Genomic DNA, 58,183 nt, shown 5'->3' with positions numbered 1-58,183 from the left:
GACCAGCAATAGGGGATTTATTAAAAACTCTGCTATACAGTCACCAAGCAGACTAGAACACATCAGTTCAAAGGAACAGGTAATGACAGGGCTGGACCGCTGATGCTTTGAAGAGTTTTTAAAAAATGCATCAAAAACCATTACAATATACTGTTTGTGAGAAGAAAAATTCCACCCCAAACATGACATTTTCTTTGTATAAACATGTATCAACACAAAAGTAAAGAAAAAGACATGGAAAAATCCAAAATAAACTCATAGTGGTGGTCACTTTGAAAAGAGGGAGGAGCTGGAGGTACGTCAGAGCTGGAAGATTAGGAATCCTCTGCTAAATGCAAATGCGTAATAAGAGAAAGAGCAGTTTTATTCTCTGTCACTGTCTACTGCTTTCTATATACATAAGACCATTGTCAGCTCTGCATGGCAATTTGTATCTGATTTACCTTTTTACAGTTTACCTGAAAAAACAAGAGGGAAAGAAGAAAGAACAAAACTTTCTATTACTCATAGCTGCCAACTTGATCTTATTCTGGCTCTAGAATGAACCAATTAAAGCATACTTTCCAAGGTTAAAGTTTCTAAGGCTGAGTTGCTGAGGTGATGCCAGGACATTCTGTACAACTGTCGTTTTTCTGTAGAAAACTTTACTTTTCATCTTTACATTTTGTGTGTGGTTGGCCTGCTGTGTTAAGAGTGTAACACAATCATCACCTCTCCATCTTAGCTGGGAGAACTTTGCTGCTTCTGAATTTTGTCACAGCAGCTACACAGGCTACATGTCCTGCTTCACTTTGCATCTCGGGTGTCCAGCCAGACCCCACCAGGCCAGGGGTCCGTGCTTGGATGGAGTGCCAAAGGGGGACAGCACAGTCACCACAAACGTTCCAGCTACTCTCCCACTGGAGACACAGGAAACACACATAATGAAATGCCAAAGAAATGACTTCATAATCCAAGACTCATTGGCATCAGCAACAAGCTGAAATATTCATGAATAGGAGGACTCGGTAGAGTTAAGACAGCAACTAAAACAGACAAAACAATTTTGTAAAAGAAGGACAGAGTTGGAGGATTTGCAATACTTGAATCCAGGAATCCCTATGAAATATAATAATCAAGATTGTCTGGTAATTGACAGAAAGATCGATTAGACAGGTGCCTCAATGGAAACCAACTCAAACTCGAGGAATAGACCACACACACACAGTCGGCTGAATTTTAACAAAGGTACCATAACAATTCTATGAGGAGAGGATAACTATTTCAACAAATGGTGCTGGATATCCACATGGGAAAAAATGAACAGCAACCCCTACCTCACACCAAACCCCAAAATTAATTCCAAATGGATCAGAGATCTAAAATGAAAGCTAAAATGATAAAAATTCTAAAAGAAAACCTTCACAACCTAGGTAGACAGAGATATCTTAAAAAGAACACAAAAAGCATGAAGCATGAAAGACAAACACCGGTGAGTTGAACTTCATCAAAACTTCACGCTTCAGACTGTGGAAGGCACCATTCAGAACATGAACAAGCAAGCCACAAGAGAGAAAATACTCACAAAAGACTTGTATCCAGAATCTACAACGAACTCTGATGATTGGTAATAGGCAAGGTAATCGGAAGGCAAACAGGCTCTAAAAATGCACAAAAGATTCAAGCAGACACTTCACAAAAGATGTAACAAATGGCTCCAAACATATGGAAAGGTACTTAAAACATCATCAGTTATCAGAGAAGTGCAAATTAGAGATGCCACCACATACTGACTAGAAGACCTAAAATTTAAAAGATAGGATGAGAAATGTGAAGTCACAGGAACTCGAGGATCTCTGGTGGAATGTACAAGGGTGCCCCATCACCTGGCGCCCCGCCCCTTTCTCCGTGTCCCGCCCCTGCTCTGGCTGACAGTGTCCTGTTACCTGCCTGGCCCCACCAGCACTGGAAGCGCCCGCCTGCTCTAAATCACTGGCTTGATCAGATCAAGCGATGAAAGGGGGTTGTGTTCTCTGGCTCTGGCCCTGCATTCTAAACTGACATCACGGACAGTGCACACTGGCTGCTGTGAGTAGCTAAGCAAGCTTTCCTGAAGTAAACTCTTGATTTAATAATTAGTAAACAGCCTACGGTCATTGCCTCAGGTGACCTAAATATCCAAGACTGCAAATGCATTTCTCCATGAACACTTTTTTTTTATTTTATTTTAATTGCTGTTTAAATACAATTTTCTCCAAGAACACTTTAGAGCACAGGTGGCAAACACAAGGCCCATGGGCTGAATCCGGCCCTCCACCTTGTTTCTACCCAGCAGCAGGGCCGAGCTCTGGCTTAACCATTAAGGAGTAGTCACATTTACACAGTCCTAAAGTCACATTCAGCCCTTTGAAGGCAACCGCGAGGCTGATGTGGCCCCCAGTGAAAATGAGTTTGACACCCCTGCTTAGAGCAATGGTTCTCAAAGTGAGGGCGGGGCAACAGCAGCATCAGTATGACCTGGGAGGTTGTTGAAAAGGCAGAACCTGGGGTGCATCCCAGACCTTCCAGGCCAGCCTGCAGGATCAGCAGACCTGAAGGTTCGAGAAGCACTGTGAGGCCACAGCTGAGGCATCATTGAGATAACACAGGTGAAAGGCCCCCACAGACTGGGAGGTGCTGTTAACATGGATACTCTCCCCTGGCTGGTGTAGCTCAGCGGATTGAGCGCCGGCTGCGAACCAAGGCATCGCAGGTTCGATTCCCAGTCAGGACACATGCCTGGGTTGCAGGCCATGGCCCCCAGCAACCGCATATTGATGTTTCTCTCTCTCTTTCTCCCTCCCTTCCCTCTCTAAAAATAAATAAATAAAAACTTAAAAAAAAAGGCTGGGTTTAAAAAAATAAATAACATTTTTTAAAAGATGGATACTCTCCTTGCTCTGAGGGTGGGGCGGGGAGGGTGTTAGGGGGTGCTGCACTGGAGACATCTGAGGGAGAGTGTCTTGGAGACATTTTTTTCAAGCAACCTCGGTTGTAGCTAAACAACTAAGATACTGCATCTCAGCGGAGTTTGAGTGAGTCAGGAGCCATAGAAAGAGAAGCAAGGAAGCAAAAATGCTGGATACCTCATGAGGCCTTTCTGAAAACCTGATCAAAATTGTGACATCTCTTTCCCAGAAACACACACATCCCTTTCCCATGTTACGTACTCTTGGGGAATTCACCGATTTCCTGGTCTTGAGTGCAGGTTAGGAATTCCTGCTGTGGGGACAGGCACAAAGAAAAAGAGGTGAAGTAAAAAAAAGATTTAAAACTAATATGCTGTTCTAAAATGGAAAAAAGTGACAAAGTTTCAACACAAAAGAAATGTAAATGCTTATAAATTATTCAGAACTAGTCAACTTACACAGATGAAACAAAAAGATCAAAAGTATTCTATCGTGTTACCTGGCTTTGTCATCAGGTTAGTTTTGACACTTTCTCACTTAAAATGTCACCTTCCCAGACGCCTCAAAGCACCATCTGCTTCCCCCAACCCTGGTTTCTCACCCAAGCATCTGGGAGGCCTGGGATGGGGTCAGTTATTTGTGTGCCGTCAGGACCCACCTGCCACAGGGACTCTGTAGGGGCACAGGAAACGTTTCTTTCCCTAAACACAAGCAATGGACATCTTATCACCAAGAAGTTAAAAGTTGCTGCTTGATCACGGAAGGGCTTATAGGACGTTCAAACTCAGGATTGTTGTGGCACAGTGTTTGAAGGTCACAGGCTAAAGAGGTTCTCCGGAATCACCTGGAGGACCAGGGCTAAAGGAATCCCATGTGTTAATTCCTTGTGCAGTACTTTTTAAGGACCTACCTGGTGCAAGCATCACTCTAAGACGTGGAGCCAGGACAAGCAGATCCTCCATCCTGATGTCCAAGATCTGTGGCCTCTCAGGCTTCCTTACCCTGTAACATAAAGTAAGGTCAGAGTGTTACAGAACACACAGGGACCAAGGGGGGGGTATGATATACTATTACTGAAAGGACCCCCCACTAGGTTCAGTTGTCCACCGCCTTAGGAAAGATGTCTCTCAACGCCAGAGATTTGTGGAAAGGAAAGAAAATGTTTATTTAAAGCTATACAGACTTAAAGTAGTGACCTAATGTCTTCATTAAAATATCAAAGTCCTTTTGGATACCCACAGACACCCACAGTGCTTCCGTCTCCCCCTGCCCTAATTCAGGGATACCGTATCTCAGGGAAAGAAGTAGACGTCCATGATTCTGGCCCTGACACCGTCAGCTGTGTCACCATCCAGGCAGGATCTCCAATTAATCCAAAGCCATGGGGCACCTTCTCATGGCCTACTGGCAAGAGTTCTTTCACCCTTCTTCCAGGCAAAGTCTCTCCTGCTTCCCAGGCCATGTGGCCAAAGGGAGCGCCCCAAAGCCGCGTGGTCCTCTCCTACCAAATTTTCAGGGGTCCCCACTCTGGCCAAAACCGCATGGTTCTTCTCAACAAAGCTACAGGGAGCAGGGAGGTCGCCACTCTGGCCCCAAGTGGCGGTTCTCTGCTGAAGCCACATGGTGATTCTCTCTTCTCAAGCTGTGGGGGCCTGCACTCTGGCAAAACTGTGTGGATCTCTCTCACATGGCTGAGGGGGTCCCCACTCTGCCAGAAGCACGTGGCTCTCTCTCCTCTATTGCCACAGCCACGTGTTCTCTTCCTGCAATGGCTGCTATGTCTAATGGTTTAAATCCCAGTACCAATCCTCCTCTGCAGCCCCATTTCCGACTCCTCCTACAATCAGTTACACTTGCCAGCACTCCCATATCCTTCCAGCTTTACCGGGGTGCCATAGTGAGTCTGGGCAGGTGTGGTCCCATGGCATGGAGCCAATCTTCTCCAAGCTCTCACACAGGTACTGTAATCAGGGGGACCTGCCACCCAGTTACATCTTGGGTGGATGTCCCTCCCTTCTCCCTAGCTCAAAGCATGGCCACAGCTATTGAACATATCCATGCAACCAGTTAAAGATTATAGATATGTTAAATGATCATGCCAGAGGTTAGCCTCAAAGCTGTTGCTGTTCAAAACAGCTCTGCATGTTCCTGCTCCATGTGTCCCTTCCCCCAACTCACACCTGTGGGGGCACGGGGTGAGGACATCCTAGTATTTCCTGGACACCTTGAGTTCTGGACCCCATTCCAAATCCCTATTTGGGGCCCCCTTCTTGGCTGCACCCTGTTACAAGAGCACCCAGCACCTGTACTCTACTTTAGAGCTCACAGAAGGTTGGAGGATCAGCCTCTCTCAGGGCCCCCCAGACCCTGGAAAGCTTTGGGATCCCGCCTGCCACCAAGGTGCAAATGCACCTTCATCACTGAATTCCCTCCATTCCCTCAGAAGACAGAGCTGAAAAAAATCACCTGTTAGACTCTGATTCCCATTCCACCTGCCAATTAGTTCCAGGCTCAGATCATATGTGATGGTCTCTCATTGGCTAATTTCTTTTCACTTTTTATAAGCCCCTGTCACAATAATTTCAACAACCCAATGAACAGCAAAAACAGAGGGGGACAATGGAACCAATTTTATCAGCTAGTCAGAAGCACTACTCAGTAGTGCATATTTTAATTCTGAAAATGTTCTTCAATTTTTTTTTAATTAGGGAGCTGCAGTGAGGTTTGCACACACACGTAAATGTCAAGCACTCCAGGTGCAGTGTCTCAAGGCTCCTATCTGAGGGTGAATGTCAGGGCCTTTTCCACTCACCTGCCCAAACACTGACGTGGAAAGCAACTCAGTGAATACAAATTCTTGGTATTTTTAAGTTTCCTATTTGCCTACACACCTGCCTGGTGGGCTGTGAACATTCTTAACATGTCTCCATATGTTCTACAAGCATCACTGGTGCCAGGTGGCAAAGACACATGTAGCAGAATGTTCTGTGCAGCAAAAAAGCTGCAGAAAACCCAAGGCATAACTCCCGGAAACTGCTTAAATCGTGACACAGCCACTCAATAGAAAACCATGCAGCTACTAAAGAGAATAAAGGCAACACATCCATGCATAATACCATATTATAGCATATGCCACTATAATTTACTATACAATATTGTATTATTTACATTAACAAATAATAGGGTTTAATTATATTTATTAAATATATGCTATTATTTATTGTCATGTTTTATTATGAACTACAAGCCATTATATCATTAACATATCATACAGTAATTCGTGAAAAAATCAAAGTGCAGAGAACTGTAAAGTCACCCCATTTGGCTAAAATAAAAGGGCGTGTTTGAATATATAAATTGAAATATGCGTATCCATTATCTGGAGCAGTGGGACTTAGCCTCTTCCACACACCAGCATCACCTGGAGTACTTGTTAAACCCAGACTGCCGGGCTCTAGCAGCAGGTCCAAGTGGGTAGGTCTGGGTGAGCGGGAGAAACCCGGTTTCTAACAAGCCTCCAGGTGAGGCTGCTGGTCCCGGGTCCAGCACACATTCTGGGCTACACCGGCAATCTGGGGGGAAAGGAGTTTGGGCTTCTACTTTCAGAAAATGGTAGTTTCATTCAACAACCATTGCAGAGCTTCTGCCTGGTGCAGAGCAGCTGTGGACCGCCCTGGGTCCTATTAAGGAGAACTGCCACCCTACCTCCGCCTCCCGGTTGCCTCGCCTTAGCCGGGAAACTGAGGCTCCGAGGCTAGTAGTTCGAAGTTGTGGCGACTGTGGTGCAATTGGGTTTCGAACCCTCTGTTCTAAGACGCGGGCCAGCGTCCCGCCAGCTCCCGAATTCCAGACACGCCCCCAGACCGGGCTTGAAGACAGGAGACACCTCCCCAAGGTGTGTAGGGCAGAAGGCTCCGGGCTCATTGGTCGGTCCAGAGTCCGAGAGGAGCGCCCGGCGCGGGCCAGCTGGAGAGTCGCCTCATTCCTCCCGCCGCAGCGAGGGGGTGGAGCCACGAAGGCCAGGAGCGCTGGGCGGCGTGCTCGCAACAGTGCTCGTTCGCGCTCGTGCCCGCGGGGTGAGCTCACGAGAGTGAAGCCAGTATAGGCTCCGGCAAGGCCGCCATTGCAACGCAGGCGCGGTGGCCAAGTGGTAAGGCGTCGGTCTCGTAAACCGAAGATCACGGGTTCGAACCCCGTCCGTGCCTACCGCGTAGTCTTCCTTCCGCAAGGTAGACTTTTTAGAGGTTGGGACCATTTCTCGCAGTACTCATCGGTAGCTTACCCCTCGGGCCTGACTCGACCAATTGTTTTCACTCTACTTGTGTGTTCAGATTCTCATCCCGCCCAGCCACAGCACGGCAAACTTGGCCTGTTGGCCCTTGCCCACTCTCCATCCCTGGGCGCTTTGTCCTCTGCAGAAGATCGGGGGCTCTGGTAGGCGGGGGTCACAAACTTCAGTTCCCCAGAGGTACCCTGGAAACGCGACCCTGGCGAAGGCCTAACAGCCTTCGGGCAAGACGCCTACAGCTGATGGTACTTGGCTCAAGAGCAACTAAGGACTGTTCTGCACAGTAAAGTCCACTTTGATCCTCTAAAGAGAGAACTGCCGTTGCTTGACACCGAGCCCATACACAAAGTCAGCTGGCGTCTGAGTTGCGATTTTTAAAAGGAAATCTATTGTAGGCCCTGCATTAGAGAGAGGATATCCTGCCCAGGCTTGGAGCAGCTCTGACATGAAAACTGAACCCTCTCTCTGGACCTACCTTTGCCCCACTGTATAATGGGTCTGTGGCCAGCATAGGCGTTGGTGGCATGGCTGCCAAAGAGACAGGCATGAGTAAATGGAGGTATAATCATATGGCACCTGTTTCCTTGGCACCACGAAGGATGCATACGGGCTGCTGGAATGAGTGAGTTTATAGAGATTATGCCATGACCTCATTCACCCTCCAGAAGCTGGTATGTTGTATAGTCTGAAAACCAGCCTGACCTACAATGGGGAAACCTGTATCAGCCTAAGATACCTAGTTGAAGGAAGCATTAATGAAGCTCATGGTGTATGCCTGGTGGAGCTGGATCTAGGGGGACCTCGGTGAACCACCCAGATCAAGGCAGGCTCTGTCTGATACAGAGTGGGGCGGGAGCCCAGCAGGACCCGCTAGCGGATAAGAGCTCAGACTCTTCAGCAGTAGTTCTTGAATTTGAGGTTCATCAGCACCTTGGAGGGCTTGTTAAAACACTGACCACTGGACCCACCTCCCTTGCCTCTGCATTCAGCAATTCTGAGCTGGCATCTGACATTTGCATGCCAGGTGGCACTGCTACTGCTGTAACCAGTCCTGACCACACTGAAACCACTCTTCCAAAGAGGGCCATAATCTACAGCCTCATTCCAACCCCAGGAGCACATGTGTTCACACCTATACAAATATGTAAGTTAACACATTAAAAAGAGTGAATGCCAGTTCTCACACTTCAACTGTGGATGGCGTTCAAATGCAGGTTCTGACACTGTCTGTCTGAGGTGCAGTCCAAGACTCTGCATTTCTAACTTTGGTCTGGGCAATGTTGGTGCGGCTGCTCCCTGCCCTCTCTGAGTGGCCAGAGGAGAGAAGGATCCTCACCAGGGTAAGAGTTGTTGCCTCTACCAAGGGGACCAAGTGGGAGAACTGTTAAAAGGATTCCTTCAAGTCTTACCCTGTAAACATTCACGCTGTTTGGATTTTCTATAGGATGACTCTATTGCATGTGCAATTTTTTTCCCAGAATAACCTCCAAAGCCCACAAACACAAAGGTAACCTGTTAGAAAGCAGGTAAATCAGAACTATGCAGGATTGTGACAAATAATTGAGTGTTCTCTCTACTGGGGTATCCACTCATTTCAAGAATATTAATGTTCCTTCCACCTCATTAAATAATAAACATAAGAAGGACCACACTGCCCCCTACAGGTAGGCCAGTATCTTGGAAGCGCTTCCACACAGATTTTCAGGTCCTCCCTGGAGTGCAGCAGTACTCCCCCTGTGATGTCATTCTAAGAAGAAACCAATTGTCATCCACACCCACCAATGCTCCCACCGCATGCCACCCTAGACAGACCACCCACTCTCTGCCCCAGGTGAAGAATGGACTTTACCAAATGGCATTTTACAAAGTGGGGTGATGGGGACATCTGTAATAGTGGGGAAGGGAAAGGAAGGGAAGGGAAGGGAAGGGAAGGGAAGGGAAGGGAAGGGAAGGGAAGGGAAGGGAAGGGAAGGGAAGGGAAGGGAAGGGAAGGGAAGGGAAGGGAAGGGAAGGGAGAAAAAAGGGAAAAGAAAAGAGGGAGGGAGGGAGGAAAGAAGAAAGAAAAAGAAAGAAAGATAAAACACACAGCTTACATTGACAAAGAAAAAGAAAAAGCAGTTTATATAATGTAGGTACCATTTATGACTCCCAAAATTTCACAAAATAGTTAAGGGTATATATTCATGTGTGGGGACCTACTTGCTCTTTTGTTTTTAAGCCTGGAAGGTTACACACAAATCTCAAAACCGTCGGCTCCAGTTGAATGCTGAGGGTGCCACAGAGCTGTAGAACCAATTTGGCACAGGCTGCAGAATCAGAAACTAGTGAGCAAAATCCTGAATCTGGGTCCTGTAGACACTTAAATGGGCAAGGCCGATCATGTGAGGCAAGACGTTTGAGCAACCTGAGCAACATCAGCACCTGAATGAGCAAGACGTTGCTTTCTGTTGATTTAAGCCATTTGTGTTCATCAATACATAAACCTGCATTTGGCTTTCTATAAGTTTTGTATGAATTTCATGTCTGAAAGTCACCTTGAAGTCAGCTGTCTATATTCTGTGAAGAATCAGTTTCTGGTCTCTCTTAAATATGTAAAGGGAAGCTAAGAAGGCCCCTGAGGCTGGGATTGGGAGGAAAAGCAGGTATAACTGAGCCTAGAGGGACCCTCTGAGACCTAACTCTGCAAACGCGACCACTGGGGAGAAAGTGGATTTGCATAAGGAGCCAAGGCTCTCTGGGAAAGAAGAAATTGAACTGTCCCAACCCATCTCTCTGTTTTTCAAAGTTAGGGATACCTGGAAGGATAGAGCATGATGCTCGCTGATAGGAAAAGATTTAGTTTTGAAACCGAACAGGGGCATCCAAAATCCTCATGTTAGCAAGGAAGGGGGCTGTTTTGTCAACAGAGGCTGCATGGGATCAAGCGTCAACAGCGCCCCTTGTGGCAGCAGGAAGCAAGAGCAATACTAGATGGACGCGCTCTGCCTCATACCTACTAGGACCTGGTGGGAGCCCTAGACCCACCACTGAACCGCTCCGTGCCTCAGTTTCTCCCATTCTAAAACTGGAATAACACATTCACTCGCTTCCCCTCTCATGGAGTTCTTCTGGCCGTAACATTGTAAACATCTACCTACCAGGATGTGAAAGCTGACCCATCCACCCCATAGCATCATGGGTAGCCATTAAAAAAACTGGTTGATGTATTGATCCGAAAGGGTGATCATGAGATACAATTAAGTAAGAAAAGTTGATGTCCTGGGGTTTTGGGGGAGGGAGGGGGTTGGGCTACTGCTTCATTGAGTTTTAAATGAGGGAACCAAAAAACGGCACACAGTCCACGTGTGCAATTCAGCGAGCTTGGCTGTGGGCACACACCTGTGATACGGGGACTGCCGCCACCACAACAGGCGCACCCATCACCTCCACGTTCCCTGCGTCTCTTTGCATTTTTCTGCATATGAGATAAGAGCACTTAACATGACATCTATCCTCTAACAAATCTGTAAGCACAGAGCATGGGATTGTTACTGTCAGGCACTACGTTTTCCAGCAGATCTCTAGAACTGATTCACCTCAAATCACAATAACTTCAGTTGACGTCCTGTTTCTGTAAAACTAAATGAGCATATTTATCAATACACATATGGCTGTAATCATTGGTTCCTCAGGATGTAAAAAGAGTCCACACCCCACGCAGAACGTTCCACATCATGCTTTTGACAGGTGGAGCGAGAGGTGGAGTGGGATTGCACAGAAACTCACTCATTTCTTCCCTAATAGTATGACATCGGAAAGAGAATCTGTTACTTTTGGATTTACTAGTTTTGCAGCAAAAAAAAAGTGAAGTTAACAGAAAAAAGAGAAACTGTGGAGAGTGAGCCGACGTCAGGGCTGGGGGCGGGGGGGGGGGGGGGGGGGGGGGCGCCGGTGCTAACACGGAGCTGGCACTGCACAGGCCAGCTGCCACGTCCTCAGCGGAGAAGCTGGCTCGGGTCGTCCAAACCAATGCTCTCTGTGCGAGCAGAGGCCTCCCAGGCCACCGCTAGGGCACAGCTCTGCTAGGGCACAGCTCTGCTAGGGATTTCCAAACCGGAAGCGTATCTCGGGCACGAGCAACACTTGGAACGAAATACTATGGCAGGCCTCTGGGAGCAGCAGGCGTCGTTTGTGTCCCATCAGCTTGAGTTCTGCTTTGCAGATCACCCGGCTTGCACGTGACACACTTTTCCCTGAGACCATTCCCTTCACCCCCCTCCCTGCCCTGCAAACTCAGGTGAGTAGAGTTTATTTTTCCTGACTGTGGGCAAAAAAAACCCCTCTGACCCCAAGGCCTGGCTGGATGAACAATATGCTAACAATTCTTGAAACACCACCAGGTAAGAAACCCACATCATCTTTGGAGGAGTGTTGGCAGATGGACTCTAAAATAGCCATCATCCCTGCCTTGGATAGTCACACCCTTGTGCAATTCTCTCCTCTTACGTGTGAGTGGGACTGTGACCTGCTTCTAACCGAGAGAGTACAGCAAAGGTGGTGTGATGCCGCTTGTCTGTTACATAAGATGGCAACACCCATGTTGCTAGCAGACTCTCTGTCTCTTACTAGTTTGGTGAGACAAGTGGCCGCGTTGGGGGCCCATGTTGACAAGAAGCAGAGGGCATCTTCTGGACAACAGGCAGGAGAAAACTGAAGCCCTCAGCCCAAAAGGCCACAACGAACTGAATTCTGTCACCAGCTATGTGAGCTTGAAAGCAAGTCTTTCCTTGGTTTCCATGGACTGAATGCTTGTGTCCCCCCAAAATTCAAACATTGAGGCCCTAATCCCAAATGTAGTCAGAGGTGAGGCCTTTGGGAGGTGACTAGGGGTAGATGAGGTCATGGGGGGCCCCTCATGGTAGAAATAATGCCTTATAAAGAGAGGACAAGACACGAGAGCTCTCTCCCCGCACCCTGTGAGCACACTGTGAGAGGCGGCCGTCTGTGAGCCAGAAGAGGGCTCTCCCCAGACGCTGAATCTTCCACCACCTCGATGGTAGACTTCTAGCCTCCAAAACTACGAGAAGTGAATGTTTGGTGTTTAAGCCACCCAGTCTGTGGTGTATTTGTGGTAGCAGCCCAAGCCGACAAAGACACTGGCTGAGTGTGCAGAGGCAAACCCAGCCAGAACCTTAACTGCGGCCTTGCAGAGGGCCCAGCTAGCCTATCTGTGCCGGACTCCTGGCCCAAATGACTAGGAGATAATAAATGTAATGTAATGTAATAAATGTGACATAAGCTGCTACGTTTGTGGTGATACTGTTCTGAAGCAACAGATAACTACCACCCAGAGAGTCTGACATGGATCACTGAAGTCTGGCCTTCCATCTAGGTCCCATCATGGTTCATGACGACGCCTGCCCATAGCCCGGCTACCCACCTGGGATTCATCCCTGTGTTCATTTTCTACTGCTGCTGTACCATCTTACCACAACCTTAGCGGCTTAAAACAACCTCAGCACCACAGTTTGTTTAGGTCAGAAGCCCAGGTTGGCTAGGCTGGTTTTTCTACGCTGTGTTTTACAAGTTCAAAGTCAAGGTATTGACTGACTAGGCTATCAGTAGGCTCTGGGAAGAATCTGCTTCCACATTTACTCAGGTTGTTGGCCAAATTCAGTTCCGTGCACTCGTAGGACTGAGTTCTCTGTTCTTTGGCTCCTGGAGGCCTCTCTCCAGTCCTTACACATCATGTCCCTACATTTGTGGCTCATGCTTCAGTTTCTCTGGCTTCCCCTTCTACTGCATCTTTCTCATACAAGCTGAAGAAAGTTCTCTGTTTTTCAGGCTTCATGGATTTGGATTGGGTCTGCCTAGATAATCCAGGCTAATCTCCCTATTTAAAAGTCTATCACCTTAATTACATCTGCAAAGTCCCTTTTGCCATGAAACATCACAGATTCATAGGTCCCAGGGATTAGAGTGTGAACCGAGTTGGGAGAGCACCTGCCCCCATCCTTCACTCACCCTCCGCCCTCACCTGCTCATCCGGTTGGTCGCCGCCTAAACCTTGCTCGGAACAGTTACTTCTGTGCTGCCATTTCTTCTGTGGTGCCCTGTGTCTGGCTGCTGCAGCAGACACCTAATGAGTATCCCTTTCTTTCAGTCCCTCTCTTCCATCCCCTCCCTCTGTCACCTGACCTCTCTCAAACACAGCAGTGAATGTATCCCTCTCATGCTTTGGCCCCTCACCAGAGGCCCACCGCCACCAGAATAAACCCGACTCTAGCATGGCGTTCTGGACCCAACTGTGCCTCCTTCTACCACGCTTCCTCTTGCTGTTGGCACACCAGCCTATTTTATTCCTGCGCTTCAGTTTGTCCCTTAGTCCTCTGTGCCTGTGCATACGCTGTTCCCTTTGCCTATAATGTCCTTTCTCCACCCTCATCTTTCTGAAAACTTCTACTCCTGCCACAAAACCTTACCTTACTATTACTAAATTATTCCCTCAGCCTCTCAGTTGGAGTTAGTTGCTACTTCCTCTGTGCAGCTACCAGCACCTTGGTTTTTCTGCCTTTATAGCACCTACCACAAGATATTACATCGACTAGCTTACATGCCCATGTTAGCTCCCAAGAGACCAGAGGCTGAAAGCTCAGATGCCCACAGGAGCCAGACAGATCATGTGAACATGGAAAGCCACTTGGGTATAAGACAACAAGGACTGGTTGGGGATTGAGGAGAACTTGAGAGAACATTCCAGGCTAACGACAACCATGTTTCTGAAAACCCCATGTAGATGAGACCCTGGAACCCTACTCTGAGATGTGAGCCCTGCGGAAACTCCCTTGCATGCACACTAGGCTGCTGAGAGCAGCAGAGGGGGGTGGAAGAGCAAACTGCAGTGTGCTCCCAGGGTTGAATTAAGTTCAGCAGTTCAGATGAGGAAACCATAAACATCCCTCAACATGGATAAAACTCACAGAATGTGAAACAAAGAAAAGGCAGGCATAGCCCTGGCCAGGTGTCTTGGTTGGTTGGAGCAATGTCCTGTGCACCAAAAAGTTATTGCTTCAATACCCAGGCAGAGCACATACCTAGATCATGAGTTCGGTCCCCAGTCAGAACGCACTGGAGGCAACCATTCGATGCTTCTCTCTCTCCCTTTCTCTCTCTCTAAAATCAATAAACATATGCTGAGGTGAGGATTTTTTAAAAAGGCAGGCATAAAAAGATGACACACCATGATACCATTTATACAGAGTCCACATTACACCAATGGTGCCCTATTTGTTGTTTGTGGCTACACAGGTGATAAAAGCTTCAAAACCTGGCTGAGAGCGCTAACCTAGAAACCCAGGACAGTGCTGTCAGTGCACCCCAGGAGAGGGGCTGAGATGGAGAAAGAGCACAGGAGGGGTCTTCGTTGAATCTGGATTTGATTTATGTATTAATTAAGCTGGCTGGCAGCCACATGGGTGTTTGTTCATTTGGTTTTTTGGATTTTGTTTTGTTTTTGGTCGGCCTGAAATATCTTATAATTAAATGTAAAAGGAAAAGAAAAAAGAAAAAGAAAGCGGGTCCGCTGTGGTCTAACTCACATCTTACTATTCTCACGGACCTGAACTGACACAGAGCCCAGCACATAAATGACAAGAACAATACTACTTTCATTTTCCAAATGGAATAATTAAAGAAAGAGAGAGGTGGTCATTTCCCCAGGTTCCGGAGCACTTACTGGTGTTGGCACAAGGCTGGAGAAGCTAGGCCTCCCCCAGAACCGGCCCTCCCCAGGTCAGGTTTACGCGGACCTTTGCAGAACGTGGCATTCCAAGGCTGTTGGGACTGAAAGGAACTGAACAGCCATTTCCATCTCCACTGTGGACGTCCGGAAGATGTCAGAGAGGGTATCGGTGCAGAGGGCCTCCAAAGGTCACACGACTCAATGCTTTAAAAACACACCCACTCCTCTTTCTCCACCGCAGCCCATCTCGGTAGGAAGCTGCCTGCGGCCTCCCCGCAGACTTGGTCCCAGCACAGCCAGACCGACTGTCGTCCGTCTGACCAGATCCACACTTGTCACAGCCACAGCCTCTTCTCTTTCTTGGGCTCTCTACCCCGTCCCAGGGTGTCTCCAACCTGTCTACGTTCCCTTCAGCTGGTCCCATCACCTGTCACCCTTACAGATATGTCTAGACCTTGCTCACAATGCTAAGAGAGAACTCCTCTGGGTCTTTGGGGAGAGGCTGTGGGCATTCAAAAGACACTGCTTTCTTTCCCTTCACAGAGATGGCCACTCTCACTCACAGACCTGAATCAGCAACTCTCTGCTCCTCCCACATGCCCTGTTCCGGGCTGGTAGGATGCCCACCCCCCCTCCCCCGCCCTAGTTTACCTGCGGCTGACCGTCCAGGTTTTAACGCTGAAACTCCAGTAACCCTGGAAACCCCTCAGTTTCCAGCGACTCAGATGATGGGTCACTCTACCTGTGCTTCCTCCAAATGAAGCCCGTTTGAATGTCATTTCAGTGGCTTTCGTAAGGGGATTGGGGCCAGGCCATCGCGGCTCTCATCACTCCTGCTAAGAGTGACCACCAGCCTCTGAGCAGCCAGACAGGCCCCGCCCACACCAGCCCCCAGCCCCTAGGGTTCCCTCTGGTGAGCGCCCAGACTGGCGTCCTTCACACCCTACCCCTGCCACACCACGCGCCTCCCGCATCATAGTCCACTTACACTTTGCTTTAACTCCACTCACCTTCATTACCTGGACAATTTTATTTCAAAAGAAAAGTTTACCTCACTTCCACAAATGGAAAAAGAGCACCATCTGCCATACATAGGTGGTGATTACTTAAACATGCATTACAAAGCGGTGTTCATGTACGCCATCTCAGCATTGCCGCCAGTGATGTGTTCTCAGTGAGAAGCTGGGCTCCCTTTCTTAACGGGGCGCAGTAAGTGTCGGGAAGGTACTAAACATGCAGCGACTCCTACGGAGACTTTCTCCTTCACAAGATCATCAGGACGAGTATAAAAAAAGGGAAAGGGAATACATTTCTACTACGTTATTCTGAGCTATCTAAATGCCTCCTCTGTTCAGGCTCTGAAATCAAACTTGTTCTACCATGTGGGCCTCATGTTTCAGGGTTGGGTCTCCCATAATGACCCAGCAGTTGGCAGCAAACCCACCCTCTGATCACTCAGCAGTCTCAGCTGCTGGTCAGTGACCACACCACCAGCCAACATCTACGGTGGACTTCCCGAGTGCTGAGCCTCGGGGGAAAAGCCTGGACACTTCAAGTCATTGAACCTCATGGCAGTGATCACAGCAACAATCCAAGCGTGAGCTTCGTGTTCAGCTGAGGAAACTGAAGCTCACAGATGTTACCTGGCCTGCCTAAGCTCACGCACTAAGGAGTCATGGAGCCCAGGCTCAAATTCACACCTGTTCATCTTGCGGTCAGTGTCACACACAGATTGCTGTGTCCCTAAGATGCAAGTGGAGATGGAGACCCTGCCCAGGACTACATTGTCCTAGGAAGCACAGATACTTGCAAACTGCACCCTCCGGTGGTAGACACTGGGTAATTTCTATTCCAGACCATGAAGGCCAGGGCTGGCCCATTTGACTCCAGCTCTGCAATGGAGGAGGAAAGAATTTTAAGTCAAGGGGTCCGAAGTGATATACCTGCATGGCCAGGCAGGTGGTCAGTGACTCCAGCAAGGCAGGGACTGCTCTCTTGTCGGTTTGGATACTTTATTCTACAAGGAACAGGAACTTCCCTGGCTCAGACTGGCTAACCCAGTAAGGGACTTTATTATGCATTTATCGTGAAGTATAGAGGTAGGGTGGGTTTCTGGATTGGTGGCTGGAGCAACTCCACCAGGCCACCAGAGACACAGGTTCCTTCCATCTCTCTTCTCTGCCATCACTGTGTTGGCTGCAACCAAGGCTGGTACTAAAACGGCTGCTGCAGTTCCAGACATCACATCCAAATTCATCTTGTCTCCTTGGTTAGGATTATATCATATGACCACTCTTTAGCCAATGACTGGTAGTTTCCCCTGAGCCAAGTTGTGCTCAGGAGGGGAGAGGAACAGCAATGGCAAGAATAGAACTTCTATGATCAAATCGAGGAAGCATGTATGGAATCCACTTGAAAAAGAGATGCTGGTGCTTTTATGCCTCTGTCCTCTTCCTCTCAGCCCCTGAGCCAGGCATCACATTTCACAGCCCCCTTGGGTCCCTGTTGTGTCTCATGACTGATTCTCACCAACGTGGGACATTTCCTAGATGATGCAGTTAAAAGCTTGTCTGTTTTCCCCACAACCTCCTTCACCACCCTCCAGCTCAATGCCAAAAAAATTAAATCATAGAAGATGTCAGAGCCCTAAAATGAAAGGCACCTGAGTTCCTAAATAATGTATAGATAACCCTGCACCCCCCACCCCCACGCTACTTTTTTGGACTGTGACATGAGCAGGAAATAAAATTGTATTGTGGTAAGACATTGAAAGCTTGGGGCTGCTCATTACAGCTGCTGGCCTTCCCTGACAAGCATTCTGTCACCCACCATTCTGCTCCAACCAGATGTTGCCCTGTGGGAATGCAGATCCAGTGCTGCCAAATGGCCTGATCATCTGATTTTTTAAAAAAGAAGCCAAAAATCTGGATTTCTTTCAAAATGAGATTTCCTGATTTAAAAATGTTGGCAACCAAATCAAATTTATTGTTACAATGTTAAATGCTCTGCAGGCCAAAGATAACACATCTGCGGGTTCCAGTTGGCCCGTGGGCTGCCAGTTGCAACCTCTGGTCAGAAAGCTCAAAGCCAACAGCGTTTATTTTGAGTTGGTTTTGGTCTGAGAGGTGGTGCTAGGTCCATCATCATGTGGGTTCCAGAGAAAAGTTCTAAGCTGATAGACATGTTGATGAACCCTTGCATTTCCTCCTGATCTGGATGTGTGAAGCATTCTTCCAGTTTCTTGCCATAATGTGTTTGCCCTGCTTAAACCCCAAGAAGCTACCTTGGCATTTCTCGGTGACTGGGTCCAGCTGGGCCAGGCGGACCCACCCAGTCAGGCTCAGTGCCACTTCTGCTTTGGTTCCACTGGACTGAGGGGCAAGCAGGACACTGATGCCAGCGACACCAACCCCACTTTAAGGAAAAAAAGGGAGAACCCCTCTCCCTTGTAAATCTATTTACCCCCATTTAATAACTAATGATAATTGCTGCAATCTATTGAGCACATAATACGTGCCAGACCTGGACAAGCACTTCATGCAGATCGTGCAATTCAATCCTTCGAACAGCCCCACCGTTGCCAGCAAGGAAACTAAACTCAGGAGGGCTGAGGATCTGCCTCCAGATTGCAGGCTGATTTCTGGCTTCTCTTTTCATTGCAAGCCTTTGGTTAGCCGGCCTTTGGGTGCCTGTGTCATGATTCCCTGAGCCGGTAAGGATCTTGTTCCCAGCCCACCAGGAACCACAGACCCCTCAGTCTTTTCACACGGCAGTTTGTCTTTCTGTCCACCTTGGGCCTGGAGTTCTCTGCCTCCTGGGGACCTTGATAACCTCACAGATGGGATGGACCTTACCCCGTGGTTTTCATTTTATAAGAAATGCAAGGCTGTGGGCCCACAGGGACCTGCAGCCCCAGGTGGCCTAATGAAAACTTGAGCAGGCCAGAAGCCCTGTCCGCCCGACCCTGCAGAGCCTGAGAGCTGGGGTCCCAGAAACTGTGGTTTTCCAGGACTGTCTTTGACCCCAATTTCTGTTGCCCCTTGCAGGGGGACAGGCAGCATTGGGGCAGGTAGGCAGGGCAAAATAAAAGGCCTTAAAGTTGCTTCCACCACTCAGCATCCTGTCAGGGGTCAGAGGCAAGGGTGGGGTGACCTCTGGTTTTCAGGGCACCTAACTTGTAAGGACCATTTGGCCTAAGTCCTCATACTCAGAAAGATTTTTTTAGGCTGGATTCTTAACATTTTCTCCAGAAGAGATCACAGGGTGGTCACAAGCTCCTTCTGATGGGGCTGGGACAGGAAGACGGCCCTCATGCCACTGCGGATTTGTGTCCAGAAGTCCTGCTGGACACACCTAAGAATGAATTTTCTGTAAATCCATTGTTCCACGTCTAACATAATGACATTGCTATGACTGCCTTCATTACTGTTTGTGTGGGTCTGTTTTTTAAGCACAAACATTTGTTTAATACCAATAATTAAAACTATGGCACAACAATTTTTGTATGTCTGCTTTGGAAGTTTTTCATTTTGGACATTCTGGGAGTCTCAGGAGATGACAGTGACTGGTGCTGGCACACTGGAGAGGCCTCTCTCAACTCTCTCTCTCTCTCTCTCTCTGCCTGGGAGCCAGGAGTCCAGGCCTTTCCTGGAGGCTGCTCCTTCCTGGTGTGTCCTCTCTGTGTTTCCGGCCTAGGTCTTGGCACCATCCGCGGGCCAGAAACCTGGGTGCGGGTGGGGCTCCTTCCTGGGAGAAGGCCAGAGCGGGCCTCTGGGGCTTCCGGCTGGAGACTGGGTTGATTTCCGGAGTCTGGCAGCGCTTCCGGTGCTTGACTGGATTTCAGGCCACTAGCTTGAGTCACAAGAAGCCAATCCAGATCCGGCAGAGGCAGGCCTCAGAGGGACCAGGGGGCGTCTTGTGGGGGCTTTTAAAGTGGAAGATAAAGGCAGGGCCCTGGCTGCCTTCTGTGGGGCCTTGCCTGGGGGCCCTGCTGGGCCCTCCAGAGCCTTTTTCCTTCTGTATCCAGCCTGAACTGGGATGATGAGGTGAGCTTCCAGAATCCTGTGGCTAGTGCACTGATGTGCGGGGTGGGGGTCAGGTCCTGAAGCCTCTCAGCCAGGGCTGCTCAGACAGGAGGAGCCATTTCAGCTGCCAGAGGGGCCTGGCCTTTGCACGCGCTACACCTGCTGCCTGGACCCCACCCCTCCTGCTGGCCCAGTTTTTTCTGATTTTCAGTGCCAACTCAGTGCCCCCCCCCCCCGCCCCGCCCTCCTCCAGGTAGTGATACTGAGAACAACCAACCACTCATTCAGAGGCCCTTCTTGGTCAAATGTTGTTAAAATTCTAAGAAAAAGCCAATTCTCGATTCTGAGCTACCTATGAATTTTGCAAACTGGTTTCCTTCCCCAAGAATGAGAACAAAAAGAGAAGAAATCCAAAGTATAATTCTGAAGCTGCAGGAAGACGAGAGGGAAGAGGAAAAGGAAGTGTAAGGACACTTCACAGACACATCTTTGGGGGAAGGAACAGAGCAACACGTCAGCAGCATCCAGACTGACCGTTCACGATGCCCGCCCGCACTGCCTTCAGAAACCGAGCGACGCTCTGCACTGCGATAGGTGGCAAAGGACTGAAGTGCTCGCTACTCAGAGCGATTTGGAAGTGTTAATGCTTGTGTAAGTGTCAGATAATTAACTTCCAGTGGAATACATATTAAGTACAAGTCTAAATATGTTCATGAGGCCAATTTTTTCCAGCATTTATCACTATTTTTTCACTTGTTAGGAAACTTTCATTGGGTATTTTTTGTTAATAGTACTTGAAACTGCAACTTCTAAACAGAGAATACATTAAAAGAAAAATACATATAGAAGGAAATGGAAAAAATTGCCAAATACCCCTACTCAAACTTTGTCTCATTTAATCCCCCTAAAAAGCCCTATAAGGCAGGTTTTATGATTCCTACTTTACAGACAAAGAAACTGAGGCCCAGAGAAGCTAAGCAATGCCCTGGGTCTCCCAGCTGGTGAGAGGTGGACGTGAGACCTCGGGGACAGTGCGGCCTTGATGGAGACAGCACCCAAGTGGAACTGGCACTGAGGGCCAAGGTGAGACAGCCCAGCCGAGTTGTGGTCTCTCGTGCTGCCCAGATCTGAGGCTGCTGGGCTGCCCACCACAAGGGCAGCATGACAATCGTCTGCCGACCTGTGACTCTCCCTGAAACCACGAATTCCTTCAGGGCAAAGACCTCAAGCTCTAGCATCAGCTCTGTGCCTAGCACACGGAGGGCAAGCAGGCATTAGTTCAGGGAACAGCTGTCTAAGCCTCAGTCTTGTCATCTGGACAATAGGGTGAGTTTGGTAGGATAGTATATACTTCTGGAGCTTGGCATGTAGCACATCCTCTGGGAAAAATGGGGACTGATAATGATTAGTGATCAGCCCTTCGCCTTAGAGGGATCTGACCTATTTCCCTGGTGCCACGTTTCTCTTCCAAATTGCTATTGAAGAAACCATTCCCTAGGGGTCCACAGCCGGGAGAGAGCCCAGAGACCCACTGCAGCCATTCTTGCCTCTCCTTGAGCACGGTCCTCCAGGCTTCCGGAGTAAGGGCTCAACAAGGGGGAAGAGACATGAGTAAGGTCAGTGGGTCAATGTTTTTGTGTAGTGGATGCAAACCAGGAACACCCCTCCCCCACTCCATGGGGGGCTGGGTAGGAGTGCAACTGACGCAGAAGGAGAGGTGGGGAATGACCTGCCCACTCCCCCTGCTGGGGGCCCTGGGGCCCTCCTGATGCCACCAGGAGTGCCCCTGGGTTGGCCGATGTGTTCTGTGAGTGTGACACGCGCTGGCCAACAGAGGACAGCACATGCATTTTTTATGATCTTGGAAAGCTCAGTCCAGTCACGTTCGCGTGAAAAGAGGCTGGTCGGTCAAGGGGGACAAGTCATGTCTCAGCTATTTCAATCCTCTTTAGGCAAGAGGGGACACTTCTGCCATGATCGGAGGGTCCTTGGACAAGTGGAACGGGTGGGGAAGACTCCGGGAGGTGGCTGAGTATGGGGGAGGGTCGCTTTATTGTTGGAACCTCCAGTACTTTATGGTGGACGAGTAGCTCATGGAGGGACAGGGTGGGAGGGGTGGGGGAAGGGGGGCTGGTGACAGCACCGGAGTCCAGATCTTGGCCACGTGAAGAAGGCAACCTCGTGCCCCACCCCCAATTTCCCAAGTATCTCCCAGAGTCTGGGACTTCGAAAGCAGCAATAAAGCGATGTTAAAGTGAGGAAGGGGTAGCACAACTTTTATCTTTTGGCCTAAAGGTGGGTGGTATTTGGGGGCGTTCTTGGGAACTGAGGATGTCCGCCCTGTCTCAAACCTGAAGTCTTCAAGAGACTCGTCTTCCCAAAAAAGACCAGGGGCTGCCGAGGGGTGAGGAGCAGGCGTGGGGGACGGTCTGGGTGCTGCTCAACTTCTACTGTTTGCTCATGGGGGTAGGGTAGTGTTGCAAACTGGAGGAAGAGTTGAAAGTGCCTGCTGGCACTGGCACTGGTGTTCCCAAAAGGGGGAGGCAGATCTGGGGGCGGGTCTGAATCTTAAGTAGATGTGTCCCCATTCGGGCACCCCTGCACCCCCAGCTGAGGGATCCCTGGAGCGCGTTTGGAGGAATCCTGCTGGCCCCCCCACCCCCACCCCCGACGGGGGCCTCGCCTAGACTCCCTCCTCCTGCTTCCTCCCGGCCAAGGGGGTATTGGAAGTGGGGAATGTCCCCACTTCCTCATCCCCCCGCCAGTCTGGAGAACCCCAGTCTCTGCCCCCACAGGTCGAAGCTGACATCGCCGCCGCATTTCTAGGAATGCCCCTATCCACTGACTATATTTGGCGAGGGTTTCTAGAAAGGCACCCCCGGCCCCAGCCACAGCCCCCACCCCAGGCCAGCGGGCGCGCTCGCCCAGCTCCAGGCTCTTGCCCTCGCTCCAGGACCCGCCGGGGAGGAGCCGCCCCGCCGCCTGATCCACCACCACTGCCTCCCCAGTACGGCCAACCCGGGGCCGGCCCAGCCCCCGCCCCGGGCCGGCCATAGGGCGTGGGGGGAGCGGGGGAGGGGGGCCGGGCCCGGCCGGGCCGGGAGGGGGGGACGGGGGCGCGGCTTTGTGGCGGCAGCGGACCGGAGACCGGGTGCAGCCCCGTCGTGGGCTCCAAGCTCTCTGCAGAAAGGGATTTTCTAGGCCCCCCCGCCCCCCATCACTTGGATCTGGTCTGGGGAGGGGTGGGATTTTTTTTTCTGGAAGTCTGCCCCCCCTCACCCCACCCCACAGAGAAGGATTTGAGCCTGGGCTTCAATCAAGGCGGAGGCTGCAGGGCCCACGGGGCACCCCCCACCCCCTACACACGCCTCCCCAGAACCCTGGAAGGCGCAGCCCCGGGGGGCTGCCCCCCGGAGGAGGCAGCGGCGGTGAGTCTCCCCTTTTTCCTTCATGGCACCCCTCCCCCGGGCTAGAGCAGGGGCCACGGCAGGTGGGTGCCCAGGCCCCCGGGGCTGAGAGAGGTGAGGGGCGGCTGCCTGGGGGGTAGGTGGGAACGCGAGCAGGGAGGTGGCGGCCAGCGCAGCGCGTGGCTCTCTCGGGACCGTGTTAGGCGCTTGTCTGGGCTGCGATCAGCCGCAGCCGCCGCCCGAAGCTGTGGGGAGGACTCCCCCAGCCCCCTCCTTGGCTCCCGAGAGGGGCGTGTTAAGCGAGGAGGTGGGCTGGGGGCGAGGCAGCCCCCTACCTCCCTGATGCTTGGGCTGGGCAGTTTGAAAGGCAGCCACCCCGCCCCCACCCTGGAAAGCCGGTTCGGGAAACTGACTCGCTGCGTGACCCCGATATCAATGCTGTGCGGAGAGCAGGCCGCCGACTTGCGGGTCCGCGCCCTGGGCGCCCGCCACTCCACGTGCACTCGGGCACGGCTGCACGGACAGGGGCCAGCGCCACCCTCATGGGGACATCCAGAAGAGCCGGGGAGGACAGTCCCCAGAGAGTTACCACCTCCCCGAAGTAAAGTTGGCTGCCCCCTTCCTCCGTCCCTCCCTTCCTCCTAGGAGCAGGCGGCCATAGCACGTTGGCCTTTGCTTTTGCTGGACAGGAGTTGGGGAGAAAAAAAAATGAAGAAAGAAAAAGAAAAAACTAGGTTCCGGGGTACGGATCAGGGTGTCAGGCCGGAGACCAGCCAAGTTGCTCTGGCAAAAGTTGGGGGGGGGGGAAGCAAAAGGCATTTTGATTTAGAGGTGGGGGGAGTAGCGTTTCTGGTTTCTCCTGCTTCCAATCCCCTCCCGAGGAGCATTGGAATGTGCCGCTCAGATCCTCTGAGGACACATCCATATTTATAATTTATTTTTAGGAGAAGTTGTGGAAAAGGGAGGGGGTTTAAGGTGGGGAGAAAAGGTGTATGTACGGGGGTGGCCTTTCAGAACCCAGAAGCTAATTGAGCTATTAAGATAGAAATGATTTCCCCCGATCTGGGAAAGCAGCAAATTTGACTTTAATGAGAGACCATTAAGGGTACAAATAACTAAACTCTAGCTGGATAGGGGTGAGGGGGGCATACCAAGCGCCACTGGCACTCCTTTTGCGCCTTGCTAAGGGACATTTTGGATGCCCCATGTCTTACTCTGGGAAACGGAAGGCCCAACTGTGGGTCTGGGGGCAAGAGAGGGAAAATATCTCCCCATGGGGCGGGCAGATAATGCCCTCTCCCTACTAGAACCCCAGCTTTCCGTGAGATGAACTGTCATGCCTGCAGGAAAATCCTGTAATGATTCCTTCAATTATCCAGGATTCTCTAAAATCCTGCCTCTAACACAGCCTGCCCCAGGGCTGTGAGCTGGGAAGGGGTCACTTCTCCAGACAGGAGATGTTGAAGGCTGTGGTCCCAGAATCGGGGTTTTGAGGGCGAGATGAGTTTATGTTTTATCCAACTGGCCCACAAAGTCCCGCTTTTGGGGTCATTCTCAACAGCGAGGGATTCAGGTCCCAGTAGCCCCTGAAGAGTGAGGGAGAGAGCTGATGCCCCCAGGCTGTGCTTCTGAAAGTCACAGGAAAGGGGGCAGGGAGGTTTACTGCTTTTGGTAAAAACGAAAGGCTGTTTGGGGGGATATTCTTATATATGGGTATGTGTGTGTTTTCTCAGTTTGTTGAGCCTGAGGTGTTTTCAAGGGCCCCTTTGCTTGGAAGGCCAAAAGGAGATATGAGAAGGCAGAAGTACAATTTCTTTTGCCCAGTGGTTCGACGAGATGTTTTCATGGACAGGGTCTGAAGGAAACGAGCAGTCCGTTGGTGGCGTCGGAGCGTTTGACACCCCCAAATCAAACACAGCTGAAATCGTGAATCATAGTTCCGTCAGACCGCCTTTAGACTGTCCCGGGGCACTGCTCTCTGCTCGCTTCCCCGTGGAGTCGCAGCGGCACTTTGCATCTCTTTGCCGCCTCAGTCTAAGGCACTTCATTAGAAACTCTGCATAACCTGGTCCCAGGAAAAGTTTCTAAGGCAGTGGTGGTGTGGGACAAGTGCCTATCCTGGAACATCAACCTTATTACATTGTGTTAATTTACATACACACACGCACACACACCTGCCCTTCATTTGTAACCTACAGACACCTATGTACCTTGAGTTTATATGCAAACCTGGATTTCAATCAAGTGTTCACAACAGAGAATAGAAAAGTAAGCTGTACCTGAAAAGTTTTTGAACACAACTGTGCTTAGTAGACAGGGCACAGGGACACAGAGAAGACAGCTGCACTCCCTGGGCCTTAGCAAAAGCCGTTCTTTACTTCCAGAGTTCTTGCTCTTTGTTATGGGACACGATGAAACAGCACAATTTTCAGGAGCCCACAGTTCCAGCGAGGCTGGGCCATGGGAAGTTGTCACGTAAATAATTGTGTTTGTGCTTTGCTGAGTCGGTACCGCCATCGCACCGGCTAGCTGCCTGTCAGATCCTATTTGCTCTGCTAAGTAAGGATATCTCACCAAATTAGCCTTTAATGATACTTCCACAAATACGGCATTTTCGTGAATTACCCAGGCTGGAACACCGACTGTTGCGCCAAGATCCTGAGCTGTAACTGAGGCGATGAAGCCGTATGTTGAAATTACTGAATTGTTAAGCATGGAAAATCAGGCAGGATTTAGTGCTAAATGTGAAGGCAAGCGTTTGCTCAGTACAGTCACTGCTTAAATTCAGCCTCCTGAAACTGGGCACGTAATTACGAATACATTTAGCAAACTTTCCCCACTCCAAGCCTCGAAACAGGCAAAGCAGTATGATGAAGAGATTATAAATCAGTACTTTGCAAGTGAGAAGTTGTCATTAATTCGGCAAAGAATCACAGCTTCTTTTCATATTCTTACCACCGTCCCCTCCCCCCACCCAATAAGAAAAAAAAAATAACTCAACGTGGTTACACACTGATTACATTTTGCCTTTTCCCCTTTTTTTCTCTTCTGTGTAAAATTTCATTAAGCTGTTGCTATCCCCCCACCCAAAAGAAGTGTGGATTTAGGAGAAAAAAAATAGTAACTCTGAATTTTGTTCTTAGCAATACACAAGCCTCAGTGAGTCTCACAGGGAAAAAAGGTTCCAATAGAAAAGAATATTGTATAGCCGAGGGGTAAAATTTTTAGAGGTGCTGCTGTGGTGAAATTAATACTTCCTTAAAAAATAAAACATGCGTGTGTGACTCAAACCAATGAAAGCTGGAAAAGCCCCCACGAGGGAACACTCCCTCTATGTCTTGCTTCCCAGGCCCCCTCCCACCCTATATTAAGAACAGAAAGAAGATTCTTGCCAGATAATAAACTTACAGCTTCCTCGTAGACTGGCTCACCCTCTTTTCATTGGGACTGCACCGTAAATTTAGCCATTTCAGACATAGAAGTAGAAATGAGTCTGATCGAGTAGTTCAGGACCACTGCTGTACTTACAGTCACTTGCCAGAAAACAAAGGCACGTGCAAACAAAAGAAAACATTGTTGATTAGTTACTGAAGCTGGAAATTTCTTTCTTGTCCAGCATCCCAAAGTCAGGAAAATGCAAAGTCCTTTTTGCTTCTTATTTTTGGAATGAGGTGAAAATGAACCCTGAATAGACACCTACTCAAACATGATGGAAACAGCCATAGACTCTTCAGACCTAGTAGCCATGCAGGCTTTTCAGGCCACAGGGTGGGTGTTGAGAAAGAGTTTGGAACGAGTGGAACTGGGGGTCCCACAGCCCCACCATCTCCCCAAGCCCTCCAGCCCTCCTTGTGGTCTCTTTTCAGAGCAGTCAGTCATCAGGTGCTGCTTCTCAGCATCCTCAGCTGTAGGGGCATGAGCAAATATTTACAAAGCCTAAAAGTTTCTGATTTTACATCATCTTCCTTATATAAAACATTAGAGTTTAAAGAACCACAAAGATTGTTTCTCAGTGTCCTCAAATGGCTGCACCAGTAGATGAAAGGGAGACACACCTAGAAAACAAAAACTCACGTTGGTGTCAGCAGAAAGCCATCTAAAAAATGCATTGGGAAGATGAGGGCAGAGTCAGCCTTTGCCTGAGGATTTGACCCCAGCAGGGAGAGGAGTGAGTGGCTGGCTGCCTTGGGCCTCCAGTTAGCTGTGTGGCCTGGTGTGAGAGTTTCCCCTGAGGTGTGCCGAAAGGTGGAATTCTTGTTAGAATCATGGGGGAGATCAGAGCCCAGGCCTGTTGGCAGCTCTGCCCAAGATGGCTTGGACCGCTGCCAGCACAGGCCTGGACATGGCCTTAGAGCCACCCGGAGCCCAAACAAGCCCCAGACGGGTGCTGGGGTCTCTCCTCCTGGGACCCAGCCCGAAGCATTTCTTGGCCAAAAGCGGGCTGTTTGGTTCCCCAGGGCAGCCTCCCCTGAGACTGCAGGGTTTACTATCTGGTTACCACGTGGCCTGGGGTGAGGGCAGGACCCACTTTGCTAAATCAGCACAGTCTCCCAAAGGCTTGGAGGGAAACAGATAAGGCAGTCCTACGGGCTCTGAGCAAATCTGCCTGTGCCAGAGCAGCCGCGAGTCTAGAAGGGTCAGGAGCAGAGCTCTACTTTTGCAGCCCAACCTGAGGTTCTCTGCTCTCCAGAAACAGGGCTCCCCAGGAATCCTTCCATTTGGGTGGTCCAAGGGGATGAGGCACAGGAGCAGCAACAAAGCAGGCACACAGCTACGCTACCTGCAAGGTGCCTGTGCCCGTGTTTGCTCCCGTCTTCTCCATCCACCAGGGAGCTGAGCCCCCTGCATCGTTCAGGAAAAGCCGTCTAGGAGGGCAATGGTGGCAGTGGTGGGGATTCTCAAAGTGGGGAGAAGGCTTTGAGGGACCATGAGTGGGCCAGCTGGGCAGATGAAGGGACTTCCAACTGAGCCCCCCAGGGAGTATGCCGAGAGAGGGAGGAAGGGGATGTGGCAGGGGGTGGGTGAGAAAGAGAGAACCTGGATGAGAATTCTGGGGGAAAATGCAGGAAAGAAGCCTGCTCTGCCTTGGCACCAGAGCGAACCTGCTTGGGGATGTTGCACCCAGTCCTGACTCAGCCATTCCCATGAGACCCCCGTTTGGCCCCAGTAACTGGACACCAGGCCACCAGTAGGCTTTGTGGGTTTCTGATTGTATCTTAGAATGGCATTAAAAGGTCCAGACTGGGCACTCGCAGGCCATGCCATATTTAGCCTTAGGTTCACCCAAGGAATATTTTAGGTGCTGCTTGAAAGAACAGATCTGGTTGCCGGCTGTCACATGGCAAGTGTAGAACCGCTCCTTGCAGGCCTGGCCCAGACGGCTGGGTGCTCACTGGCATCTGTGCCGGAGTCCCCGCCAAAGCTCCAGCGCCACGCGACAGGTGCCAAGGAGCCAGCGAGCACCCGGATAGTTGGTTCTGTGTTGAGAAGGCTTTTCGCCCCATTTTCGTCCTGTTGGCGATAAGGACACCTCCATTCACAGAACTCACAGAGGCTGTTTTCAGTCCCTCTCTTCTTCGATGGCCCAGTGTGATATGCCAGCTTGTGAGTGAGCAGCCTCCTGGCCTCCTCCTCAGGTGTCAGTGACTGTCAGAGGGGTTAACCCTTTCGCAGCCTGGGGTGCCAGTGGGCACTGCGGCCCTGTCTGTAGAGACCTCAGAGGCCACATGCCCCATGGGAGCCCCTGCCCTGAACTCCTTAACTCTCAGGTGTCAGTAGTGGGACCTGGGAGACGGCCCTTGGCCCTCGGCAGTGAATTTCACCTTTTGGCCCTATCAGCGACAACCCCTAGTTGTCTCCCCTACCCAAGCTCCTATCCAAGCCTGCACCCCTGTGTTGGACAACCATGGAAACAGCTGCTTGCTTTCCAGATATTTTCATCCGGGTTTCCCAGGCGGTTAGCTTTCCCACATTCCAGAGGAGGAGGTACAGATGGAATCATGGTTCTCTTAGATCATTGAGGATAACCACTAGGGTCTTGGGGCCCGTGACAGGCCCCAGCAAGTGTCCTGGCCTTAGGGAATGATCCCTGTAACCTGCTCTGGGGTTCCAGATCCTGGTTTCCTTGGCGCAGAGGAAGCAACATCTATACCAAAGCCACTGCGTGGAGGTGCATTTAGCCAAATATCAGCCAATCATTATCAGCCTTTGGGAGCCTGGGTGGAGCCACCTCACATCATGAAAGCCTTGGCTTGTTGAAAGTTTGCTCTAACTTTGTACATTTTTTCCTTTTTAGTTTTGGCTCTTGGTGCTCAGAGAGCCACCACTTCCTGCCCAGCTGGTTTATTACCGCAGGGAAAATGAGGGACTTTTGGGGGCAGATGTGTTTCCATTCCACTATCATAATGCCCCTAAAAATCCTTATTGCTCTTGCAGTATTCCTCGGGGGCCCTGGACTGGCCCCGCACGGCTGGGAAGATGGCAGGTCTGAGTTCCTCCAGCAACTGAAGGAAGAGAGGAAGGGGCGCCCCCCACACCCAGTGCTTCCTTTTAGTACCTCATAGGGAGCCCCACCCAGCACTCAGAACTGGTTACCACCACAAAAAAGGAAAAGACGCCATCCACAGACACGAGTGGCTAAGCATGCTTTCTGCCGTGCCAGGGGCAGGACGCTGGAGATGGGCCCTGGGGAACAGGGCCGCTGTGGCTGCTGTGAGCATCTGCAGTGGGGGTTCCTGGGGGGAGGTGGGAAAAGTGGGAAAGAAACAAGTGCTACCTGTTTGACAAGTTGACGTTCACACTCAGCCTAGTCCCTTCCAGCAGGGCCTCTGGGATCCTCACCTTGGAAGGGGACCCTGGACAGTCCTGGATTGCTCACCGACAACCAGGACTTTCCCAATCTCTGCCTCAGTTTCCCTATCTGCCAAGGCAGGGGCAACACCCCATGCTCTGGCCCCAAAGGGTTCTTGGTTGTTCCCAATGTTATAATGAGTCCAAGTGATGTACCAGCTCCAAAGGTGCCTTGAAAATGGGGCAGTTACATCGATATGGAAGGTATTGGTGCTGATGTTTACTTATGAATACCTAGCATTCGAGACAACTCAGACAGGAGGAGAGACTGCAGCCTCACAGTGAGCTCTGGTTTCTGTAGTCAGCCACCTTGAGCTGTGTGACTCTTTCTCTGTGTCACCCCAGGCAAGTGACGCAGCCTCTCTGGGCCTCAGCTTCCTCATACATGAAGCCCTTGTTCAGGAACAGAGGTTTCCCAAGTCTTACTCGCCCACGCAGCTACCCGGTGATTTTTAAGTGGTACCTTACTAAATTATTCTTTAGGTATTTCTTTGTACAGCTAATTTCTATTCATGGCAAGCAATTGGCTTTCAATTTTACGTGAAGGTGGAAGCCTCGCCCGCCCTTTTACATCAATTTATATACATAAAAAAGCATGAGTTGCTTGAGAGAAAAATATTGAAGAGCACAGGTGGTTTGAGGATGGAGCGGAAAGCAAGATGGCAGCTTGTAAAAGTCTCCTGGGTCCACTTAAGAGTTCTTGTTTGTTTTAGGGACTTTCAAGGTGACCCCATGTAGTTGGGGTGAGGAGGGGTGGGACAGAGGAGTAGGTTGCCCATTCAGGTCTGTGGAGTGCTCCACCTGTGACAACCTGGGTGTCACGTGTCTTCCCTTGATGAGGTGGGCCACCCCTTCCTTGCTCACCAACCCCAATGAGAGCCCTCAGACCTCCACCCCGACACCCACCCATAGCTCTTATTTGCCTCTTGTTTTAGTACCATGACACCCAGCACTCTGGTGGAGGTCCCCCACCAGGGCACCTCCCTGGGCCTCAGTTTTCTCAATGAAATGGGGACAATAATAAACCCTCTCTCTCAGAGCAGAGGCTCCAATAGGCAGCTCGATGGTTCACAGACAGAGCACCAGTGGCCTTGGGATGGGTGGGGGTCACAGCAGGGTGCCTGCCCTGCAGGGGCAGCCCTCAAACAGGCTGCCCTGTGCCTGGCCAGGGCACCCGCTCCCCACCCGCTCCCGGGGGAGAGTGGCTTTGAGGTGAAACAGCAACAGTGAGAGCTGGGTAACCCCCCCCCAAAAAAACAGAGGCAGACTTCACTTCCACTTTCTGCTGAGTCATGGGGTGGGGGTGGCATCGGGGCCCAGCTGGGGCTGGCACCTAGAGGCCAGCAGACAGCTGCCAGAGCACAGCCACACCCACCCCTGCCCGGCAGCCTGCCAGAATGGGGGCTGGGCCCTTGGGCTCCCCCTGAAATGCCTCTGCCTTACAAAGTGAGGAGAACCTCAAATGAGAAAAGCCAGGAGAAGGGGGTGAGATGGTTTCTGTTGATTCTGGATGAGAGTACTCTGACCAGACACCTGATTCCTGTCTCCTTTCAGTAGGTCCATTGAGGACCTACTCTGGGCTAAGCACCGTGACAGGTACCGAAGGTACAGCAGGGAGCAAGACAGCTCCTGCCCTCATGGGGCTCCCAGTTGAGTCAGGTCAGACAGACAAAAGAGTAAGCAAAGAAAAAAGAATCCCGTGTTATGGGGAAATTTGCACACTGTACACTTGATGTCATCATCTCAGGGAAGGGGCGTGCATGCATGCCTGTGTATGCACCTGTGCGTGTCAGTAATGTGCCAACCTCTGGCACACACAGCTAGATTAAGTACACAGACCTGGGGGCCAGATGTCTCCTAGTTGAATCTGGATTCTTCCACTGACTGGTGTGTGACCTCAGGCAAATTCCTGCTCAGTTTCCCTGTCTAGGTGCTAGAATAAAAGTATCTAGTGGCAGGGCTGCAGTGAGGATGAAATAAGCAAACATCCCTAAAGAACTGAGGGCAGTGCCTGGCATCAGCCATGCGCTATGTAAGTCTTAGCTCTGACCTAACAATAATAAATGTGCACTATTCTCAGGGGAGGCAATGCAGCAGTCACAGCAGGCTGAGAACACTGGTAAGGTTGGTCAGCCCATCCTCCCTGCTAAGCACTTTACCTGCCTCACTTACTAGCCACAACCAACCCTCAGCTGGGCCGTAACACCTGTTCAGCTGAGGCGCTGAGGCTCCCACGGGTGAAGAAATGTGCCCAGTGGCTCCCAGCTGGAAATGTGTTTGACCCCAGCCGCAGGACTGCCTCCACGGTTGGGGGCCCTGCACTCGCTCTAATGCTCTGCTGTTGTCATCCTGAAATTCTTAATGACTTTGGAACCGGGAGCTCTGGGTTTTCATCTTGTAAATTATGGAGCCAGTCTTGCCCAGATCTGACTTACTCCAAATCTGCCGTTCTTAACTCCACCATCTGTATATCATACAGCTGGGTCCAGAGTCGTTTTCCAGGTAGGTCATCTCAGTACAGTGTTTAGTGTGGGACTGAAATTCTGGGGAGAATATGAGGGTTTATTATGGGGAAGAATTGTCTAAGTACATACGTGTTTGTCCATTGCCTCTGTTAGAAAGCAGGCAGGGCAGGTGCCAAGGCCAAGGGCCCCAACTCATTCATTGCTGAGTCCCCAGGACCTAGCATGTATCAGCTGCTCAGTTAGTAGTTGTGATGCAGTCAGAGAGGGAGACTGCTGTATCTCCAGAACCAAACCTATTGAAGTGGTCCCTTCCAGGAAAGCAGGTTGTGAGTGGTGCAGTGTCAGCCCTGGCCACCTCCGCAGGCTTCCGGACAGCCCCTGAAGGGCGTGGAGACACAGGTCTCTTTCCTCTCCTTGCCCCACACCTGTTTGCCAAAACCCTGTAGCAGGCTACTATTGAACAGGCACTTGAGGGGAGCTCAGAGACAACAAGAATATTTAAAAGCATGTGGGCCTAGAATCATGAGTGCCTATTATTGGGGAAACGTGGCATTCAGCTGAAAGAATACTCTAGTTCTGGGCAAGTTCAAGTCCCAGCCAGAGGTCAGGGAGCAGTTTCCTGAACTGATATATGAAAGGGTTTGGATTTTCAGATTCAGTGTCTTTTTTCCTCTGAAATTGCAGTTTTCTACACTCTCGGAGCTCCAAATTATAAATATTACTAAGAAGCAAACAATCATCTCAAAAGTGTTTAAGAGGTTTATAATAATAATAAACATTTAGATGTTTTTTGCCAACTATTTACACAGGCATTATCTCCACTGCTTCAGATAACCCTGTGAGGTAGGAGTTACCATCCTCATTTTCTAAATAGCATTATAATCACCAACATATATTGAGTATCAGGTACTTTTTTTTTTAACATTTTACTCATTTATTTTTAGAGAGAGGGGAAGGGAGGGAGAAAAAGAGGGAGAGAAACATCAATGTGTGAGAGATACATCAATCAGTTGCCTCTTGCACGCCCCCAGCTGGGGACCCAGCCTGCAACCCAGACATGTGCCCTGCCTGGGAATCGAACTGGAGACCCTTCAGTTTGCAGGCTGGCTCTCAATCCACTGAGCCACACCAGCCAGGGCTTATTTTCTAAAATCCTCACCTGAGGATTTGATTTTAGAGAGAGGAAGAGGGAGAAAGAGAAAGAGGGAAAGAAACATTGATGTGAGAAAGAAACATCAGTTGGTTGCCTTCTACACATACCTCGAGGAGGGATGGAACCTGCAACCTAGGTATGCACCCTGACCAGGGATGGAACTAGCAACCTTTTTGGTGCATGGGATAATGTTCCAGCCAACTGAGCCACCCAGCCAGGGCCCAGGCTCTTTAGAGTATGAAGCCACTTTAGTTGCACAAGCAACATCTAAGGGAGGCACTGTTATTTCCTCTGACTTACTGATAAGGAAACACCCTTAGAGAGAGGAACTGATTTGTCCAAGGTCACACATCCAGCATGTGATGAGCTGGGCTTCAGGCCCAGACCTCGCATCCCAGGTGGCAGCAACTAAATATTGTAGGCATTGCAGGTCATATGGTCTTCATCACAGCCGTTCTACTCTGCCATTGTAACAAGAAACCAGCCACAGATAAACATACGTAAATGAACAGATATGTCTGTGTGTTCCAATAAAACTTTATTTACAAAAACAGGAAGTGCGCTGACGTTGGCCCACAGGCTATGGTTTGCCCACCTCTGTTTCAGATCCCAAAACCTGCCCTTTGCTTAGGAAGAACTTGGCCCTGGAAACATTCTTTGCCACCCTTTGTCCCCATCTGTGAGGTGACTCGGAGTTATTGATCCTTTCGGAACAAAGACCACTGGTTCTGGAGAGGTTGAGTAGGCCTCTCTTTCCTTGAAGGAATGATTAAGCGATTACATTTTACAGCTGTTAGTACTAGCTAGTGACGGCCCTAATGGAACACCATGGGGATTTTTAAATTGTAATTTTAAAAGCTGTCAACTGAGCAATTTTTGAAATAGAAAGTCTGGTAGTTTGGGAAAATACCTCAGTGGGGTACTTTGGTTGTGGAAAGACGGTCTCCTCAGAAGATGAGAGATGTCTTAGGCACAGAAAGGTCACTGAGAGTGGGGATGGCAGCTGTGTGTGTGGGGAGGGAGCAGAGCAGGGAGGCAGACGATGGATTTCCCTACGGGCTGGAGGCTGGAGCCTCAGGATTCCTGTCAGGAGGGCAGGGGGCATGATTTTTAAAACCAGTTTTATTGAGATAGCATTCACTTATACATTGCACCCATTTAAAGGATATAATTCAGTGGGTTTGAGTATAGTCAGACTTAGGCAACTACTACAACAGTTGATTTTAGAACATTTTTTTAGTAACTTTTTTTTAGATTTTATTTATTTATTTTTAGAGATGGAAGGGAGGGAGAAAGAGAGAGAAACATCAATGTGCGGTTGCTGGGGGCTGTGGCCTGTGGCCTGCAACCCAGGCATGTGCCCTGACTGGGAATCGAACCTGCAATGCTTTGGTTCACAGCCCATGATCAATCCGCTGAGCTATGCCAGCCAGGGCGGATTTTAGAACATTTTTATCACCTCAGAAAGACACTCCCCACCCTGTGGCATTGCCCTTGCCCCTAATCCTCCATGCCCCCACTTTCCTGCCTCGGGCAGGCAGTAATCTACTTCCTGTCTCTACAGATTTGTCTGTTCTGGACATTTTGTAAGAATGGAATGATAAAGTATGTGGTCTTTTGTGAACAGCTTCTTTCACTTTGCATGGTGCTCTCAACGCTCATCCATGCTGTAGTACATCTTAGAACTTTATTCCTTTTAATGACTGAATACCACCACATTTTCATTTATCCATCTGTCAGTTGGTAGACATTTGGGCTATTTACACTTTTTGGCTTCTGTGAGTAATGCAGCTATGAACATTCACATGTGAGTTTGTGTGTGGACGTATGTTTTCATTTCTCTCGGGTTCACACCTAGGACTGGGATTGCTGGGTCATGTGGTAACTCCACGTTTAACTTTCTGAGGAACCGCCAGGGGCGCATCTTATGTTGCCTTTTCCCTTTTTTGTATTCTGGAAATTTCCTACCACTGAAAGCAGAGAAAACACTAACGATCACCCCGTACTCATCAACCAGGTTCAACGATCGTCAACCTGTTGTCAGTGTTGGTTCTTCAGCCTTTCCTCCTCCACTTTGTTTCCCACTAAGAAGTTGGAAACCAGTTTAATCACCGCACTTGGTTGAGAGGTTAACATTTTCTTTTGCCTCAAACCTTCAGTTCCAGTCTCCTACCCCCCACATACTCCCACAAGTGTGGGTGGAACTTGGGGAGAATGGAGGAGTTGGGGCAGAATCTAGAGTGGGTAAACGTGGGGTGGAAGAGGAATAGTTCCTGAGTGAAGGGGGACTAGCCACATAATATATAAAGTGAAAGTGTGGAGCTCTTTATTCAAAAATTATTAATAAGTTTGCGATGATAACAGCAGAGCACAAAAGCAAATGTTGGCCCTGGGTAACCGCACAGGTCACGTGTCCATGAGCCAGCAGAAGGCTTCCCAAGCAGAACCGATTCATTGGACACAGGAATTTAGAGCCTTTGGTGCCCAGGAGAGACACAGGCATCCCTTACTGCTGATCCCTGGGAGGGTTCCAAGGACAGTCGGGTCTCCCATGGCATGTGGGACAGGGCTCAATCCCACTGCATTTGAATCTCCAGAAATAAGATGACCCCAGCTGACATGTAGGCTATAAGTCCTTGAAAAAAATAGCCATTTGTCTTAAGCCTTCTTCCCTAAGAGCCTACAGTTGTTTGAGTTGGCCGTACCATCCTGCCCCGGACTCTGAGTGTACTTTCATATTACAGCAGAAGACCAGGCTCCAGTCCTCAGAGCAGAGGCCCACGGGTTAGCAAACCACCAGAGCAGTGGGAGGACCAGAAATGCCCATTCCAGGCAGGTGGCCATGGCAGACACTGGCAACCAGTCGTGGCACCCGATCCTTCCCGGCCCAGACAGAGCTCTATTATCTTTCTCAAAGAGTGGCCTCCACCAACCAACTGAACCTATTTCCTGCTCTCACCTAGACTCTCAACCCAAGAACTCATCTAGAGATTCAGCCTTCAGTGGGTGTCAGGATGGCACCCTGGATGCACTTATACTAACAACCTTATTGTGAAGGGGTATACAGCACCGCTGGGCAGAGCGGGGAGAATGACTCACTGAGGAGAGAACAGATAAGGATGTAGCAGCTCCTCCCGTTTTCTGTGGGATATTCAATGAATGAGCGAATGTTCATTCATTTGTCCAATTATTTGAGTACCTACTATACTTATGGGGCTGTGTACTGGGCTTGAGCAATGTAGTAACCAACAGGACAGGTCCTCCCCATAGAGGCAGGAGAGGCAATCATAAACCAAAAATAAACATTTTAAATGTGATTAAAGTACTGTAATAACAATTACAGAAAACTACACCAATAAGGTCTAAATGAATTCTGGCAGCTTTGGGGTTTATAGACACCCAGAGTGAATGAATCTTAAAGCGAAGCCCGGCTCAGCAGAGTGAAGGTAGGAGCAACACCCTCAGGAGCAGGTTCCAGAGATAGGTGGCCCTGTCTCTGTTTTTGTTTTTGTTTTTTTTCCTGCCAGCACTTTCTCACCCACTTCCAGTAACAAACGGGAGCTGCGGTGGGAATGTGGCTGAAGATGGCCACTCATGACACCCATCCCTCAGCTACAGTAATTGGTCCAGGTGTGGACATGTGACCAAACACCACCACCAATCATGGCAGCTCACTTCTTAGCCTGGCCACAGTGATTGGTTCAGGTGTGGTCAGGGGACCCAAGCAGGGCCAAAACAGAATTGTCCTAACTGGAGGTGGTGGGAAGGTTGCTTTTCCACCCTCTCCTGTGTCCAGAGCTATTGGTAGCCCAATATTGAGGCCAATAAGCAGAGAAGGAGAAATGAGAGGTGGAAGGGAGGTAGGAAGGTAGGGGAGTAGGAGAGGGACTACTGCTGTGTTCTGACCCCACTGCCTCCCAGTCCTGGGGCCCAGGAGCAGCTCTGCCTCTCCCTTTCTTCATTGTAGCTACCTGAGTGAATAAATCCCCCATTTTACCCCAGTAAGATAAACTCTGGTTTCTGTGTGGCCAAAATTTCCCAACTGCAGACTTGGGGACTGTTTCCCTCTTCATGGATTGTGTGAAACTCAGAGAGGAAGGCTGTCTCCAGAACTCATTCTCCCCTAGGGCGCTTGCTGGACTGGAGAATAAAAGAACCCCCAGATGCATCTCCATGTGCCCCTCCCCATTAACTTCCCACTGAATCAGGGCTAACCCCTCCCACCCTCTTCCTGCTTGCCTCCACCTCAACTTCACCCCCAGCACACACCCACCTCTCCCACCCGGTTCTGCACCACGGACAGCGTGAAGCTTGTCCTGGCCTCTGCTCTGAAGCCTGCCACGTTATATTTGTAATGATTTGTTGATGCCTGTTCCCCCCATGAGCAGGAACCTTGAGCATGGGGACCTGGGTCTTACTTATCTTTCCACCCCCACCTGCTGGCACACAACAGGGAGGCAGCAAGCTTGGGAAGGAGGGAGGCAGGAGAGGAAGAAAGAAGGGAGGAAAGGGAACATCTTCCCATTTATTCTGGTCCAACTGATGAGTCACACAGTAGGTCAAGTTTAATACTGGTTTTCTCTGTTCCAGTGTCCCGTTCCTGACTCCTTCCCTTCTCTATGTTTCTTTCTTACTCTCTTGCACACCTTCCACTACCATCAGTGCTTCTCTATGCTCCATCTGCTTTACTTACTATCTCTCACTGAAAAGTCACCTCCAGGTGGGTAGCCATCTTTGTTGTGTTCTCTGCAGTATCCTCAGCACCTAGAACTCTGCCTGTCACCTAGTAGATGCTCAATAAATATCTTTGGGGTGCCTATATGAATCCTTTGTGTTCACCAAAACCACAGTTCTACCAAGCTTGTTTCTTAGAAGACCTAGGCACTGCATACATTTTATAGGTGTTGTAAAGGTCAGTGATGAATTCATTTCCTGTTTCTGCAACAGATGACAGTGACCCTTGAACAACATGGGCTTGAACAGCATGGGTCCACTTATACACTTTTTCCCCAATAAGTACCTGTAGTGTTTCGCTCTGTGGTTGGGCGTCCACAGACGCAGAGAGCTGACTCTAGGCATGGATCTACGTAGCTTTATATGCAGGACTTGAGCACCTGCAGACTTTGGTATCCGTGGGAGGTCCTGGAACCAATCCCCCGAGGACACCGAGGGGCAACTAAGTTTTGGGGAGTCCAAGTTATACACGGATTTTTGACTGAGTGGGAGGTTATGCCCCTGACACCTACATTGTTCGAGTGTCAACTATACTACAAACTAAGGGGCTTAAACAACAAACACTTACTATTTCACAGTTCTGGAGACTGGGAGTCCAAAATCTGGCAGGCCGACGCTCCCCTCAGGGGCTTCAGGGGAAAATCTGTTCCCCCCCTCTTCTAGCTTCTGGCGGCTCCGATATCCTTGTGGCCACTCTGCTCCAGTCTCTGTCCTTGTCTCTCTATATTTTTCTCTCCGCGTCTGTCTCTGCTTCTGTCTTATAAAAGTGCACATGAGGTTGCATGTAGTGCCCTGGGTAATTATCCTGGATAATTCAGGATAAGCAGCTCCTCTCAAGACCCTTAACTTAGTCCTATCTTTGCCGTACAAGGCAATGCTCGCAGGTACGGGGGACTGGGAAATGGGCATATCTTCTCCCCCTGGGGACCACCATGTAGCCCACTGCAAGTCCTTTGCACAAAGACCAGAAAAGCAAAGATTTCCACCGCCACTCCATTGGCCTGACATGTAATGTGATGAAAAGAGTAGTATTTTGGGGGGTTATGTTGCTCCAGTCAGAGTGTGGAAATGCTTTTTAAAACACCATTTTATGTTTTTTAATTATCCTAATTTTAAAAAAATAATAGCATGCTTATGATGAGAAAAACAGTGCAGAAGAGTAAACTGTGGGAAATAAAGGAGCCTCTTTGCAATTTTTCTTGAACTCCAGCTGCACTTTCTAAAAAGTAACCACTGTAGGCAAGTCTGCATAATCTTCATAAATTTTCTAAACATATTCACATGCATACACGTTATTTCTCATAACAGTAAGAAAATTAGGGAGTGTTATAATGTATCCTGAAGACAGGACAGCCCTCCCACCCACTTCATTCTTTCTAGTGACTTCTAGCGATGCGCCTACTCCCTTGTCCCTCACTGGCCGGCGTCTCACTTCAGCTCTCGATTTTGCCGTTATACCATATATGCTCTTGGGCATGTGTCCGAAAGTATTCATAGGGTACACTGTGAGAAGTGGAACCTCTCAATCAGAGGATATGTGCGTTTTTAATTTCTACAGTTATTGCCTAGGGCCCTTCCAAAAGGTGGTATCGTCCCACACCCAGCAACAGTGCCCGTGTGAGGGTGCCCGTATCCAGCCCCCTCGCACCCCCTGGCAAGGACGCAGTGTGTCAGGGGAAGCAAACCAGCCCCAAATGAGGTAAGTAGACTTTCCACATGGGCCTGGGTGGGGGTGGACTCAGCCTCCGAGGTCACCCCTGACGATTTCTGAGGCGATGAGCTGTTCAGAGTGCTGGTTAGCTTGGGCTTTACAAACGCAGGCTGAGTCTAGGGAGGTGAGCCAGGACCATGCAGCGAGAAGCGTTGTGTAACCCACTATTTATTTCTTTAGTACAGTTAGAATTTAAATATGGTCAAAACACATTTCCCTTTTAATTTACACAAACAAATATGTTCCCGGGCTGACACCTCCGGTGCCAAGTTTCTAGGGGAAATGAAATTCTACTGAGATTATAAACCACCAGAGAGAAGAGGAGAAGGGAAAAGCCGCAGCCAGTTAGCTCTACGCATCCCGGTCTGAGCTGCTAAGAGGTGTTGCTTTCTGTCTTAGTTGCAGATAAACCTGCCAGGAATTTCAGCGAATGAAACGTGGACTGTGTAAAGGCCAGAGGACAGAAAACGCTCCACTTTTGATGAAAGGAGGTCTGCTCGGCTTCGAATCCTCCCTCCTGCTGGTCAGGAGACGCAAGGATATATCCAGAGGAGCTGATGAATTGAGGGGAAAAAAACAAGGCCACTGTGAGTTGCCTTTCAAGTGCTGTGCTGATATAAAAACCAAACAACTTGAAACTGTTCCAAGAGGGGATTAAAGCAACATGTTATTGTGAGTGATTGCTTAATTTATTGAGCTGTGGCAAGATCTGTAATGAAACACAGCTCTTGCAACTGATAACCTCCTGCTGCAATTGAACTTGACAATTAAGGAATATTTTCCAAGGATTTTTCTGGAACAGCTTAGGATTTTTCGTCTCCGTGGTGGGGTGCTTCTCAGCACTCATTTTTGCAGGCAAGCTTTTTTATTTTTTTAAAGAACGAAAGGCTGACATTAATGAGGAAATAAGTGGCATTTTATTGAATGCCTTGTGGGCCCAGGCACTTAATATACATTATTTCTAACCCTGACAACAACCCAATGAAGTAACTCTTATTAGTCCCTATTTTAAAGATACAGGGTTTCTAGGTGTTAAGTAATTTTCCACAGTGATGTTGTCCAAGTCAGTAGCCATTAGCCACTTGTGGCTACTTATGTCTAAATTAGTTAAAAATTGAAAAATTCACTTCCTAGGTTGCAGTAGTGACTAGTTCAAGTGCCCACTCACTTGTGTGGCTACTGGGTACCACACTGGACAGTGCAGATGTAGGCCATTTGGATGCCTGGAAAGTCCTAGTGATCAGCATTGTCCCAGATTTTGTAGGTAGAAACTGGCAGTGCTAGAATTCAAACCAGAGCCGATGAGCTTTGAAGGCAGCACTATTCTGTCATTACCCCTTCTTTCTTCGCTTCCTCGGGCTGAGAGGTAAGCACTAGAGCTGTGACTGTAAACCCTGGCTGCACATTCAAATTACCTGAACTGCTTTAAGAAAATATTGATGGATCTCCTGGCCCTGGACATTCTTCGGTTCGCAGACCAGCATTCAATCCACCAAGCCACACCAGCCAGGGCTGGAAATTCGGACTTAGCTGTGATTTGGGGGTGCGGAGGCAGGTGCAAGGAGTTTTTATAATTCCCGATGTGGACAGCCAGGATTGAGAGCAGCTAGATGAGAGGGTCCACACAGTACGGTGGAAAGAATTGGTCCATCTGCCATGAGGATGCGGTCCCTTGTGGACCCAGACGTGGCCTTCCATCAGGGCCACATCCAAGCCTTTCATCGGACACTCAGTTTCATTTCTGAAGGATAGATTTAAATTCTCTCTCACAGGATTCCTGCTTGATGGGAGGCACAGTGAGGCGCTCTGCTTTCAGAACCAGGGCTTGTCACACTGTGGTGGAGGGAGGAGATGGGGATGTAGGATCATGGAGACAAAGTGGAGCCCACAGCCCCAAATTTGGATTGGGAGCATCAGGATGAACTCATGCTATAATTTGCCTTACAGAATAAAGCATGTGTTTCCTAGCTCCATCCACAGAAAAAGTTAGACATGATTAACAGTTCGGCAGCAGTGAGCACCGCCAGCACTCAGATTAGGGTCTCTAAACACCACTTCTATGAGAAATCAGGGCTCTGTGCAGATACAGCTAATTCCAGGTCTGAGGGAGGACATGTGCCAGACGGGCCAAAACATCTGTCACTCAGGTAGCATGGAAGCTCTCAACGCTTCCTGGGTTCATGTCAGAAAAGATGAAGAGGACAGTGTGATAGGACAGGTGGCCAGAGACGGGACAGTTTGAGCATCAAGAGGAAGAATAACTGCGCTGGACTGAAGTGTGTATATACGTCCAAATCTATGAGTGCACTCTGATCCTTAGGAAAAAATCATAAACTCATTTGTCATCTTCAGAGGATGTTCAGAAACCAGCTCATCCTTGAAAACTGTCAAATAAAAGGAAAGAATCTAGCATTTCTCCTTTCTGGAAGTTTCTTTCTATAGAAGTATGCCAGCTAACCAACCAAGACAGAAGGACAGAATTTATTTGCCACCATTTTGCAGCCTCTAATGGACCCAGATGGTGGTCGCCACCACCATGGCCAGGCCCTGTGTGCCTTCAAGTGGAAACACAAAACAGCCCCTGGGAAGTCATCATGGAAACACACACACACTAACCAGGTGTTAGTCTGAGGATCTTATAGCTCTACCTGATGTTTTTCAAGCGATAGAAGGGGGAGATAAACGTGTATCACACCACTATGGTGACACAAGAAGCAAAATCCAGTCTGTAGGACATTCAACAGAACGAGCAACCCAGTTCCTCAACAAAGGCATTGCAAGGGAAGAAAGAAGGAAGGTGAGAGCCTCCAGATTAAGAAAGAGACATGTCAACCAATCCCAATGGGTGAAACTCGTACGGATCCTAATTCTAACCAACTGAAGAGAAAACAATTATGAGACAATCAAAGAACTTTGAACACTGGCTAGCTGTTTGCTGATATTAAAGCATTACTGTTAGTTTTAGTAGGGGTGATAGTAGAGTCATATACTAAGATATTTGCAAAAGAAATGATTGCTGTCTTGATTTTGATTTTGCTTCTAAGTACCTGAGATGACGGAGGAGGGGAAGGGTTACCGATGGAAGAGGACTGGCTGAGAGTTGGTGTTTATTAAAGTTGGGTGATGGGGAACTGGGGTTCATTATACCTTACACTCTATTTTTGTGTATGCTTAAAGTTTTTCATAATAAAAATAAATTAAAAAGTAAAGACCAGCCTTTTCCTTCCCTTCTCTCAAGGGTATTGGAAAGGTCTGCCCACCCACTGCTGGCATCTTTGAGGCAAACCTGGGTAGCAGATTCGCGACACACCTCGGCACGCACATGTGCGTACACACCCCTCCTCCCTTGTCTTCAGGGCAACCAGTGAGGTGAGACAGCAGCACCCAAAAGGTTCCTGTTCTCATAAGGATCAAGCTAGGCTGCCAGTGCTGTGCCAGGCCCACCACAGCTGCTCCCTTCAGTCCTAATCAGATCTTCACAGGGGGGTGCCCCCACCAGATCTGCCTCCTTGCACTCCCTGCCCCATCCCCTTTGCTGCACCTATGCTCCCCCTGAGGAAATAGAGGCCCAGTAGTGGAGAGAACAGGACCCTGAATCAGATCCAGTTTCCAATTCTGACTTAATCACTTAACAGTAGGACATTTAACCATCCTGAGCTCATTTTTCTCATCTGTAAAATGGACACAGTGTGACCTCAACAAACTCAATAAATATTATAGGCAGGGGAGGGACAGTGGCAAAAAGGACCTAATTGCTACCACGTGGAACTAGACTCTGAGAAGTGCAAGGCAATCTCAACAGTGCAAGTGCCACAGTAAAGCACAGGTTATAACATTTGAGAGGTAAGGGTGTTGAGTCAAGCCCTTTTTTTTTAAACTGGCAGCCTCTACTTAGGAAATACCATCCCTCTCAATCATACTCTTCATTAACCAGAAAATCCACACTTTCCAACTACTGCTTATCCAGCTGTGTGAACACAGGATAATTTTAGTTAACTTAGCGCTTACACTTCCATGTGGTAAATACTATTATCCCCACTTTGTGGAGGAAAAAAGCCAGCCTGGAGAGGCGGAGCCCTGCGCAAGGCCACACCGTGGGTGCCTGGGCCCCGTCTTCTCCCATGGGCCCTCCGTGCTTGTGCTGATTCAGCTTTGAAGTGCACCTGCCGGGCCAGGAAATCGGAGAGGCTAGGAGGCCAACAAGCTCTCCAGGTCACACTACACTTTAAAAATGAGAAAACAGTGGCCCAGAGAGGCCAAGCAACTTGTCCTGGGCCACACCGTGAATTAGCTGCTAAGCCTGTGTTGAGCTTGCTTGAGGAGATGAAGGGAAGCTGCGTGCAGTGAGGGGAGCTGACTCTTACTGCCCCACTTAATCCTGTCCCCGAGTGTGGTGACCGACCATCCCAGGCTGTGCTGGGGCCAGGGACTTAGGAGGTAAACCCGGGGAAGTCCTGGGCTAACCAGGATGCACTGGTCACACCGTCTCATAGTGAGGTGTCTAAAGAGATGTTTTCCAGGACACGAGGCCCTGGGATGAAGCTGGCCGAGGAGAACCACCACCAGAGCCCCGTGGAAGTGCGTGGTTTCACGCCTGTGGTCCTCGGGGTGCCACCCACGTGTCATCCCAGGGGCCTCTGAAGCGGTCTGTCACCAGCATCCCTCCTTACAGCCCTCCAGTCTGTTTCCCCACCCAATGTCTAGAGTGCTCTTCCTGAACTGGAAATCTGTTTAGGCTTGTTAATCTGGGCCCCATGTCCCAGTTTACAAGCCTAAAAGTTTCTCATTTTTCTCATTGCTTTAGGACAAGCCCTAAATTTTGTAGGCCCAGGAGGACCCCCTGGTGGGCCGGCCCAGTCCAGCTGTCCAGCCTTCCTCTCGGACCCACCCTACTGCTATGATATTCCAAGCAGGACCAGGATGGCCAGAGACCTTCTGACTTTACCCTCCCTTACCCACATACCCTTTTCCTGGCGTCCCACCCTTCCTCAGAATCAGCATAGCTGTAATCGCATAGCTATCTGTACAATCCACCAATTATTAATATCTAGCCTCCCCTGCCCCTGGCCAGACTGCCAGCCCACAAGTATGGTACGTGTGGCTCACTTCTGTTGCACATACCCTGACTCAGATAGCGGACACACGAATGGTTCTCAGTAAACTGTCATCTCATGGACCAACCAATGCCACCGTCACCTCTGGCCAGGCCTCCATGCGAAATTACAGAAAGCCTTAACAGCCACCCCAACCTCCGGTTTCGTTTCAGACAGGCTGGTATCCATGATGTCACGTGACAGACGATGATCCCAAAAAAAGACTAGCCGAGAGGCTCCTGGAAGGAGCTGTGGCAGCCAGGAGCGGGCGTGTTTTTCCTTAATTATTATACCTGTCTGTACACTCTTTCTTGGCTCTGTTCACATTCCTACCCCAGCACCCGCGCAGGAAAAAAACAAAATGGAACAAAACATTAGCCCCAGAATTTGAGACAAGATAACTGGCTAGTTTCCTCCCTCTTGTAATTAACGCTGAAAACATTCATGACTCGCCCTGGCCACAAAGGTAACAATAAAACCGTGCAGCCTGATCACTTGGCTACTAATTACCTTCTTGGTTTTCCTTCCCCTTTCCTTAGATTAATTCCAGAGTTCCTCCAGATTTCTTGTTGCTAAGCTATAAAGTTCCAGGTCCCACAGCGCCCACGCCGATTGGCAGGGAGCTCCTGGGCAGCTCCAATCACACGCAGACTGCTGGAAGGAGCATCCACATAGCAGCTTGCCCCGGGGGGTTCTGGAATTTTCTCGCTGACGTGATGAACCGCAAAGATCTTTGTCTAACTCTGAAAAACCTGTTTTCTTGGTCGTGGCTGCCTCTGTCTGGATTGCAGACTGTCAGCGAGTGCCAGGGTTCCTGGAGAGCCCCCTGGAATAATAAGGTGTCCCAGGGTTACCTGGTCGGGGTCAGCGACACAACTGCCCTGGACCCATTCTTGGTTGACCACGGACTACAGCGCAATGCCCCGCCAGACTGGAGGTGGCTGAGGAAAAGTGGAGGCCAGAGAGTGTGGGGTTCTGGTGATGGGGGCCACATGTGTAAAGGACTTTAAAACCCGTGGATGGAGGGCCTTCTGGTGTTTCGGCTCCAGAGGTCCGATGCAAACAGCCACCCTGCACTGAGCTCCCACTGTGCACCACAAGCCTCACTTTTATGTTTCAGGCCACTCTGTTGAGGTATGATTGACTTCCAAAACTGCATATATTTAATGTATAGAACTTGATGAGTTTGGACATATGCATACAACAAAATCTATGCCATAAACATATCCCTCACCTCCCAAAGTTTCCTCCTGCCTTCTTTATTCATCTTATTTCTTGTGAGGAGAACATTTATGACAGCATCTACCCTCTCAGTAAAATTTTGAGTCCGTAACATACTGCAAACTATCATCACATGCTGTACATTAGATCCCCAACTTCCCTTGTGTAAAGGAAACTTGTGCCCCTCAGCCAGTGTCTCCTCATTTCTCCCTCCTCCCAGCCCCTGGCAACTCCCCATCTTAGTCTCCGGTTCTATGAAAGTAACTGTTTGAGGTGCCTCACAATAAGTGGAATCATGCAGTAACTACACTCTCCTTCCGTGTCTGGCTTATTTTACTCAGCATAATGTCAACCAGGTTCATCCATGTGCTCACATATAGAGTTTCCTTCTTTTTATAGCTGAATAATATTTGATTGTATGTGTGTAGCACGCTTTCTTTGTCCATTCATCTGTCATTGGATATTTAGGTTACTTCCACGTCTTGGCTGTTTTGCCATAAACTTTACATACACATCTCCTGCCACCCTGAAACCCCCCTTGGGCAGACCGAGAATGTGACAGAAGTCTCCTGGCTTTGACTGGACTGCTTCCACCCAAGTCCCTAACAGGGAGCTGTGCCACAGGCGAAAGTTATGTGACCCAGGCCTGGCCACAGCGATTGGCTCTGGGGTGGGCACAAGACCAAGCTGGGCCAATCAGAATCTTCCTTGGAGAGTCTTTACTGCCAGAACTATAGGAAAAGACACCCCCCACCTGCTGATGGATTTGTTGAGCTGTTGACCACTGTGGAACAGAGGCACCTGAGGGACATATGAAGCCTCTGTGATAATATTTGATCCCCAGACGCAGCCCAGGGAAGTCAGATCTACTCCCTAGATTTTAGTTACAGAAACGGTAAATTCTTTGTCTGTTAAAGCCTATTTGTCTCGTGTGTCCCCATGTGTAACTGACAGGGTGTGGAACACACAGGCATTTTCTCCGCATGGTGCCTGGCTCTGGGTTGGGCAAATGGCATACATTCCCATGCAGGGTCTTCACAGTCACCTGGTGAGGTATTCCATGTTGCAGATGGGGAAACTGAGGCTCAGAGGGGTGAGGGAGTCTTGCCCAGATAACACTGTGCTCAGGGATTCAAACCTGGGCTAATTCTTAGATGTCTTGGTGGTCCCTCAAATTCAACGTGTTGAAACTTGAATCCAAGAGCCTCCCCTCCAACATGATTTTCCTCCCAGGACCCCAGCTCAGGGGCAACCTCCCCTTCAGTCTGGAGGTGCTTGCTGGAAACTCCATGTCCTTCCTGATCCCTCCCTGACACCCTCAAGGGTCATGAAGTCCTGTCCACTGACCTTCTGGAAGCAGCTTACTTCCTTCCCCGTTCACCTCTCCACCCCTGGCCAAGCCACCCTCGTTTCCCCAAATCCGAGCCCTTAAGAATTGCCACCCCCCTGGTTCTTCCATATCCATCCTTCCCCTCTCTTCTAATATGACTTCCTTGGGCATCCAGAGGAATTTCCCCAAAATGCCAATCTGATCATATATTCTTGCTAGGAGAGGCTGGGTTTCATGATCTGATGATGCACATTTGCCTCTGGGGGTGTCAGAGAACCAGGCAACTCTCTGGTCCTACCCGACTTTTGAGCACTGAGTGTTAAAGCCCAGGAGCAGGCAGGACACAGCTCCCCGCACCCATCCAGCTAGGACATCATTTATTCCACAAAGACTGTCTAGCCCTCCCAGGCACGGCTCTCTGGGTGGGACTCCAGAGGTGACCAGCGGGAACCTGAGCAGGCTTCGCATCCACTACCTTGCTCACTCCTCTGGCAGCCCCATAAAACTGTCACCTCTGTTATTGACCCCATTTTACAGATGGGAAGAAAAAGGTCCCTGTTTTCATGGGGTTTATATGCTAGTGAAAGAGACTGACAAAAGCAAATTAAACACACACACACATACACACCCCCATAACTCAGAAAGTGGTGGGGCCGGGGGTTCAGCTGCCTCCCTCTCAACTCAGCCTGTGATGGGGACGTACTCGGGGCCCAAGGCAAGAGTGAAAACTGGGGCCCATGTACTGTACAGCCACAAATTGAAGAGTTACAAGGTCAAGCTAAGAAACCATGTAAATAAAAAATAAAAACCTCCCTCCCTGACAAACACACCTTTGCTACAACCTGGAAGGCCAGGTCTGACTTCAAAATTCTCCCAGATTCCTTGGACTTCCACAGGACACCCCCTTCTGTCTCCACCCTTCTCCATCCTGCACCTCGAAGGGCCTTGTGCACACACAGGCTCTCCAGCCTGAAGGTCCGAGTCCTGTCCCGAGCCCCACAGACGGCTGCCCGAACCCCCTTTACGTTCAGGGTACACATATTGGGAGTCGGTCTGCCTTCAGTCCAGCAGACCGTGAAGAAGATAAGATGAGCTCATACTAGGTTAGGGTGGGCTCAAAATCCAGTGACTCGTGTACTGAGAAGAGGAGAGGACACAGAGAGACACCTGCGGGGAGGAGCCCATGTGACAGAGGTCGGAGTGAGGCACCGATGGGCCAGGCAATGCCAAAGACTGCAGGAGGCCACTAGAAGCTAGAAAGAAGAGAGGAAAGATTCTTCCCCAGAGCCTTGGGAGGGAGCACAGCACTGCTGACACCTTGACTTTGGACTTGTACCCTGCAGAGCTGTGAGAGGGTAAGTCTCTGCGGTTTTATACCACCGGATTTCAGATGTCTGCTACGGCAGCCGCAGCAAACAGACGCCCCTCCCTGCTCCCTCCCCACCCCTGCCCGCTCCCTCTATGCCCACAACCTGCGTCAGGCTGCTGCAGGAAAAAATGTCACTAGCAGGTGGCAACATTCCCCACCACCTCACAATTCACCTGGCCAACCCCAGAGCTAAAATGCTCTTAAAGGCCATATTTTCCAAGATCACCTCCATCCGCACTTGCCCGTGGCAGCCCTCTGGCTCCAGGCCTGTTTGCCTGGTCCCTGAAACGGGGCCTGGAAGAGGAAGGCTCTGCCCCAAAGCGCCAGCTGGGGAGCCGCTCACTGCTGCCCACCCCAGCCTCACCCAGTCAGCAGCCCGCGCCTTGAGGACTGCCTGTCAGCAAACTCTGTGCTCTGACCACGTGTGGTTTGCTGCTTAGCTTTCCAGTGGGAAGCATGTGTCTGCCACAACTATTGGAGTTTGGTTGTGTTTAACCAAGGCCATGAAGGTGGTGTGTGTGTGTGTGTGTGTGTGTGTGAGAGAGAGAGAGAGAGAGAGAGTTGTTTATCATCTCTTGTGCACAAACCCTGCAGCAGAATTGCCTGGCCTGCCACTCCCTTCCCAAATATAGATGAGGAAGAGGTCAGGTCTCTTTAGAAACAGAGTATTTTAACTCAACAGCAAAGAGCTGCTGTTTATTCTAAACTCCATGAAATGTGATGATTTTTCATCCTCAGATAAGTGATCAGACTATATACTATTTGAACGCCAAAAGCCATTTGTCTGTTCATCCACCCATCCAATATTTGCTAAGTTCCCACTATAATTACTGTAATAATAGTAATGACAGCAATAATAACAATGGTTGTTAATTCAGTGGGCACATTCTAAAAGACAGGTTGTGTGCTAAGCACTTCACATGCATCATCGGTTTAATTCTCACAAACAATTCTATAAAGTAGATGCCAATAGAGGCATCTACTTTATAGTAGATTCATAGAGGCAAAAAATGAGGCACAGAGAGGTTAGATCACTGGCCTAAGAATTCACAGCCTACAATAAATTAAGTAATAGCCAGATATTCTGTTGTTTCCCCCACTAAGAGGTGGAGTTTATTTTTCCATTCTCCTAAATCTAGGCTAGACTAATGACTTGCTTTGACTAATAGAATATGCCAGAAGTGTTGTGCAAGCCCCAAGCCCAGGTCTCAAGAGCCCTGGCAGCTTCTGTCTTTGCTGACTTGGAATGCTGACCTGAGGCCTCCATAAAAGAAGCAGGCTCACCCACTAGAAGACGAGAGGCCAGCTGAGGCCACCCAGCCAACAGCCAGCACCAGCTGCCACACGTGTGAGGGAGGCCGTCCAGACCTTCCAGCCCAGCTAACCCTCTAGCTGAGGGAGCCCAGGTGTAACTGGCAGTGGAACTGAGACAGGATAGTGAGAAGCTAGGAAAATTCCTTGGCAAGTGGGATAGGGAAATGGAGACAGTTGAACACAGTGACCAAGCAATTTACAGCCAGGTACAGATGGTCCCCAGGGCAAAGTCCCCCAGTGCCTGGCAGGGGGCAAAAACTGGGAAAACAAGGACCTCAACCCCAGGGTAACCCTTCCTCCCTGGAGGTAACATCAAGGACTCAGTTGTATTTAGGCTCCAGGCCTAGAAAAGCAGCAAAACCAGGTGGGGAAGGCAGGACCAACTGCAATGACTAAAGACACTCTGTCCTGTCACTGACCAATCAGGGGAGACCCTGACCCTGGAAGAACACACCTGGTGAACTGATAAATATTCCACTGAAACCCTCCCCTGAGACCTGGTCTCAAGCAAATGTTTTGCAGTATAGTCTTTCTTGTAGGTCAGCCCTGGATCCTTGCTCTGGTTGTCTGACCCCGGCCTTAAACACCAAAACCGCCAGGCCACCTCTACGGCCACCAGCCCTACAGGTAACGCCAGCACCAAGGAATAATGGTGAGTCAACACAGGTGATTATGCTATTTATTCAGATTTCATTAATGTAGATTCGATCCAAATCTATAATAATCTAATAACAGTAATAACCACTCAGAGACATTCAGCAATAACATCACCCCAGAAAACTGGGACATAACAAACCCAAGTCCCAAGAGTCCCAATGAGGTCCGTGTCCGGGAGGCACCTTGGCGTCGTGCGAGGCAGTGTCAGAGGGACGGCTCGCGGCAGACCTCCCTCTCGCCTGGCGGAACACTCAGGACGTTTCCAGATGACTCGTGCTCCGGAACCGTAGTCTGTAGTCTCAAGTCCTCGGCTTCTGTGCTTCTTTTGGCTGCAAAGGCACATTGTTTTTGCACAGTCTCTTGCAAACATATATTTCTTCATTTTGATAAACACGTGTTGTTTTCCTGTCTCGATAGGCACACGTCGTTACTCTCGGAGAGGGTGGCGATACCCCAGATACGCACATGTGCACCACGCTGTCCCGTGCGCCGTGCCGAGGGGCTGCATAAACCTCCGCGCTGTTGCTCTGCTGCACATGCTCTAAACACGGCTTCAGGTCCTGCTCTCCACAGACCTCCCTCAGATTCCCACCTGCAAGACGACAAAGGACCCAGCGTGTGCACTCTCCCTCTGGGAAGCAGCCCACACCATTTCCTTTCCTCTTGTCTCCCCTGACTTCTTTCTTCACAGGCACTCGTCTCCCAAACACTAAGGCCTTGGGCAGCAGTAGCTCATCCCAGGCTAATCTCCCAAACCTGTCCCCAAGGCCCCCTTTTCTCTGACTTCCTAGTGAGCTCAGGCAGTCCAGCCTGGGCTCTCCTGTTGCTTCTTCTATGCTAAGCCTTTCCTTGTTTCACTGTCCCCAGCTTTAATAAATATTCCCTTATAGTCAGTCACCTGGACTCATGTTGTGAAATCTTCCCTACACAAAGTCAAGAACCCGCATGCTACAGCAGGCCCTAGGCAGACCCGCTCAGGGCCAGGCCCCTGTCTGGTAACAGAATTACCCAGCTAACCCCCAGAATCGTGAAAGATAATTGTTGTTTTAAGCTGCTGTGCTTTGGGGTTGTTTGTCATGCAACCAAGGCTAACTGAGACACATTGTAAGAGGCCAACCCAGGTCACCCAGTTCCAGAATCTGGACCTCTCCAGCAGAGATTTCGCTACAGAGCTCAAGAGGACGCAGCCCCTGAGTGTGGGGAACTCCAGGGAGCAGACTCTCCAACAAAGCCCCTGCCGGGTCATCCATGAGAAGGGAGCTGTGTCCCACTGGGTGGGTTCCAGGACTTTGATCTCTGTGTGTCACTCATACAGCAGCCAATTGCTGCACACCTCCGAAGTGACAGTGACTATCGTGAGTGTTGGGTATGTGGCAGCAAACAACAGACATGGTCTCTGATCTCGGAAAGCTTAAAATTTAAGGAAGACAGACAAAAGTAAACCAGTAACTAAGCAATTACAAATCGTGAAGAGTATCGTGAAAAAAGCCAGGAGACCCGGGGAAAGAAAACACTGGGGTGGAGTAACTCTCGATATGCGGTCAGGAGAGACTTCCCCACGAGGGTGACACTCACCTGGGCCCAGAAGCAGGACAAAGAGACGTGCAGGAAAAGTTACGGGAAAGATAACCCAAATCCAAGGAACTACCTGAGCAAAGGTTCTGAGGAAGAACAGAGACTGGAATTTCGAGGAAGGCAGGAGCAGAGCGGGTCAGGAGGAGAGTGAATAAAGACAAAGAGGGGAGGGTGGGCCAGGCCAGATCACGAGGCCAGGGAGGCTGTCTTAGTCCATCTGGGCAGCTAGAACCAAAATACCACAGACTGTGTGGCTTATAACAACTACATTTATTTCTCATAGGCCTGGAGGCTGGGAAGTCTCCAGGACCCACTTCCTAGTTCATTGGCAGCCACATCCTTGCTGTGCACTCACTTGGAGCAAAGGGAAGGGAGCTCTCTGAGGTCTCTTATAAGGGCATTGATCCCATTCACGAGGACTCACCTGCATGAGCTAAGTACCTCCCGAGGGCCCTATCTTCTAATACCATCACTCTGAGGGTTCGATTTCAACATCTGAGTTTTCAGGGGACACAAACATTCGGTCCATAGCAGAGGGTACGGGAAAGAACTGGAAGTTTTCTCCACGTGTGTTGGGAAAGCAATGGGAAGTTTCAAGCAGAAGGGCAACACAATTTTATGTAGATTTGAATCTATATATCGGCTGTGTGGACAACAGATTGAAGGGAGGCCATGGAAGCAGGGACACTAATAAAGATGTCACTGCAGTTGTCCAGGCAGAGATGTCGGTGGCTTGGACCAGGGTGTGGCTGTGAGGTTGAGAAAGGTATTTGTAATGTGTGTTGGAAGAAGAATTGATAGGACTTAGAAATTAGATTGGGGGTGAAAGAAGTATCAGATATTAGCTCAAGCTCCCCCAGAAGCCGACCCTGAGACAAGGATTTCGAGGTGCAAGCATCTGTGCAAAGGCCCAGGGGCAGGAATGAGCTCGATGCGTTAGAGAAATGGAAGGATGCATGGGTGGGGAGGGGAAGTGAGACAAGAAAGGAAATAAGTAAGGGCCTGCTGTGAAGCAAGCTACATCTCTGGGCAACTGGGAATCTGTCCCACTGAGGAACCCGGGGACCCAGAGTTGAACGAATACCCCAGAATGGATCCATCTGAGACATGAGGGAGCCAGGGTATTTACACACCAGGTCTCTCTAGTCGCTGGTTGAGGGCTCTCCCAGAACAGGTTAACTCCCCGTACTTTCCAGCCATGTAGGAGGGCAGAGCAGGCTCCAGGAACCACAGAATGCCCTCATGCAAAGAATGCAGGTGCTACAATTGGAAGCCAAGCCAGAGCCCTTACGGCAGGACAGGCTGATGGGATGTAGGTAAGTTACCAACAGTGTCTGCCACCATCGGCAATGATTTGTGTGTTTTTGGTTCAAACATGTGGAAGTAAGTTCTAGGTCTATGTAGTCCTCAGACGCTATTAGACATGGTTTACCCCCACCCTTCCCCCACTTCAGGGTCTCTCTCTTCCCCCATACATCACTGCTGTCACCGGACTGTCGGGTTGCATTATTTCTGACACCCAGCCCCCAAACCTGCTCTTCTCCCAGTCAATGGCTCCACTGTCCATTCAACACTGTCATTCAGACCAAAAACCCAGGGGTCATTCACGAATTTCTTCTCTTTCCCACACCCCAACATCCAATACTGTTGAGTCAAAGTATTCTGAACTCAACCAACTTTCTCTGCCTTCATTGCCAGCACCATCATCTAAGCCACCACCACCTTTGGCCTAGAGCAACCTCTCAATTGCCCCTGCCCCCCAGCTTCTACCCTTGGTCCCCTCACCCCATTCTCTGCAGCACAGCCAGAGAGATCACTTTTGGTAAGCCAGACCATGTCATCACCATGCTTACTGCCCCTGGGCCTTTGCATGTGCTTTTCCTCCTGCCTGGAATGCCGTTTCTCCCAGCTTCCTGCAGAATTGATTCCTTCTCATCATTTATGTCTCAACTCAAATGCCAGTTTACTTATTTGTCCCTGTGGTGCTTTTGCCAACCTTTAAGGGGCTGTAAGACTCAGCTCTCCTTCACCACCATACACCATAGGTGGTGCCTATAACACACTCGAGGTATAGTAGGCACTCAAAATAGTAAGTGGGTTATTATAGTAGTGGCAAAAGCCCTTATTTCCCTATATGGTTTCTAACCAGGGCTAGATATTTCCAACCATTTTTGATGACAGCCAAGTTCTAATTTTGCCCCATCTGAAAGTGAGCATGTTGGCATGGTTCTCGTATGTGACCCAGCCCCTTCATGCCGTAAATGCCCAGTACCACTTGCTGAGGCTCTGGAGAGCAGTTGAACCTGACAACCACCACCAGAATGAAGAGTTCACCTCACCGCCCTGCCTGTAGCCACCAGCTGCTGGCATGGTCCTTCCTGGCTAGGCCCTGGGCACTGGGAACCCGTGGCTGTGTGGGGGTGGTGAGGGAGGGAAGCTCTGCCTCCCAGACCCACATGGCTTACGGCCAAGATCCTGGAGCAGGGGTGAGGAAAGGAAGGGACTGTGCACTGTGGCTTTTCTCCTCCTGGCCGCATGAACACAGACGTGCTAAGAGACACTGAGCTGAATGGGGAGGCTAGGACATTGAAGCCTTAGTCAACTGTGAACAGCCATCCCCTCCCCACCACGTGCGGGACAGCCCGTCACTCAGCAGACACCACAGATGTAGGTGCTGCCCCAACCCCAACGTGGCCAAGGCCGTCGTCCTTTCATCCCAACCCACAGTGGCCCCCCAGACACGGGACGGGATAATGTGGCGTAAGACCTCTCTCTGTCCCCAGGCACTGGCTTTGATGTTGGCCAGTTAGATCCTCTTGGGCAAGTCACTCATCCTCCCTGGCCCTCAGGTTCCTCAGCGGGAAGATCTGGCGATGACAGTGCCCTCTCCACAGGGCTCACAGCGGTCTGCGGGTGCACCAGACAAAGGCAGCCACTGCTGCCGTGAGCGTGCAGCCCAGATCCAGAATTTCTACAAATGCATTTTAGTGGATTTTCCTTCCGAGCTACAGAAGCAATATATGCTCCTTGGAACAAACCAAACAGCAGAGGTGAACAGGAAGGAAGCCAAATCTCCTCCTCCCCTTCACTCCAAGCCCTTCCCCACCCCCACGAGCCCCCAGAGCAGGGACAGGTGGGCATTTTTCCTTCCAAACATTTCTCTCTGCACAGTCATGGAGGGGCTGCCATGGGCACATGTGGTGCATGTGTGTCCTTTTACAGAAACGAGGTGACTCCAGCCACATTTTCCCTCCCAGGCCACTACAGCAGAAACCAAGCTCATTCTTTTCAGCAGCCTCCCAATATCCCCCACTGGCAATGGGCCACCGTGTATTTCAAGGTACCGGCCCACCCCTCGCTGTTTCCAGGCCTTCCCTCGACCAGCCACGCCGTTCTGACACCTTGGGTCTGCCTCCTCACTTCTACAGGACTGTTCCCCAAAGTGTGGTCAGGGGATCAGTGGGCACAGTGTGGTTTGTGTTTTTCACTTTAAAAAGCTGCTGCCAAGCATTTATTCCACTGTCATCAAAAGGGTCACCAGCAGGGTCTCAGCACCAGGCAGACCTCCACTCTGGCCAAGAAGAAGGACATGGTTTCACCCGCCGAGGGGTGGAGGGCAAGCCTTGTACTCCACTTTGGGAAAGACCGGGAGAAGCAGGGGGAACCAGGAACACAGATGGGTGCAGGAAATGACCCCACTCCTGGATTTTCACAGGCACAAGGCTGGTCCCACGGCTGGTCCCATGGCTGTGTCCAAGCTGGGCACGAATAAAAATAAATGTCAGTCCCCTCCCTTGCCAGTGCTCTGAAGGACAGGTGGGTGGTCAAGAAGCCTCTGAACAAGATTCTTTGACCCAAAGTGTCAGAAGGTCCAATGCAAGCTGAGCATGTGCAGCACTGTGGCGGGAAGAGATCGCATCAGAACCTCACAAAGTGAGAGACTAAGGCGCAACCTCAGGCCAGTCGCCAGGTGTAACTGTGTCTTGGTCTCCACAGCTGTGAAGCGGGGAGAGACTGGTGTGTCCACCCTCCAAGGTCTACTGTGAGGATTCAGCAGGAGGCGGCAGGTCGCAGCCGGTGCTGAGAGTTCCGACCCACCTCCCTCCCCACCTCCACTCCTGCCATCTTCCTTGGCGACCACCCATGAACCTCCAGGACCTTTGATCCCCTTGGCTTCGGTGCACCATCCTTCACCCCATCTCAGCCACCCACTTCTGGGCTTACACCCCAGTCCTTCCTGTGACCAATAACTGGAAGTTATACCCTCTCACCATTTACTCCACCTCGGCCCTCTCGTTTCCAAGCTTGCCCTCTCTCACCACCACACGCTTCCCCTCGCTGCAGGAAGCTCGGTCCCAGAACGGCAGCTGACACGTAGCAGGCCCACAGTAAACGTGTGGGACGGATGACTAAATGAACAAATGAATAAAGGTTTGGCAGCTACACCAGGAATTGGGTTACAGCACACGGCACACATTCCTATAAGAAGTTGGAGGAGAGGTTAATTACAAAGGGGGCATCTGCCAAGCTGAGGTAGGGAAAGCCCCCAGCACAGAGCAGGCATTGAAGGGCCTGCACAATTTCAGTCCTTAATTCATTTAAAACACATGAGGTGCTGGTGAGCAAAATAAACCCAGGGACTTGCCCGGGCAAGACAAGGAAATGAGCCATTGGAGGAGTGGGAAGGCCAGGGGCGTGGTCAGTGGAGGTGGGCAGGGAGGGGAGGGTGTGGTGGCAGGGGTGCTATTGGGTATATTTGACCTTGACAATACAGATGATAATCAGAGGATCGCCCATCATCCTGGGGCCCGGCCATACTGAGCTCCAGGGGTGAGGCCAGGGTGGCTGGGGTGGTCGGGGCACTTCAGGAGGTCACTGGGTTGCAGCTCTTGATCAACAGCCTGGAAGTCTTTCAACATTTTAACAAGACAGACCCAAGTCAGCAGCGTGGCAAGACAGAGCCAAGAGGAGGGACTGCCATGGGCAAAGACCCTATGCTAGAGGCCTCTGGCTAGCTGGCCAGCCAGGTCTGTGGGACACTCAGGCCAGGCCCTCCTCCCAGGTCAGAGCTGGGTGCTGACCTTTAAGCTTGCTCCCTGGCACCACCCTGGTGGGGTCTGTTGCGGCCTCCTTGGGAGGTTTATTTGGGGTGATGGGCAAGAACAGCTGATGCTGGGGGTCGCTGAGATCCTCCAGAGGGGAAATTTCTCTCAGAGTCCCAGGTGCTCGGAGGGGCTCCCCTGGTGCTCTCAGTCTACTCAGGGTGAGCCCTCTCTGAGCCCATGGCTATCAGTGTCCCCAGAACATCAGTTTAAGGGACAAATGATTTGGGGAAGGAGGTGGGGG

General features: G+C 50.0%; 1 long non-coding RNA gene and 1 other non-coding gene across 3 annotated transcripts; both read left to right on the top strand.

Moving 5' to 3' along the window:
- Positions 1–7,060: 7,060 nt before the first annotated feature.
- On the top strand, positions 7,061–7,132 carry TRNAT-CGU. Its single transcript has one exon. It is a non-coding gene; the product is annotated as a tRNA-Thr (tRNA).
- Positions 7,133–23,043: 15,911 nt separating this feature from the next.
- LOC118499564 lies at positions 23,044–42,584 on the top strand. 2 transcript variants are annotated; one of them, XR_004902058.1, is made up of 2 exons: positions 23,044–23,387; positions 40,678–42,584. It is a non-coding gene; the product is annotated as an uncharacterized LOC118499564 (long non-coding RNA). The 2 variants fall into 2 exon arrangements; XR_004902059.1 differs by lacking the exon at positions 23,044–23,387 and adding an exon at positions 35,279–40,266.
- Positions 42,585–58,183: the final 15,599 nt, after the last annotated feature.

This window comes from Phyllostomus discolor, chromosome 3, assembly GCF_004126475.2.
Source record: "Phyllostomus discolor isolate MPI-MPIP mPhyDis1 chromosome 3, mPhyDis1.pri.v3, whole genome shotgun sequence".
NCBI classification, from domain to species: domain Eukaryota; kingdom Metazoa; phylum Chordata; class Mammalia; order Chiroptera; family Phyllostomidae; genus Phyllostomus; species Phyllostomus discolor.
Note: the sequence above shows the minus strand (reverse complement) of the source record. Positions and strands in the feature narration are given on the sequence as shown.